This window comes from Zea mays, chromosome 7, assembly GCF_902167145.1.
Source record: "Zea mays cultivar B73 chromosome 7, Zm-B73-REFERENCE-NAM-5.0, whole genome shotgun sequence".
Lineage (NCBI taxonomy): Eukaryota > Viridiplantae > Streptophyta > Magnoliopsida > Poales > Poaceae > Zea > Zea mays.
The window spans coordinates 155,929,380-156,001,468 of NC_050102.1; positions in this window are offsets into that span (position 1 = coordinate 155,929,380).

The following is a 72,089-nucleotide window of genomic DNA, read 5'->3' on the forward strand; positions in this document are numbered from 1 at the left end:
CCGCATCGAGCGGCCCCGTCTTCGACAATCCGCCATTTCCAAGGCACCACAGTCACCGACGCGTCACAACACCGTCGGCCTCGCGCTTCGTCGCGCTGCACCCCCGCCTCTCCTCCGCCACCTCGGTCTGCCCCATCTCCTGGCGTCCCCGCGCATCTGAAGCCTGGGACGGTGGTTGGTGTCCGCACGAGGACTACAACGCTGAAGACGGGGCAGGTTCTCGTGCTGTGGCTCAAAGCCACGATCGTGTCGTCGTCTGCCGACGGATCCGGCTACGGTGTTGTCTACGACGGCAACTGGCCGCAAGGCGATCCCAAGAGCACGGTCTACGTCGCGCCGCACCAAGTCAGGCTATTCAGTCCGTCTCCATCGCCGACGACTCCACCGCCGTCCCTGCCTCCACCCACCGCCACTGCCGCCGCGACTACTAGGAAGAAGGACAGGCCGAGGCCAACCACGGCAGGGAAGAGCCTGCGCCTCATGCGCAGCCTCTTTCCGGAGATGGAGTTCCCCACCCGGGCTTGACGATTTACCACTGCTGCGCCATTCTGTATTGGACCTGGACGTGATGCGTTGCTTTGCTTGTTCGTTCATGGGTAGTCGCTGTTTTTGTTTGATTAGTTCATGAATCGTTCAAGTCGATCCCAAGTCACCATGCATGCATGTGTTATCGGCGAAACTAAACTGTCAGCAATCAGCATATGGTTGGTGTCAAAACATTCCCCTTTTGGTAATTTTATGTATTATTATATATATATTTGTAAACGTATGTTCTTGAATTTTGACGGCTCTGTCGCCTCCTTCAACGTAACGTTCTCTGCAATGACGGCTCCGTCCGTCCGTCGCAGCACACGTCCTTCATGTACAACTCGTTTCTCCATACGGCCCCCACCATCCGGTTGTTGATCTGCTTGAAGAATGGCCAGGACTCCATGGGCACGCGCTCGACGATGCCCTCCACAGCGTCGAGTTCCATTCCACCCAGCGTGCGTCAGGAAGCACCTGGCCGACGGCGTGGTGCCGAAGCACGTCTCTGCGATGTTCGTGTGACGGCTGAGCTTTTCAGGGAGGCGGTTGTGTTCCAGTTTCCGTGGCCGTGCTATGACTTTGTATGCGATCGACGTCGATGACTTGCTTTGATGGCTCAGAATAAAGATGTATGAGTTGGCGAGCCCTGACGACGGCTGCGTGCTTGGCATTGCTATACTCGCCGTTATCTGTTACTATTACGAGCAATTCACCGAGTTCATGCGAGTACTCGTCGCCACCGGTTGCCCCTCTCTCTGGGTGCTCCGATCGGACATGCTGGAGGACGCCGCGTCGCCGCTCCAAGAAGTTTATCGAAGCGGTTGGCAAAACCAGGTAGGCCAGTGCTTCCTGACGCACATCTGATGCAACACGACGTCGGAGGCAGCCTGTAGTCGAGGGCGTGCTGGCCGTTCTTCACCGATCAGCTGATCATCGTCGCCCATGTCTGAGGCGGCAGGCTCTCTTGCGATGTAGGTGAGACTATGATGGCGGTGTACGTGGCCATCAAGAAGCTTAGCATGCAGCCACGGCCCACGGGAACGGGCTGGGCCGGATGAGTATTAGGTAGTGTACAGTGAAACGAAATTGTCGTTGAGCCGACTACCACTAATCTCTATCTCTTCTCTACAACTAAGGCATACCATCTGCCGACTACCACAAATCTCTGGTTGGTAGAGTGCCCTAGAGTTAACCTGGCCCCGCATAGTAGAGAATTCCAATTAAGATCTTGGCTTTGTTTGGTTAGAGCTGGACAAAATACTCGTGCTCGTGAGCTCGCTTGACTCATGATCAGCTCGATTCGACTTGGCTCGACTCGACTCGTTTCAAGTTTGTCACGAGCTGATCTAGCATCTCGCTCGGTTTGTTAACAAGCCACCTCGAGCCGAGCTCGAGCCAGCTCGTTAGCTCGAACGAGCTACCATTTGTCAGCAAAAAAATCTCGTATTTGTGTTGGATGAACTAATAAGTAATAAATTATGTCAATGTGGTGTTAAATTAATGTGGTATGTAAAAATGTGAGTATTATTACTCTTTTCTAATGTTAAATTAGTCTAAAATTAAGTAGTAATTGATTATATTGGTGTATATGTATTCGTATATTATCTTTTGTTCTAGCTCGCGAGCTAAACGAATTAGCTCGAACTCGCAAACGAGTTGAGACGAGCTTATTCTCTGGCTCGGTTTCTTAACAAACCGAGCCGAGCTGGCTCGATATCTACCCCATGTTTGGTTCAGTTTTTTAGCCAGCACGGTTCATAAAGATGTTGTTTGTTTGTTTTGCATGAATAGTTGTTGCACGAGCTCAAAATTATTAAATAAATTAAAAATTCTATTAATAGACACTAATTATATGTTAAAATTGATAAATAGACACCAATTACATTTCAATGATACTAATTATATGTTGATAGTCTTAACCTTAAGTATATTATTTTTATTTAAATGGAGTCGAGCACAAAAGCCTTCTTTGCACTGCTGAAGCCAAACCTAAATATATATGATCGTCAGGTTGTATCATCCCATACATACACCTGTCAAAAAAATCCTACCCGTCGGGTTACCCATATAATGGCGCGGGTATATAATCTTACCCATATCCGTACCCGCTAGAAAATTCTAAAATACTAATGTGTCAATCACTCAAAATGACAAACAAACACATAAAAATAAGTTCAGCTCAAAATACAACAAACCATATGACATTACTTGAAAGATAAACAAACAATAACCAAAGAAGTATTTTCTTTTAGCTAAGACGACTTTAATTACCCGGTAAATAGTGATATGATGCATGTATATTTTACCCACGGGTACATGTGTATGGATAATATCCACCCGTACCCGTCTACCTGACTGGTAGAGGTTCTCGCCCATTAGCATACCCCGCGGGTAAAGAAATCATTTCATACTCATATTTATATCGAGTAAAATCCATCGGGTATTCGGGTTTCGGATACCATTGCCTCTATGCAGGATACCAAACAATACTATTTGCGCTGCCTTAGCCTGGATAAGACCATGGAGACCCTACCAAACACCCTCTTAGATCCTTCCTCTACACAACCAGCCATGAACAACTTTGAATGTTTGTTAAATTTTTATAATGAACAAACTGTTTTTAAAGTATCTAGTTGATCGAAAGCACCTTCATGTACTCTAATGTTCGGTGGCATAACACCCTTTTAGACGCATCCACAATTCTCATAAGTTAAATCTTACTCAATCGACATCGGTTATAGTGTTATATGGTGTCTTCGATATCTCAAGTATTTTCTCAACATCGAGACATGACATACATTATGCACACTTTGAGTCATTACTAGTAAAGATGTATGTAGCCCATAGAGAGCCATCTATAAAAGTTCACTTGTGGTAAGGTAAACCTTTGTATCAATGGTAAGGCCATTCACAGTGGTAGGTTTCATATTTATGTTTCCAAGATTCCACATAATCAAGAAAGTAATACAATTTTGGTTGAAACAGTCTCTCACGGTGAAGAGTTTCATTCAGCATGGTATCATAGGTATAACATGCAAAAGACAATATGTATAGGTAATAGTGTAGACATGGTTTTATTCCCCATGAAACCCATTCCATCTCTTTCTTCGTTCATTGCTTGCCACATCACCTAAGTTGCTAACATGGCACACCATTTGATGAGAATGAAACCCTTGTATAACTGCCAATGAGAATGGCCTAAGGGGCACAAGTGCAGATACTTCGTATTAAAGTTGGCAAGCCCCTTACTAGGGGTGATAATAAGCTCTAAATTTTATACTACAATATTTAAGGATCAGATTGGATTAGGATCGAGTCCTATTTCTATTTATTTTTTGAACTAGATTTTATTTAGAGCCCTAAGAAATTATGAAGAAAACATTTGGATCGCGATCCATTACCACCCCTACTCCTTAGAGAAGATAGTTGTATTCACTAGTACACACAGCCTCTATAGTGGCGGTTCTAGAGACGTTTTCACTGGCGCTTTTCAGTGCCGCCAGTGCTAGGGGCCAGTGGAAATCGTCATTTCCACTGGCGGTTATTCTAGAACCGCCAATGGAAATGATATTTTCACTGGCGGTTTTCTTAAGCAACCGCCAGTGGAAATGCTATTTTCACTGGCGGTTTTATAAAGAAAACCGCCAGTGGAAATAACATTTCCACTGGCGGTTTGTTTTATTTAGCCGCCAGTGGAAAGTTTTCCCGCCTTTTTTTTAAATTTTCAATCAGTACTGAAATTTATATATATTTACACACACAAAACATATATATATATATATATATATATTGATATTGATAAACATGTAGTATTGATATTAAAAGCAACATGAAATTAAATTCTATCATACATTTATATACATCAAAGTCTTGTTTACAACCATGTATGCATCACACATTATATACATCAAAGTTTTCACTTAAGCTCTAATAACTATCTTGGCTAAGAGATAGTCTACTAATTTCTGTTAGTATTCTAAACTCTGGCAAAGCTAATGTTCCGGAAGCATCGTGATATTTCCCTTCTGCGGGAATGACCTCTTTCAATATGAATGTGCACAAGTCCTCAACTATGCCATACAATGCACCTTCAGTCAAGTTCTTCGGGCTTCCTTTTTGAAATTGCTGTAAAGGAAGTTTATAAACATTATCTATTTATACTCAATAATAACACATTTGCATCTTAAATGACATAAATACATACGTGACTATTACTAATAATACCTTATCAGGGTTCGTGATGTATCGTCCGTTCATTCTCATGAACTCGCACACGTAGAACCCACATAGGACCGATCTGGGTGGTTGCTTGTGGCACTACATAACGGGAGATTGGTTATTTAGTTGCAACATTGTCCTATGTACGTACATGTATGATATGTATTCATAAATTCACATACTTACCGACAAGTTATAATGGATGTCTAGTGGCACGCCTTTTTTGGACGTGTCGTACTTTCCACCTCGTAGCTTATAAAACCTAAATGCCCTGTGATCTCAAATAGAATCACCATGTTATTCTACAATTATCATCGATATAAGTATGCATGCATAGAAAAGGCTTACAGCTCTAAGATGCCGAGGAATTTTGAATAGGCCGAAGGCTCGGTGTGCAAGGAGTCGAGCACCAGCACCTTTCCAACCTTAGGATAAATGAAGAAGCATATCCAATGGTCCCTGTACGAATCAAACTTGTGATACATGTGTATTGAAATTATTAATTTTATTTATGCAAAATCACACTTACTTAAAGTTGTACGGGGCCACTATGGATTCCCTGTCTTCAAATTGAAGCATTGTGTGTCCTATGTAGGTGGCGTATCTTGCTTCAAAATCCTTCTTCAGATCCTGAATACGCACCTCAATTTCTTCGTCTGTTAGCCCCTGTAATGCTTTGTTGCCTTTTCCAATTCTAAAAGTGTGGTTATCCTCGCATATCTTTATTGGGTTGAGATACCCAACCCTTTTACTGGCACTAGCATTGGGATTGGTACCATAAAGGATCTCCTGCTGATCATGTTGCATTCTGCAACGCACACGTGCATGTCAGATATTGAAAATTTATACAACTCACTAATAATAACACATATATGTGGAGTATGAGTGACACTTACAATGCAAATATGGTTACAAGTTGCACGTCGAGTCTCTGAAGGTTCATCATTAACCACATGTCCTCGAATGTAACAACGGCCTTTTGATTTGAACCAATAAAAGCATGGGCTGGTATATTAACACTGATGGTGTCGATGCCAACTGAAGATGCCCGCATGTACCAATCATGCAACCTTTTAATATTAGCCGGGACCTTCCTTAGTTTCTCAAAAGTGAGTAATGGTCTGCCCGACACATATTTTTAGGCACGTTTTTATAATCTGCCTTAGTTGGCTTCTTTATCTTTGCGGCCATTGCCTCAGCCTTTTTTGTGGACTCCTCGAGATCGGCCAAATCAACATTGTCTGACGTGAGGCTCTGTCCAATCCCTTTCAAAAAACGAACAGTGCCAGCAGTGGATTTACTCTTCTTTTTCTTATCATACAGAGACACTACTTTTGGTATAGAAACTTTAGATTTCTTTGATGGTCGTGGAGATGGTTGTGGAGAAGGTGGATCCCTGAAGGGTGATGTATGTGGCGGAGACGGTGGGCCACCATGAGGATGAGGAGGAGGGTCAGAAAGAGGATGAGGAGCAGCATGTGAAGTTTGAGGAGGTGATGATGGATGTACAATAGGAACAACAATTTGAGAAGGTGGAGACGGTTGGGCTTGCGACGACGGCTGTCGTGCGATATCAACCAATTCGACATCCCTTCGAGGCCAAAGGATAAAATTCTTGATAGCTTGTCCAAGTGTCTTGATACCTTTGGGCCCAGGGATGTCTAGCATGTCGTCCTCGTATCCTTGGACGACTGTCGTCACTTCTACCCTGCAATATTCTTCTGGAATGTCGTTTCCATGGAACTTGCGTCCTGGGATCGCAATGCCTGTGGCTACTTTCCTTGTACGCTGATTGTTAATACCATATCTTATTGAGAGCACCTAGAGGGGGGGTGAATAGGTGATCCTGTAAAATTCAAGCTTACAGCCACAAAAACTTTGTTAAGCGTTAGCACAGTTGATGCCAAGTGGCTAGAGCGAAGATCTTGCACAAGATGATAATCACAAGAGGTTCAACACAGAGAAGACACAGTGATTTATCCCGTGGTTCGGCCAAGTACAAAACTTGCCTACTCCACGTTGTGGCGTCCCAACGGACGAGAGTTGCACTCAACTCCTCTCAAGTGATCCAATGATCAACTTGAATACCACAGTGTTATGCTTTTCTTCCCAATATCCCGTTTGCGAGGAATCTCCACAACTTGGAGCCTCTCGCCCTTACACTTGAGATTCACAAAGAAATACGGAGTAAGGAGGGAACTAGCAACGCACACAAGACTCAAAATCAGAGCAACAATACGCACACAAGTCGCAACAAGAGCTCGCAACACAACTCAATGAGTTCACAACTCAACAAGAGCTCTAGATGCTATCACAATGAATTGAATGCGCGAGATCAATGTCTTGGTGCTTAGAAAGGTTGTAGGAATGCTTGGTTTTCTCCTCCATGCGCCTAGGGGTCCCTTTTATAGCCCCAAGGCAGCTAGGAGCCGTTGAGAACAAATCTGGAAGGCCATCCTTGCCTTCTGTCGTCGGGCGCACCGGATAGTCCGGTGCACACCGGACACTGTCCGGTGCCCGATTTCTTTCCTTAACAGGCGCAGCCGACCGTTGCCGACCGTTGCAGATCTGGCGCACCGGACAGTCCGGTGCCTTCTTCCGACCGTTGGCCAGACCACGTGTCGCGCGCAGATTCCGCGGCCGACCGTTGGCTCACCGGACAGTCCGGTGAATTTTAGCCGTACGCCGTCGGCAAAATTCCCGAGAGCGGCGTCTTCAGGTCGAGGCAGCCTGGCGCACCGGACACTGTCCGGTGTACCACCGGACAGTCCGGTGCCCCAGACCGAAACAGCCTGTTGGCTGTACACAGCCAACATTCTCCTTTTCTTCTTCTCTCTGTTTCTAACACTTAGACAAATATATTAGTACACAAAACCAATGTGCTAAGGCTTAGAAACATACCTTTAGTCGTGATTTGCACTTTGTTCATCCATGGGCATAGATTCACATTTAAGTACTTGTGTTGGCACTTAATCACCAAAATACTTAGAAATGGCCCAAAGGCACATTTCCCTTTCAATCTCCCCCTTTTTGGTGATTTATGCCAACACAACATAAAGCAACTAGAACAAGTGCAAAATCACTTCAAATAGAATAAATTTGAGTTCTATTCAATTTCGGCATATATGGATCATCCTTTGCCACCACTTGGTTTGTTTTTGCAAATCAAACTCAAATCTCTATCTCTAAGTCAAACACACATGTTGAAGCATAAAGAGAGTCATTCCAAAAGAGATTGATCAAAGATTTCAAAAACTCCCCCTATTTCCCGTAATCATTACTTCTCCCCACAAGAAACCAACTTTTGACAAAAGAGACAATAAGAGAGTTTTGACAAAACAAAAAGCTCTATTTCACTATTTTCAAAATTTCTCAAGTGGTAGCTGATCCATTTATTGCTTTGGCCTTTATTTTCTCCCCCTTTGGCATCAAGCACCAAAACGGGATCAATCTGGGCCCTTTAACCCCATTGCCTCACCAAAAATCTCCAATTAAGAGCAAATGGCAATAAGAGTTCATTAGATGGACTTGGAGTAAGTTACCCTCTCATCAGAGTGCAGTGGAAGTCTTTCATGGTCCAAGTCCACCTTTTCCCTTTCAATCCTCCTTCGAGACTAAATCAAGCAAACTCAAGCATATGGTTAGTCTCAAAGGGTCAAGTTGTAACACATCTCCCCCTAAACATGTGCATCACTTTGCAACGGACTTGTGAGGTCCAGGGAGTGTTTGTACAACTTGAGCACCTCAATAAACAACAAAATGCAGAATGAACATGATCAAAAGCATAAACACATGTATGCTACAATTCAATCCAAGTTCCGCGAATCTAAGACATTTAGCTCACTACGCAGCCTGCAAAAGGTCTTCTCATCTAGAGGCTTGGTAAAGATATCGGCTAGCTGGTTCTCGGTGCTAACATGAAACACTTCGATATCCCCCTTTTGCTGGTGGTCTCTCAAGAAGTGATGCCGGATGTCTATGTGCTTTGTGCGGCTGTGTTCAACAGGATTTTCCGCCATGCGGATAGCACTCTCATTGTCACATAGGAGTGGGACTTTGCTCAGATTGTAGCCAAAGTCCCTGAGGGTTTGCCTCATCCAAAGTAGTTGCGCGCAACACTGTCCTGCGGCAACATACTCGGCCTCAGCGGTGGATAGGGCAACGGAGGTTTGTTTCTTAGAATTCCATGACACCAGGGACCTTCCTAAGAATTGGCACGTCCCCGATGTGCTCTTCCTATCGACCTTACATCCAGCATAGTCGGAATCTGAGTATCCAACCAAGTCAAAGGTAGACCCTTTTGGATACCAGAGCCCGAAGCAAGGCGTAGCAACTAAATATCTAAGGATTCGCTTCACCGCCACTAAGTGACACTCCTTAGGATCGGATTGAAATCTTGCACACATGCATACGCTAAGCATAATATCCGGTCTACTAGCACATAAATAAAGCAGAGAACCTATCATGGACCGGTATGCTTTTTGATCAACGGACTTACCTCCTTTGTTGAGGTCGGTGTGTCCGTCGGTTCCCATCGGAGTCTTTGCGGGCTTGGCGTCCTTCATCCCAAACCGCTTTAGCAGATCTTGCGTGTACTTCGTTTGGGAGATGAAGGTGCCGTCCTTGAGTTGCTTCACTTGGAACCCAAGGAAGTAGTTCAACTCGCCCATCATCGACATCTCGAATTTCTGCGTCATCACCCTGCTAAACTCTTCACAAGACTTTTGGTTAGTAGAACCAAATATTATGTCATCGACATAAATTTGGCACACAAACAAATCACCATCACATGTCTTTGTAAAAAGAGTTGGATCGGCTTTCCCAACCTTGAAAGCATTAACAATTAGAAAGTCTCTAAGACATTCATACCATGCTCTTGGGGCTTGCTTAAGTCCATAGAGCGCCTTAGAGAGCTTACACACATGGTCGGGGTACCGTTCATCCTCGAAGCCAGGAGGTTGCTCCACGTACACCTCCTCCTTGATTGGCCCGTTGAGGAAGGCGCTCTTCACATCCATTTGGTACAACCTGAAAGAATGGTGAGTGGCATATGCTAGCAAGATACGAATAGACTCTAGCCTAGCCACAGGAGCAAAAGTCTCCTCAAAGTCCAAACCTGCGACTTGGGCATAACCTTTTGCCACAAGTCGAGCCTTGTTCCTTGTCACCACCCCATGCTCGTCCTGTTTGTTGCAGAACACCCACTTGGTTCCCACAACATTTTGCTTCGGACGAGGCACGACATCCCTTCGAGGCCAAAGGATAAAATTCTTGATAGCTTGTCCAAGTGTCTTGATACCTTCGGGCCCAGGGATGTCTAGCATGTCGTCCTCGTATCCTTGGACGACTGTCGTCACTTCTACCCTGCAATATTCTTCTGGAATGTCGTTTCCATGGAACTTGCGTCCTGGGATCGCAATGCCTGTGGCTACTTTCCTTGTACGCTGATTGTTAATACCATATCTTATTGAGAGCACCTAGAGGGGGGGGTGAATAGGTGATCCTGTAAAATTCAAGCTTACAGCCACAAAAACTTTGTTAAGTGTTAGCACAGTTGATGCCAAGTGGCTAGAGCGAAGATCTTGCACAAGATGATAATCACAAGAGGTTCAACACAGAGAAGACACAGTGATTTATCCCGTGGTTCGGCCAAGTACAAAACTTGCCTACTCCACGTTGTGGCGTCCCAACGGACGAGAGTTGCACTCAACTCCTCTCAAGTGATCCAATGATCAACTTGAATACCACAGTGTTATGCTTTTCTTCCCAATATCCCGTTTGCGAGGAATCTCCACAACTTGGAGCCTCTCGCCCTTACACTTGAGATTCACAAAGAAATACGGAGTAAGGAGGGAACTAGCAACGCACACAAGACTCAAAATCAGAGCAACAATACGCACACAAGTCGCAACAAGAGCTCGCAACACAACTCAATGAGTTCACAACTCAACAAGAGCTCTAGATGCTATCACAATGAATTGAATGCGCGAGATCAATGTCTTGGTGCTTAGAAAGGTTGTAGGAATGCTTGGTTTTCTCCTCCATGCGCCTAGGGGTCCCTTTTATAGCCCCAAGGCAGCTAGGAGCCGTTGAGAACAAATCTGGAAGGCCATCCTTGCCTTCTGTCGTCGGGCGCACCGGATAGTCCGGTGCACACCGGACACTGTCCGGTGCCCGATTTCTTTCCTTAACAGGCGCAGCCGACCGTTGCCGACCGTTGCAGATCTGGCGCACCGGACAGTCCGGTGCCTTCTTCCGACCGTTGGCCAGACCACGTGTCGCGCGCAGATTCCGCGGCCGACCGTTGGCTCACCGGACAGTCCGGTGAATTTTAGCCGTACGCCGTCGGCAAAATTCCCGAGAGCGGCGTCTTCAGGTCGAGGCAGCCTGGCGCACCGGACACTGTCCGGTGTACCACCGGACAGTCCGGTGCCCCAGACCGAAACAGCCTGTTGGCTGTACACAGCCAACATTCTCCTTTTCTTCTTCTCTCTGTTTCTAACACTTAGACAAATATATTAGTACACAAAACCAATGTGCTAAGGCTTAGAAACATACCTTTAGTCGTGATTTGCACTTTGTTCATCCATGGGCATAGATTCACATTTAAGTACTTGTGTTGGCACTTAATCACCAAAATACTTAGAAATGGCCCAAAGGCACATTTCCCTTTCAATCTCCCCCTTTTTGGTGATTTATGCCAACACAACATAAAGCAACTAGAACAAGTGCAAAATCACTTCAAATAGAATAAATTTGAGTTCTATTCAATTTTGGCATATATGGATCATCCTTTGCCACCACTTGGTTTGTTTTTGCAAATCAAACTCAAATCTCTATCTCTAAGTCAAACACACATGTTGAAGCATAAAGAGAGTCATTCCAAAAGAGATTGATCAAAGATTTCAAAAACTCCCCCTATTTCCCGTAATCATTACTTCTCCCCACAAGAAACCAACTTTTGACAAAAGAGACAATAAGAGAGTTTTGACAAAACAAAAAGCTCTATTTCACTATTTTCAAAATTTCTCAAGTGGTAGCTGATCCATTTATTGCTTTGGCCTTTATTTTCTCCCCCTTTGGCATCAAGCACCAAAACGGGATCAATCTGGGCCCTTTAACCCCATTGCCTCACCAAAAATCTCCAATTAAGAGCAAATGGCAATAAGAGTTCATTAGATGGACTTGGAGTAAGTTACCCTCTCATCGGAGTGCAGTGGAAGTCTTTCATGGTCCAAGTCCACCTTTTCCCTTTCAATCCTCCTTTGAGACTAAATCAAGCAAACTCAAGCATATGGTTAGTCTCAAAGGGTCAAGTTGTAACACATCTCCCCCTAAACATGTGCATCACTTTGCAACGGACTTGTGAGGTCCAGGGAGTGTTTGTACAACTTGAGCACCTCAATAAACAACAAAATGCAGAATGAACATGATCAAAAGCATAAACACATGTATGCTACAATTCAATCCAAGTTCCGCGAATCTAAGACATTTAGCTCACTACGCAGCCTGCAAAAGGTCTTCTCATCTAGAGGCTTGGTAAAGATATCGGCTAGCTGGTTCTCGGTGCTAACATGAAACACTTCGATATCCCCCTTTTGCTGGTGGTCTCTCAAGAAGTGATGCCGGATGTCTATGTGCTTTGTGCGGCTGTGTTCAACAGGATTTTCCGCCATGCGGATAGCACTCTCATTGTCACATAGGAGTGGGACTTTGCTCAGATTGTAGCCAAAGTCCCTGAGGGTTTGCCTCATCCAAAGTAGTTGCGCGCAACACTGTCCTGCGGCAACATACTCGGCCTCAGCGGTGGATAGGGCAACGGAGGTTTGTTTCTTAGAATTCCATGACACCAGGGACCTTCCTAAGAATTGGCACGTCCCCGATGTGCTCTTCCTATCGACCTTACATCCAGCATAGTCGGAATCTGAGTATCCAACCAAGTCAAAGGTAGACCCTTTTGGATACCAGAGCCCGAAGCAAGGCGTAGCAACTAAATATCTAAGGATTCGCTTCACCGCCACTAAGTGACACTCCTTAGGATCGGATTGAAATCTTGCACACATGCATACGCTAAGCATAATATCCGGTCTACTAGCACATAAATAAAGCAGAGAACCTATCATGGACCGGTATGCTTTTTGATCAACGGACTTACCTCCTTTGTTGAGGTCGGTGTGTCCGTCGGTTCCCATCGGAGTCTTTGCGGGCTTGGCGTCCTTCATCCCAAACCGCTTTAGCAGATCTTGCGTGTACTTCGTTTGGGAGATGAAGGTGCCGTCCTTGAGTTGCTTCACTTGGAACCCAAGGAAGTAGTTCAACTCGCCCATCATCGACATCTCGAATTTCTGCGTCATCACCCTGCTAAACTCTTCACAAGACTTTTGGTTAGTAGAACCAAATATTATGTCATCGACATAAATTTGGCACACAAACAAATCACCATCACATGTCTTTGTAAAAAGAGTTGGATCGGCTTTCCCAACCTTGAAAGCATTAACAATTAGAAAGTCTCTAAGACATTCATACCATGCTCTTGGGGCTTGCTTAAGTCCATAGAGCGCCTTAGAGAGCTTACACACATGGTCGGGGTACCGTTCATCCTCGAAGCCAGGAGGTTGCTCCACGTACACCTCCTCCTTGATTGGCCCGTTGAGGAAGGCGCTCTTCACATCCATTTGGTACAACCTGAAAGAATGGTGAGTGGCATATGCTAGCAAGATACGAATAGACTCTAGCCTAGCCACAGGAGCAAAAGTCTCCTCAAAGTCCAAACCTGCGACTTGGGCATAACCTTTTGCCACAAGTCGAGCCTTGTTCCTTGTCACCACCCCATGCTCGTCCTGTTTGTTGCAGAACACCCACTTGGTTCCCACAACATTTTGCTTCGGACGAGGCACCAGCGTCCAAACTTCATTCCTTTTGAAGTTGTTGAGCTCCTCTTGCATGGCCAACACCCAGTCCGGATCTAGCAGGGCTTCTTCTACCCTGAAAGGCTCAATAGAAGAGACAAAGGAGTAATGCTCACAAAAATTAACTAATCTAGATCTAGTAGTTACTCCCTTGCTAATGTCACCCAGAATTTGGTCGACGGGATGATCTCTTTGAATCATCGCTCGAACTTGGGTTGGAGGTGCCGTTTGCGCTTCTTCCTCCATCACATGATCATCTTGTGCTCCCCCTTGATCACACGCCTCTGTTGATGGACCTGTTCATCGTCTTGAGTTGGGGGATGCACCATAGTTGAGGAAGAAGGTTGATCTCGTTCATCTTGTTCCTGTGGCCGAACTTCTCCAATCGCCATGGTTCGTATAGCGGCCGTCGGAACATCTTCTTCATCTACATCATCACAATCAACAACTTGCTCTCTTGGAGAGCCATTAGTCTCATCAAATACAACGTCGCTAGAGACTTCAACCAGACCCGATGATTTGTTGAAGACTCTATACGCCTTTGTATTTGAGTCATAACCTAACAAAAACCCTTCTACTGCTTTGGGAGCAAACTTAGAATTTCTACCTTTCTTCACCAGAATGTAGCACTTGCTCCCAAATACACGAAAGTAAGATACATTGGGTTTGTTACCGGTTAGTAGCTCATACGACGTCTTCTTGAGGAGGCGATGAAGGTAGACCCTGTTGATGGCGTGGCAAGCCGTATTCACGGCTTCCGTCCAAAAGCACTCGGGGGTCTTGAACTCTCCTAGCATTGTCCTCGCCATGTCGATGAGCGTCCTGTTCTTCCTCTCTACCACACCATTTTGCTGTGGTGTGTAGGGAGCGGAGAACTCGTGCTTGATCCCTTCCTCTTCAAGGAACTCCTCCACTTGAAGGTTCTTGAACTCGGACCCGTTGTCGCTCCTTATCTTCTTCACCTTGAGCTCAAACTCATTTTGAGCTCTCCTGAGGAAGCGCTTGAGGGTCCCTTGGGTTTCAGACTTATCCTGCAAAAAGAACACCCAAGTGAAGCGGGAAAAGTCATCAACAATAACTAGACCATACTTACTCCCTCCTATGCTCAGATAGGCGACGGGTCCGAAGAGGTCCATATGCAGCAGCTCCAGGGGTCTTGAAGTAGTCATCACATTCTTGCTGTGATGTGCTCCTCCCACCTGTTTACCTGCTTGACAAGCTGCACAAGGTCTATCTTTTTCGAATTGAACGTTAGTCAATCCTATCACGTGTTCACCCTTTAGAAGTTTGTGAAGGTTCTTCATCCCCACATGTGCTAAGCGGCGATGCCACAGCCAGCCCATGCTAGTCTTAGCTATTAAGCATGCATCTAGACCGGCTTCTTCTTTTGCAAAATCAACTAAATACAGTTTGTCGTCTAATACACCCTTAAACGCTAGTGAACCATCACTTCTTCTAAAGACAGACATATCTACATTTGTAAATAGACAGTTATATCCCATATTGCATAATTGACTAACAGATAGTAAATTATATCCAAGAGACTCTACTAAAAACACATTAGAGATAGAGTGCTCATTAGAAATTGCAATTTTACCTAACCCTTTTACCTTGCCTTGATTCCCATCACCGAATACAATTGAATCTTGGGAATCCTTATTCTTGACGTAGGAGGTGAACATCTTCTTCTCCCCCGTCATATGGTTTGTGCATCCGCTGTCGATAATCCAGCTTGAACCCCCGGATGCATAAACCTGCAAGGCAAATTTAGGCTTGGGACTTAGGTACCCAACTCATGTTGGGTCCTACAAGGTTAGTGCAAATATCCTTAGGGACCCAAATGCAAGTTTTGTCTCCCTTGCATTTTGCCCCTAACTTCCTAGCAACAATTTTCTTATCCTTTCTACAAATAGCAAAGGAAGCATTTAAAGCACAATAAATTGTAGAAGGTTCATTCACTACTTTCCTAGGAGCATGAAAATCATTCTTTCTAGGCATAGCATTTTTCCTAGACATATTTCTACCATGCATAAAGGAAGAACTAGAAGCAAACATGGCATGAGAGTTAAAATCATCATATGCATTATAACTCATATACGCATTTCTAGTTTGTCTCCTATCATGATATAAAAAGGCATGGTTCTTTTTAACACTAGTAGCCATAGAGGCCTTCCCTTTCTCCTTAGCGGGAATGGGAACCTTATGGCTTGTTAAGTTCTTGGCTTCCCTCTTGAAGCCAAGCCCATCCTTAATTGAGGGGTGTCTACCAACCGTGTAGGCATCCCTAGCAAACTTTAGTTTCTCAAAATCACTTTTGCTAGTCTTAAGTTGGGCATTAAGACTAGCTACCTCTTCATTTAATTTAGAAATGCAAGCTAGGTGTTCACTATAAGCATCAATGTTAATATCTCTACACCTAGTGCAAATTTCAACATGTTGAACACAAGAGTTGGATTTATTTGCTTCTACTAGTTTAGCATTTAAATCATTGTTAACACCTTTTAAAATAGAAATGGTTTCATGACAATTGGATAGTTCAAAAGAAAGCATTTCATTTCTTTTAACTTCTAAAGCATAGGATTTTTGAGCTTCTACAAATTTATCATGCTCTTCATACAATAAATCCTCTTGTTTCTCTAAGAGTTTATCTTTCTCATTCAATGCATCAATGAGTTCATTTATCTTATCTATTTTAGATCTATCTAAGCCCTTGAATAAGCATGAATAGTCTATGTCATCATCATCACTAGACTCATTATCACTAGAGGAAGTGTAAGTGGTGTCTCGAGTACTCACCTTCTTCTCCCTTGCCATAAGGCATGTGTGACGCTCGTTGGGGAAGAGAGATGACTTGTTGAAGGCGGTGGCGGCGAGTCCTTCATTATCGGAGTCGGAGGAGGAGCAGTCCGAGTCCCACTCTTTTCCTAGATGCGCCTCGCCCTTGGCCTTCTTGTAATGCTTCTTCTTTTCCCTCTTGTTCCCTTTTTCCTGGTCACTTTCATTATCGGGACAGTTAGCAATGAAATGACCGATCTTACCACATTTGAAGCATGAGCGCTTCTCCTTTGTCTTGGTCTTGCTTGGCTGTCCCTTGCGACCTTTAAGCGCCGTCTTGAAGCGCTTAATGATGAGGGCCATCTCCTCATTATTTAGCCCAGCCGCCTCAACTTGCGCCACCTTGCTTGGTAGCGCCTCCTTGCTCCTTGTTGCCTTGAGAGCAATGGGTTGAGGCTCATGGATAGGACCGTTCAACGCGTCGTCCACGTATCTTGCCTCCTTGATCATCATTCGCCCGCTTACGAACTTTCCAAGAACTTCTTCGGGCGACATTTTGGTGTACCTGGGATTCTCACGAATATTATTCACCAAATGAGGATCAAGAATGGTAAAGGACCTTAGCATTAGGCGGACGACGTCGTGGTCCGTCCATCGCGTGCTTCCATAGCTTCTTATCTTGTTGACAAGGGTTTTGAGCCGGTTGTATGTTTGGGTTGGCTCCTCCCCCCTTATCATAGCGAATCTCCCAAGTTCGCCTTCCACCAACTCCATCTTGGTGAGCATGGTGACGTCGTTGCCCTCGTGAGAGATCTTGAGGGTGTCCCATATCTGCTTGGCATTGTCCAAGCCGCTCACCTTATTGTACTCTTCCCTGCACAAAGATGCTAAGAGAACAGTGGTAGCTTGTGCATTTCTATGGATTTGTTCGTTTATGAGCATAGGGCTATCCGAGCTATCAAATTTCATTCCATTCTCTACAATCTCCCATATGCTTGGATGGAGAGAGAATAAGTGACTACGCATTTTGTGACTCCAAAATCCGTAGTCCTCCCCATCGAAGTGTGGAGGTTTGCCAAGAGGAATGGAAAGCAAATGCGAATTCGAACTATGTGGAATACGAGAATAATCAAATGAAAAGTTCGAATTGACCGTCTTCCTGTAGTCGTTGTCGTCGTCCTTTTGGGAAGAGGAAGATTCGTCGCTGTCGTCGTAGTAGACGATCTCCTTGATGCGCCTTGTCTTCTTCTTCTTCTCTTCCTTCCGTCTATGGCCCGAGCCGGAGTCGGTAGGCTTGTCATCTTTGGGCTCGTTGACGAAGGACTCCTTCTCCTTATCGTTGATCACGATTCCCTTCCCCTTAGGATCCATCTCTTCGGGCGGTTAGTCCCTTTCTTGAAGAGAACGGCTCTGATACCAATTGAGAGCACCTAGAGGGGGGGGTGAATAGGTGATCCTGTAAAATTCAAGCTTACAGCCACAAAAACTTTGTTAAGCGTTAGCACAGTTGATGCCAAGTGGCTAGAGCGAAGATCTTTCACAAGATGATAATCACAAGAGGTTCAACACAGAGAAGACACAGTGATTTATCCCGTGGTTCGGCCAAGTACAAAACTTGCCTACTCCACGTTGTGGCGTCCCAACGGACGAGAGTTGCACTCAACTCCTCTCAAGTGATCCAATGATCAACTTGAATACCACAGTGTTATGCTTTTCTTCCCAATATCCCGTTTGCGAGGAATCTCCACAACTTGGAGCCTCTCGCCCTTACACTTGAGATTCACAAAGAAATACGGAGTAAGGAGGGAACTAGCAACGCACACAAGACTCAAAATCAGAGCAACAATACGCACACAAGTCGCAACAAGAGCTCGCAACACAACTCAATGAGTTCACAACTCAACAAGAGCTCTAGATGCTATCACAATGAATTGAATGCGCGAGATCAATGTCTTGGTGCTTAGAAAGGTTGTAGGAATGCTTGGTTTTCTCCTCCATGCGCCTAGGGGTCCCTTTTATAGCCCCAAGGCAGCTAGGAGCCGTTGAGAACAAATCTGGAAGGCCATCCTTGCCTTCTGTCGTCGGGCGCACCGGACAGTCCGGTGCACACCGGACACTGTCCGGTGCCCGATTTCTTTCCTTAACAGGCGCAGCCGACCGTTACCGACCGTTGCAGATCTGGCGCACCGGACAGTCCGGTGCACACCGGACAGTCCGGTGCCTTCTTCCGACCGTTGGCCAGACCACGTGTCGCGCGCAGATTCCGCGGCCGACCGTTGGCTCGGCCGACCGTTGGCTCACCGGACAGTCCGGTGCTCACCGGACAGTCCGGTGAATTTTAGCCGTACGCCGTCGGCAAAATTCCCGAGAGCGGCGTCTTCAGGTCGAGGCAGCCTGGCGCACCGGACACTGTCCGGTGTACCACTGGACAGTCCGGTGCCCCAGACCGAAATAGCCTGTTGGTTGTACACAGCCAACATTCTCCTTTTCTTCTTCTCTCTGTTTCTAACACTTAGACAAATATATTAGTACACAAAACCAATGTGCTAAGGCTTAGAAACATACCTTTAGTCGTGATTTGCACTTTGTTCATCCATGGGCATAGATTCACATTTAAGTACTTGTGTTGGCACTTAATCACCAAAATACTTAGAAATGGCCCAAAGGCACATTTCCCTTTCACTTATAACTAGTGTGCATGCCACAGGCCTTGTGATGTCATCAACTGGATAGCGGACCTTATTTCCCGTTGACGCGATAGAGCTTGGGATGGTCGTACCCTCGGTGGCAGCCGGCGTTTGAGATGCTGGAATTATTTGCATCTGTGGAGTGGTCATCTGTTGAACAGACATCGCACTCGCCATCGCCAATTGCTGCATCAATTCTGGAGGAGGATCCGATAGCATTTCAGACATCAGGCCTTTGAACTCTTTCTTGGCCTCCTCCTTAAAATAATTTGCCATCTCTTCCTTGTATCGATCACGTTTCTTGTACAGACCTTCCCATTGTGGTCCGAATCCTTCCTTCCATCCTTCCTTAGATGATATTCCTCGTACACGACCAGGATGCTCAGGGTTACCGAGACCAGCCGTTAGAATGTCTTTCTCCCTTTGCGGCTTAAATGTTCCTTCGCTCTGCTTAGCTGCAATTGCATATATGTTTTTTGCCGCTTCTTCGACAATGGGATCATCAAAAGATACACCAGACTCAGTTTCCCTTGGTTTTCTAGCACGGATCCAATTAGTTGTCCTTTCACCGAGTTGCTCGGACAGCGTCGGCAACCCTGCAGCCTTCTTCTCGGTGTCTTCTTGTCTCCATTTAGGAACCTGACGCTTGTAACCACCTGTGCCAAGGTGGTGGCGGTATTTGTTCTTCTTAGACAGTTCTGAATTTGCCTCACTTAGCGATATGAAATCAGGGTTGCTCCTCTACTCTAGAAATACTGCCCACTGGCCTGCTGAGATTTTATATTTTTTCGTCGGGTCTAGACCTTTGCAAACTTTGTATTCATCTCAGACCTCCAGTTTCGGAAATTTATTGCAAACTGCTTCATCGTGTATTTTCTCACGAGTTCTTCTGAACCCCCAGGCAAAACGAACCTCGTTACTAGCTTATTCCACATTTGATTCTTGACATCATCTGATACATCTCTCCACTGTCGGATTGTGATGTCAAGATTATCTCTAACTAAGAACCCAAGTGCATTCCGAAACTTAGGCAGTGCCTCTTCTGGAGCTAGGGGCTGACCATTCGGGCTCACGTCTGTGATTTTATATGTCTTGTCAGGAAACTTGTTTAGCCCCCTGTCACCTCTGTTCCGATCGCTCTGCTTCCTTTTCCTTGACCTCTCGGTGGTTGTCTCGGTCGATTCCGGTGCGCCTTGGGTCGGTTCTGGTGCGCCTTGGATCGGTTCCGGTGCGTCTTGGTATTGTGCCGCAGCTTTTTCGAGCATCGCACGAAATTCAGACAAGACCTCCTATTCATGTAATAAAATGCACAAGAGAATCATGCATGTGTAATAGACATTGTGAAATCAGCTAATTAATTAGGTACACACACGAAATTAAGGATGTGTAATTTACCTCATGTTCTTGTGGATCATAAGTAGGGTCACGTTGCAACTCACGCGCAGCGGCCCTATCTATCCTAGTGGTAGGAAAAGGGTCGCTAGGCGTTTCATATCCTTCACTGCTGGATTCTTCTTGAGCAACACTCTTGTCCATGTGGTCGGGCCCTAATCCTTGGTCCTTGGTTGGAGAACTCATTGAGCTACATATTAACATAAGCAATAATTAAATTCGTATTAACAAATACCCTAACCTTTATCGAGGAGGAGTCGTATAGGATGTATAGAGAGGGAGAGAGGGAGATGAAGAGTCGTATAGAACGAATAGAGAGAGAGAGGGAGAGAGGAGGAGTCGTATAGGACATATAGAGAGGGAGAGAGGGAGAGAGGGAGATGGAGAGTCGTATAGAACGTATAGAGAGAGAGAGGGAGAGAGGAGTCGTATAGGACGTATAGAGAGGGAGAGAGGGAGATGGAGAGTCGTATAGAACGTATAGAGAGAGAGAGGGAGAGAGGAGGAGTCGTATAGGACGTATAGAGTCGTATAGAACGTATAGAGAGAGAGAGGGAGAGAGGAGGAGTCGTATAGAACGTATAGAGAGAGAGAGGGAGAGAGGAGTCGTATAGGACGTATAGAGAGGGAGAGAGGGAGATGGAGAGTCGTATAGAACGTATAGAGAGAGAGAGGGAGAGAGGAGTCGTATAGGACGTATAGAGAGGGAAATGGAGAGTCGTATAGAACGTATAGAGAGAGAGAGAGGGAGAGAGGAGGAGTCGTATAGGACGTATAGAGAGGGAGAGAGGTGATGAGAACTCGCTCTGGTCAAGTGGGGTTCTGATGAGTTGCTCTTAATCGAAACCATGAAGGAATACGTTGTTTACTAGTGAATCTAGTCTACATTTTACAATATGTTGTTTACAATAGAATACAATAGAATATGTTGTTAACAATGGAATACGATGGAAAAAAACATGCTTTCCGTTGCTCTATCCTCTCTCTCTAATCTCCCTCCCTTTCCTCTCTCTTCCCTCCCTCCCTCTCCCTCTCTTTCCTCTCTCTTCCCTTTCCCCCTCTCTCCTCTCTCTCTCTCTCACCTCCACTCTCTTTCCTATATATACACTCCCTCTCCCTCCTCTCTTTCCTCTCTCTCTCCCCCTCCACTCTCTTTCCTATATATACACTCCCTCTCCCTCCTCTCTTTCCTCTCTCTCCCTCGATCTATATCACTCCTCGAACTAAGACTTCTCTCTCTCTCCCTCCCTCCACTCTCTTTCCTCTCTCTTCCCTTTCCCTCTCTCTCCTCTCTCTCTCTCCCTCCACTCTCTTTCCTATATATACACTCCCTCTCCCTCCTCTCTCTTCTCTCTCTCTCCCTCCCTCCACTCTCTTTCCTCTCTCTTTTCTTTCCCTCTCTCTCCGGAGAGAGAGGGAAAGGGAAGAGAGAGGAAAGAGAGTGGAGGGAGGGAGAGAGAGAGAAGAGAGAGGAGGGAGAGGTCCTCTCCTCTCTCTTCCCTCTCCCTCCTCTATCTTCTCTCCCTCTCTCTCTCTCTGCAGAGACGCGCGCAGGGGTCTCCCTCTCTTCCCTCTTCCTCCTCTCTCTTCCCTCTCACTCTTCCTAGGCTTAGGGTTTAGCCGCGGCACGTGCACGGCGGCGCTTGCACGGCGGTGGCGGCGGCGCGCATGCCCGAGCTAGCCCGAGCGATCATAGTCGAAGAAAGGGAGAGAGAGAGAGAAGAACTTACCTACGGCGCGGGGACGACGGCGTGGACGACGGCGTGAACGACGGCGGCGCACGGCAGAGAAAATCGGCGAGCGAAATTTTGGCAGCCTGACGGCGGGAAGATGGAAAGACAGGGCGCCAGAGACTTAGCGAAATTTTCGGCCCCGCGCGCACTTCTTTATATAGGAGATATTTCTATTGGCGGTTGACAATGACAACCGCCAGTAGAAATCATTTCTACTGGCGGTTGTCATAGAGAACCGCCAGTAGAAATGCCGTCCACAAACTGTGGAGGCCATTTCTACAGGCGGTTTTCATCGACAACCGCCAGTAGAAATCATTTATACTAGTGGTTTTCGTTGTGAACCGCCGGTAGTAATGTTTTTAGTATATTATTTTTTATTGTATATTCATACATTAATTATATATATTTTTATACATATTAAATATATAAATATATATATTTAGTATACATAATATATATATTTATATATTACTTCTCTCTCTCCCCTCTCTCTCTCTCTCCTCTCTCTCTCCTCTCTCTCTCCTCTATCTCTCTTCTCTCTCTCTCCTCTCTCTCTCTCCTCTCTCTCCTCTCCCTAGCTCCTCTCTCTCCCCTCTCCCTCTCTCTCTCTCCTCTCTATATCCTCTCTCTCTCCTCTCTATCTCTCTCCTCTCCCTAGCTCCTCTCTCTCCCCTCTCCCTCTCTCTCTCTCTCTCTCCTCTCTCTCTCTATCCTCTCTCTCTCCTCTCTCTCTCCTCTATCTCTCTCTCCTCTCTCTCTCCTCTCTCCCTCCTCTCTCTTCCCTCTCTCTATCTCCTCTATCTCTCCTCTCTCTCCTCTCCCTAGCTCCTCTCTCTCCCCTCTCCCTCTCTCTCTCTCCTCTCTCTCTCTCTCTCTCTATCCTCTCTCTCTCCTCTCTCTCTCTCCTCTATCTCTCTCTCTCTCCTCTCTCTCTCTCCTCTCTCCCTCCTCTCTCTTCCCTCTCTCTATCTCCTCTATCTCTCCTCTCTCTCTCTCCTCTCTCTCCTCTCCCTAGCTCCTCTCTCTCCCCTCTCCCTCTCTCTCTCTCTCCTCTCTCTCTATATCCTCTCTCTCTCCTCTCTATCTCCTCTATCTCTCTCTCTCCTCTCTCCCTCCTCTCTCTTCCCTCTCTCTCTCCCTCCTCTGTCACTAGAATGCACGTTCTTGCAGTGTTTAAATACTACGTCGTCTCCTGGCTTCGCGTCTCTCATCACCATTGGCCGGGAAAAAGACCACGGCTTCCTCTGACGGCGGCACTCCAAAGAAAGCCAAGGTGGTGGTGGAGGATGAGGAAGAGGCGGGGTTGGAGGATGAGGAAGGACACGCTGGAGTGCGACATCCATTCCGAAGTTTTCATGGCAAGTCAGATTACCATGCATATATATATATAATACATATTGATCGGTAGGCTCCAGCATGATGCTCTGCTCTGTGTAAAATCAGTGAAAGAACGGGCATTCTGGATGTGCAAAGTGCTGCATCCGCACGGACGGTAAGTGCTGGACCTGCTCCGAGCGCATTGGCAACAATAGCTCTCTCTCCCTCTCCCTCTCCCTCTCCCTCTCCTCTCTAGAAAGTCGTGTAAAATTACATACTTCGGTTTGTCGCTAACAATAATCAATTACATGACATGTCCTAACAATAATCAATTACATGACAACTATATAATCTAGGGAGCTATTGTTCTGCCTTGTCCATCGTGGCGTACCCAGGGCATTGAATTGCGTGGGATGCTTCGCTCAACGTTCCTTATCTTGGTTGGATGGTCTATGAAAAGAGACATATCGTTGAACTGGTTAAAATCCTCTAAATCAGATACACCATCAACTCCTATAGCTTGTTGTTTTCCAAGAAAAACTACATGCTTCGGTTTGTCGGTGCTTTTCTTCTCATTGTTAGAAATGATCTGTTCAGCATAGAAGACCTGTGCAGCACGATTAGCAAGGATCCATGGGTCATCTTTGTAACCTACCTTACTTAGATCAAGAACTCTGACCCCATAGTTGTCTACCGTGACATGTTTGTCTTCAACCCATTGACATCGGAAAACCGAGATCTGAAATGTACCATAGTCTAGTTCCCATATGTCCTCAATAAAGCCAAAATATGTAATAATCTCACCAGTTTCATCATCTATGGCCTCGCATCAAACACCACTGTTTTGTGACATGCTCTTTTTGTCCTTGGACTTTGTACAAAATGTGAATCCACTAATGTCATAGGTTTGCCATGTTGTGACCTGGCGTGAAGGTCCAGATGCCAACCCCTTGATGGTTTTTTCTTCTATTGTTTCTCCACGTGGAATGTCCTTCACCATTAGCCATGTGTTGAACCGCTGCTTATGTTGCTTCATTACCCAATCAGCCGTATGCCCAGGATTTTGCTCGTGAAGCTCATTGATGTGTTGTTGGATAAATGGCTCTATTATCGCTAGCTGATGTAGGATGCTGTGATGTGCCTCAAGTACTGTATTGTAATCTGGTGGAATGAAAGATTTCCGTCCCATCCTCCCGCTTCCATACAATCTACCCTCGTGTCGTGACGGAGGCAGACCTATTGCAACCTGATCTTTTAGGATATTATTGCAGAATGGACCTCCGGACTCAATGGCCTCTTCAGTACAGTACCCCTCTATCATGGATGCCTCGGGACGAGCACGGGTTGATACATAGCCATTCAGTATTGACATGAAACGCTCGTACGTCCACATTTCATGTAAGTACATAGGACCCAATGCCTCTATTTGTGGCACCAAGTGCACCACAAGGTGCACCATAATATCAAAGAACGATGGAGCGAAACACATCTCAAACTGTGCTATTGTCTCCACTGCGAATTCCTGAAGAGATGCCAACTCATCACGGTCAATTACCTTTTGTGAAATTCTGTTGAAAAAGTAGCACAACCGTGTGATTGCCATCTTTAAAAACAAAGGATTTATAGCCCTGATGGCAATAGGTAGGAATGTAGTCAGCATGACATGACAATCATGTGAGTTGTAGTTGGTGACTATCAGGTCTTTCATTGACACAATACTTCGTATGCTAGAGCAGAATCCGGATGGGACTTTCAAATTCTTAAGCCAAACACACATCGCATGTTTCTCATCTACATTGAGATTGTAGCTTGCTGCTGGGAGATGATACTTCCCATTTTCTTGAAGAACAGGATGTAGTTCCTTTTTTATGCCTAAATTTACCAAGTCCATGCGTGAATTGAGCCCTTCTTTTGTTTTGCCCTTTATGTCTAGCAAGGTGCCAATTATGCTTTCAAACACGTTCTTCTGAACGTGCATACCATCGATCGCATGACGCACATCTAACTCTTTCCAGTAAGGCAAGTACTTGAAGAAAATAGACTTTTTCTTGAATATAGCCCCCGGAGCTCGTTTGACATCTTTCCTTGTTTTTCCGTCTTTTGTCTTCTTCCCGAAAACAAACTTGATATTCTTGACTATTTCAAAAACTATATGACCTTTATTGTTACCCGATGGAGCAGTAGAATGTAGTTCACCATTATTGTCAAAGTACTTATCCATCTTTCGCATGTGGTACATGTGTCCTTCCAATAAAAAGCGTCTGTGCCTCATGTACACTATCTTCTTAGATGCAGTAAGGGACACGTAAGCAGTTTCATCAATGCATACTGTGCAGCCAACCTTTCCCTTAAACTGGCCTGATAATGTGAAGAGTGCAGGGTAATCGTTGATCGTAACAAAAATAATTGCTCTCAGCGTGAATGAATCTTTACGATACTCATCCAACATTTGAACACCCGTTACCCACAATATTTTCATATCCTCCATTAAGGGCTCTAAAAATACATCCATATCAACTCCAGGTTGTGTAGGTCCAGAAATAAGCATGGTTAGCAAAATGTACTTCCGTTTCTGCATCAACCATGAAGGAAGGTTGTATATGGTGAGGATCACTGGCCATGTGCTATGCTTGCTGCTCCTTTCAGCAAATGGATTCATTCCATCAGTACTCAGTGCGAACCTAACATTTCTTGGTTCATCGGCAAAGTCTCGGTGGTTCTCATTGAAATCTTGCCACTGCTTCCCATCGGCTGGATGTCGAAGCTTCCCATCGTTTTTGTGCTCATCAGAAGCATGCCAGCTCATAAGTTTGGCATCCTCAGGGTTAGCGAACAAACACCTCAATCGATCGACGACGGGGAGGTACCACATCACCGAAGCAGGAATCTTTTTGAGCGCATAATAGTCTACTTCTTCTTTTTCTTTGCTCGTGGATTTTGAAGTCTTCTTTTTGGCTTTCTTTCGCTTCTTCCCTTTAGACACAGATACAACACACTCTTCCTCTCGATAGTCTTTATTCGTCTTGTACCTACTTGCACCACACTTTGGGCAGCTCTCCAAGTCTTTATAATCATCACCTCGATAAAGGATACAGTGATTTCTACACGCGTGGATCTTCTCCACACCCATAGTGAGTGGACTGATTAGTTTCTTTGCATAGTACGTGTTAGCAGGCACTTTGTTCTCCTTTGGAAGCATGTCTGCGACAATACTCAAGAACGCATCAAAGCCAGCATCAGACAGACCATATCTAGCTTTTAACATCAACAACTTTAACACAGACCGGAGCGTCGTGAACTCTTTGGTACAGCCCTTAGACTCGTCGTACAAAGGCTCTTCTGCTGCCTTCTTCAGGGACTCCATACTTTTCATGAAGAACATCGATGGATCTGTATGACGACGCAACATTGCCTCTAACAACTCTGCATCTTCCTCGTCCATAACATTTGGCAGAACATGGGTTCTTTCACGTTCATTTCCTCCGGCGTAACCATGATCAGTAACATCTGGCACTACATGTTCGCTCTGTGGAAGAGGTTGTTGTGTCTCGTGAACGAACTGAAAGCTGTCGTCGATGTTCGCAGGGTTTCCAGCTGTATAAGGCGAAGAGCTACCCTCTCCATGCTTTGTCCAAATTATGTAATCCTTCACAAATCCTCGGCATACCAGATGAGATATGATTTGTTCTGTGTCATCAAATACAACAGCATTTTTGCAGTCCATGCATGGACAATATATGTGCTTTGTCTTTGTTCTCCAAGCATGGTTCTTAGCGACAACAATAAACTTATGGACCTCAGATATGTATGATGGATCTAGCCTTGATAAGTTATACATCCAGGATATCCTCTCCATCATCACCTGTAAAAAAAGTAACATAAAACACATGGTGAAACCCTATATCCAAAAATGTGGCTAAAATGTGAAACCCTCTCTCTCTCCTCTCTCTCTCCTCTCTCTCCTCTCTCTCCTCTATCTCTCTCTCTCCTCTCTCTCTCCTCTCTCCCTCCTCTCTCTTCCCTCTCTCTCCCTCCTCTGTCACTAGAATGCCCGTTCTTGCAGTGTTTAAATACTACGTCGTCTCCTGGCTTCGCGTCTCTCATCACCATTGGTGTGAAGTTCTTTCACAAGTATCAGATCTTGTGATAAACCATGACCGGGAAAAAGACCATGACCGGGAAAAAGACCACGGCTTCTCTATGGAGGATGAGGAAGAGGCGGGCTTCTCTACGGCGGCACTCCAAAGAAAGCCAAGGTGGTGGTGGAGGATGAGGAAGAGGCGGGGTTGGAGGATGAGGAAGAGGCGACTGTGACACTATCCATGGAGAAGGACGCGCTGGAGTGCGACATCTGCTGCCTACCCTTCCAGTCCAAAGTTTTCATGGCAAGTCAGATTACCATGCATGTATATGTACAATACATATTGATCGGTAGGCTCCAGCATGATGCTCTGCTCTGTGTAAAATCAGTGCAAGAACGGGCATTCTGGATGTGCAAAGTGCTGCATCCGCACGGACGGTAAGTGCTGGACCTGCTCCGAGCGCATTGGCAACAATAGCTCCCTCTCCTCTCTAGAAAGTCGTGTAAAATTACATGCTTCGGTTTGTAGTTAGACTACTTTATCTCTTCCAATAAAAGTAGTTAGACTACTTTATCTCTAACACATGGTGAAACCCTATATCCAAATGTGGTTAAAATGGAGGAAAAATGAACAAAATTTGGCAAAAGAAACATAAGCCAAACTTTCCTAGCAACTAATAAACAAAAAAATTTAATACCCAAACCTATCTCTAACACATGGTGAAAGCCTAGTTTCAAAATGTAGTTAAAATTGAGCAAAAATAAACAATAACTGACAATTGAAACATAATTAAACCAACCTTCCATACAACACATTCACCATTCATAAAGCAACTAAATATGTGTTATGGATAAACTTATTTGAGAACTAAACATGAAAAAGGAGAGGGAATAGACAAAAACTAACCATCTTAAGCAACCTCATTTGAGGAAATAGAGAAAATTACCTAGCTATACTCTTCTCTCTCACATGTAAAACCCTAGATCCAAAATGTGGCTAAAATTGAGCAAGAATGAACAAAAATTGACAAAGAAACATAAACCAACCTTTCTTATCCACCTTCTTCCAAGAAATGAAGACCAAAACCTCCCCCCTTATATTTTTGTGAAATCTGGACCTCCAAAATCGCCTCCAATGGAAGCTGGCTGCGAGCATACAGTTCACTGTCGGGGGGAAGAAGAGGGATATTTATAACAGACAGTTCACTGGCGGTTGGCTTGAAAAACCGCCAGTGGAAACCAATTTCCACTGGCGGTTATCTTAACACAACCGCCAGTGGAAATAGGGTATTTCCACTGGCGGTTCTGTTACACCAACCGCCAGTGGAAATTGGTTTCCACTGGCGGTTATGTTACACCAACCGCCAGTGGAAACATCCTATTTCCACTGGCGGTTGTGTTAAGATAACCGCCAGTGGAAATGGGTTTCCACTGGCGGTTCCCAAGCCGGGCCCACCTCGTTATTAGTGATGAGAGCGATGAGTCTACTGAGTCCGGTTTATGAGTCAACCTTTGTTTGTTTCATACTATCATAAAAAAATGTCAATTCACACATTGTGTAATGAATTAAGTTGTGGATGATATTTTATAATGGCACTAATATTTTTAATATAGACTGATTCCAGATTATTTGCCATGTGTGAGCCAATAAAAGTTTGGAAATTGATAATGTGCAATGCACATGCTTTGCATATTTGTTTTGATCCAAATAAAAAATAATTATAAATATTTTTTATTCGGTGATTACTTGCAACGTTTGTAAAAGTGTTGTCGTAATAAAATAAATAAAACAATAAAATTGAATAAAATAAAAAAATCCTTAAAATGTATATAAGTGTTGCCATCATACATTCTAAATGTTGCAATACATCTACAGGATAACTAGCCTAGTTGTGGTAGAAACACATATAACCGTTTCAGTAGGCATAAGTATCCATTGCTATCTAGCAACGATTATTAATGGGCGTTACCAATGCATATGTATGTGTTGTAATAGATCCTAGCAACGACAGCATAGACAACACATAATTATGCATTGGTATAGGCCTTACCAACGTTTACAATGACATTTAGCAACACATATATGCGTTGCTATAGGGGAGGTTATTTTGTAGTGAACGTGCCAAGGACAGACAACACATCGAGGGCACAACACGCCGAGGACAGATACAACACACCAAGGGCACAGCGTGCCGAGCATAAAGAAAAAAGGGAGATGTGGCTTAGACAATGGGGATTCTTCTCTTGGCCGAGGGTGCGGCGTGGGCTGGCTCAGACGACTGACACACTCTCTGCCTTGTCTGAGGGTGTGACGCAGATTTGCTCGGGTGCGGGGCTGGCTCGGGTGCGTGCACAGACTGTTGGGTCTCAGGCGGACGGTTAGGTTTAGGCTCAAGTTAGTTAGAATCCAACCTTTGGATCATCAGAAATAAGGGGTGCAGACGCTCTGGAGGTCTTTAGAGCTGTTGGATGGTCTAGGAAGATGGGGAAGGGAGCGGGGAACCCAATGGTGGGGGCTGAACCGGGGTAGGGGCACCAGAGGGTGAGCTCCACGATGGGGTGGCTCAGCGGCGGTGCTGGGAACTCCGATGAGCAATCACGCGCAACAGAGAACAAGGGAGGGAAATGGAGGGGGCAGGGGAGGTTCCTTACCTCATGGCAAGACCTGGGATCCCCTCGAAGGCGGCAATGACATGGTGGTGGCTTGGGTCGACGATGGCGGCTCTGGGACTGCACGGGGAATGACGGTTGAGCGTGGGTAGAGCAAACCAGAGGGAGAAATGGAATTGGGGGCGAGTCCTGAGCGGCTGGCACCGAGGCGAAGCTCACCGTGACAAGGGCGATGACAGGAGATCAACCGCAACGACGAAACATCCTTCGGGACGGCGGCGGCACTGCTGCGTGCTGGGTGGGGGTGCGCTAGAGGTCTGGGTCCTCACTTTGAATCCCATGTAAGGTGCGTGGACGGGGGTTGTGGGGTGCGGGTGATGATAATATGGATCTACTACCCAGTCTTCTTTCCTATAGACCCAATTCGATCTGAACCCGACCCGGCGTTTAAATAGGTCTAGCTACCTAGGGATGATAATGAGTAAGATACCAAGTGGGCACACATCACCGTACCCATACCCATCAGAGAAAAATACCCCACTACTCATACCCACTACCCATCATAGGTACAAAATTGCCCCATACTCATACCTACCACGGGTAGCAGTACACATCGGGTACCCATACCCACAAGCATTCCAGTATACATGATCATTTCAATCACAAAAGTAAGTACCAAATGCAAAATATTGAAGCCCTATATCTCATTAATAATGAAAGGTAATAAAATAGTATATTATCTTTGTGTCCAACATGATAAATTCATTGAACCTAACATACAAGGACAACATCATAACATCACATCATACAGAATATAACACTCGGAAAGTTCACAACGACAACATACAACATTATGATAGTTATCTAATTATTCAATGCACAATACATAATATTTAGATATTAATGTGTGTAAGCTACTAGAGCTAAAGAGATTAAGGGCATCCTTCATTCCTTCTCTTCCAATTTTATACGGAACATTTTAATAATTCTGACACACATATCATAAATTAGCGAGACACGGGGCAAGAAAGAACATACTCATACACAGCATATCTAATGTGTTCAATAAATTACACGTATGCATCAAAATTAGCTATACATATACCCTAATGTCCTTTTTACCCATCGGATACTGCCACTACCAGGAATCGGTACAAATATCACAAGAAATTGACAAAAGATCTAAAAAATAGTTACTTGAATTCTGATTAAAGGAGGAAAGAAGGGATCGTTAATGCCCTGCAACCGCAACTTCCAATTTTGGGTCGGACTCAAAAGCTAAGGAAACTGGCTGATGCATTATCGTTATCCATCCAATTTCGGGTCGGTCTCCAAAGGCCTGATCTAGATGCAGTCCAGCTGCTTAAATCCAACGCCCTCCTTTCCATTCCCTTCTCCTGGCGCTTCCTCTAGTGCCTACTCCGTGCTCGCTCGCTGTCGGCTTCCGCGATCAACCCAGTCTCTCTTCTCCTCGCCGATCGAATCCATCCCATCGACAGCTCTCCTCCGCCCGCGATGGTGATGCATCTGTATTCTCGCTCCTCTTCCGCCGGCATGCGAAGCATTCGCCGGGAGCTCCAGCGCAGGAGGTCCAAGCCCTTGGCGCCGACAGGGTCGGTCGCTAAGATGCCGTCCGCGTCGCGTCACGCTTCGAGCGGCGGCGGCGTCCGGGATCCATGTCCTCGTCCACCGCATCGAGCGGCCCCGTCTTCGACAATCCGCCATTTCCAAGGCACCACAGTCACCGACGCGTCACAACACCGTCGGCCTCGCGCTTCGTCGCGCTGCACCCCCGCCTCTCCTCCGCCACCTCGGTCTGCCCCATCTCCTGGCGTCCCCGCGCATCTGAAGCCTGGGACGGTGGTTGGTGTCCGCACGAGGACTACAACGCTGAAGACGGGGCAGGTTCTCGTGCTGTGGCTCAAAGCCACGATCGTGTCGTCGTCTGCCGACGGATCCGGCTACGGTGTTGTCTACGACGGCAACTGGCCGCAAGGCGATCCCAAGAGCACGGTCTACGTCGCGCCGCACCAAGTCAGGCTATTCAGTCCGTCTCCATCGCCGACGACTCCACCGCCGTCCCTGCCTCCACCCACCGCCACTGCCGCCGCGACTACTAGGAAGAAGGACAGGCCGAGGCCAACCACGGCAGGGAAGAGCCTGCGCCTCATGCGCAGCCTCTTTCCGGAGATGGAGTTCCCCACCCGGGCTTGACGATTTACCACTGCTGCGCCATTCTGTATTGGACCTGGACGTGATGCGTTGCTTTGCTTGTTCGTTCATGGGTAGTCGCTGTTTTTGTTTGATTAGTTCATGAATCGTTCAAGTCGATCCCAAGTCACCATGCATGCATGTGTTATCGGCGAAACTAAACTGTCAGCAATCAGCATATGGTTGGTGTCAAAACATTCCCCTTTTGGTAATTTTATGTATTATTATATATAGGGACATTTACATTTCACCCACTAGTCTGGACGCTCTGCTCAAATCTACCCTCGTTCAAATTCTCTACTCAGTTTTCCCCTCCCACCTCCACACTATGCTCAGAAATCACCTCACGGCGGCATTTTCTCCCGTCAAAGACTCTTCCATGTGGACCTAAGTCCTTACAAGTGGGACCGGTCCTCACTTCAGGTTCTCCCCCAAATCGATCCCAAATCGCACGCTCCAGGCTCCACCGCGCGGCTCCCCTCCACCGCGGCTCCCTTGAGCGGCGAGCGCTCCTCTCCGGCGAGCCTTCCCCTCGGCCGCCGCGGGTCTCCCCTCCACCGTGCGGCTCCCCTCCACCGCGCAGGCTCCCCTGCGCCGAGACGAGCAGCAGCAGCAGCGGGGGCTCCTCCACCGCGCGGCTCCCCTGCACCGCGCGGCTCCCCTGCGCCGAGACGAGCAGCAGCAGCAGCGGGGCTCCTCCACCTTCATCCCGCCGTGGCTGTCCTCGTCGTCGCTGTCCTCCAAGCGCTCGGTCTCCATCGACAGCGGGGCTCCTCCACCTTCATCCCGCCGTTCGACGGCGCCCCCGCAGCCGCAGGACCCGTCCGCCTAGACCGCACGGCAGGCGGATCTCGGCCTCCGCGGGCCGCACGACAGACGGATCTCGGTCGCCGCGGTTTCTACGCGGGCGAGCTCGACGCGGGGTTGGGCTCGACGCGCGCGGGCGAGCTCGACTAGGGGGTGGGCGCGACCGGGAGCAGCCAGCCGCAAGCGAGCTCGACGCGGATCGAGCGCTTCTCCGGCGAACTCCACGAGAGGTAGCTTAACCATAACTTCGGGTCCTCAAATTCAAATTTAAATCTCCAAAACAGCAATTAGTACAAAGACCGCATTTTGCCTACACGAAAATCTGACCGACCAATTTTTAAGGAAAATTGCTGCATCCCCATTTAACTTGCAAGCAAGAACAAAAATCAAAGGGACATTTACATTGCTCCGTGGATTATAGCAGAGTAGGCGCAAGCAGCTAGCAGTTTTACCATTGAAGCTTTTAATCATGAAAAAATGAATTTATATCTCGGATTTACTCCTGGTGGATCTGAAATATATCGTGTTTTGATTGAAAAAAAATCTCGCACAGGCAGGCATCATCCTCCAGTAAGCTCAAACGTCGGCCGGCTCCTAGTGTGCGCATCCATAGAGAATGTCTCGTGCGAGCTCATCAAACAGATTGCAAGGTTTTCCCAGCTTCGACCATGTCCCTCTCGTCCAGTGTCCTGATTGCACCCGGTCAGAGCCATTGGTTAGGCTCAGGACGAAAAAATCAGAAAACGGCAACTACGGCAGAGAATTCGTAAAGTGCGAAAGCAAATCACAACCCGGCAAGGTTCATGATCATTTCTCTTGTTTGTTTACGTAGTCTATTATTCATCCTTTATGTCATGTGATTTTAGATTAATTATGTGGTTTTTGTGTTGTTATATTAGATCCTTAAGAAGTGCAACTTTTTTATGTGGATGGATGAGTACATCGAATGGTTGCGCTTGAGTGGTATGACTAAACAGACACGGTCCAGTTTTGAGCAAGAACAAGGTGCTACGCAATTGATGGTGAATAATTGTGGAGCAGAGTTATGTGGTGCAGATAAAGGAGATGTGTCTGTGAAGTTGGACATTCTAGCAATTGAATTGATGAAGATAAATGGCAACCTCAACAAAATTATTTACATTTTAGTCATTTGTGCTTTTATGATATTTGTTGGTTTACTTTTTATTATGAACCAAGGTGGTAAGCACTAGAAATTTGTAAGCTCTATGCACTATGGATGAACTATGGATGAAATAAGTTGTAAGCACTATGGATGAACTATGACATCAAATAGCTAACTAATGAAGAATTTAATAATATTTATTTAGGTATCATAAATATTATTGTTTTACTATATAAATTTGGTTAAACTTATGATGGCAATTGGGCCAGGAGAACATGTCAGATTCAGCGTAGCAAGCAAAAATGGCAAACCTCTTCACAAGCCAAGAGAACAGAACTGGGGTCCTCGGCCTAGAGCAGAACGAGCTGGGGGCGCATACTGCGCGTTCCCCTGCTGCTCCTCGCTTCCTGGCAGAACGAGCTGGGCAAAAAGTTGAGAAATGCGCGTTCCCCTGGTGCTCCTCGCGTCCTGGCAGAACGAGCTGGGCAAAAAGTTTAGAAATGCGCGTTCCCCTGGTGCTCCTCGCGTCCTGGCAGAACGAGCTGGGCAAAAAATTGAGAAACAAAAAAAGGTGCAGACGCAGGATTCGAACCTGCACCGCTGCACTGCGAACCAGAACCATATCAAAGTGACCAAGTAAACAAGTTAGATGTTCGGGTATCATATGCAAACTGTATTACATAATCTTACACATATAAATTTCTTTTAGGCCTAAAATTAAATAAATAAATACCAAATATTGTCAAAAGGTGAACCATTAGTTCATCTAATCATTGATGACTTACTTCATGTAAAGAATCCACTTTTTTTATTATGTATTGGTTTATATGGTTTAAATGACTTTTAGGACCGAAAATAAATAAATAAATACCAAATATTGTCAAAAAATAGTGAAACTTGGCGGGGAGTCATAATTTGGACCTAGTTGCTTGAGATAAAAAGACCATGAGGTTTTGCAAAAGTTTAATAATAGGTGCTTCACAAATGGACACGTCTCTCCCTAAGTTTCATAACATTCAACTACAACGTCACTCTTTGAGCTATATTCCTGACTTTTTCCTTTGTTTTTGCTTCAAAGGTGAACCATTAGTTCATCTAATCATTGATGACTTACTTCATGTAAAGAATCCACTTTTTTTATTATTTATTGGTTTATATGGTTTAAATGACTTTTAGGACCGAAAATAAATAAATAAATACCAAATATTGTCAAAAAATAGTGAAACTTGGCGGGGAGTCATAATTTGGACCTAGTTGCTTGAGATAAAAAGACCATGAGGTTTTGCAAAAGTTTAATAATTTCAAGACTAGTACATAAGCGACATTATACCACCATTACCTAGTTACAATGACATTGAATGGCGGCGCTTGTGGCACTTCTTCAATTTGCATGGTAGGGGGACTATTTTCCCTGGTTACAATGACATTGGATGGTGGCACTTCTGAATTTTCTGCACCCCAATGTTGATCTTCTCCGAAAGCCGCATCCACGGCATTTTTGCATTTGCTAGCAAAATGACCGAACTCTCCACATCTTTTACATTTCCGCCTCCTAGGGCCAAGTCCAGTGCCCTCTGCACTTGATCTTATTCTAGTCTTCCTTGGCCTCCCTGGTGCTCTACTCTGTACTGGAGCGTGGAGCACAAATCCTGGATCGACTATGTCCCACTGGTGTTGTGACTCAATACAAGGCACATTATCTGCGTATGTTGCATTAAACTTGGTGACAGAAGTAATCATCCACATATTGGTCGATTTCAGCAGCTGGACCACGAAGAGAGGTAATGAAGAAGAGGGCATGGATACATGGCAAGCCAGTAATCTCCCATTGCCTACAACTACATGTCCTCTTCTCTAAGTTCACTGGGTACCTCCATTCCCTCTTTTCTCTGTCGTATGCTGTCACCTCTGCCTCAAATGGCGTACGCTTTATCATTTTCATCTTCAAACCCCTTGTTTTCGTAAGCAATTTCTTCATCACAGAAGGGATTATTTTGTGGCCAACAAACTTTGCAGCTGAAATTCTCTGACGTAACTCAAACTTTTCCATAAGCATCTGCCTAATCTTGTCCAACATTTCCACCAAATGAAGCCCTTTGATTTTTCTAACTTTTGCATTGAAAGACTCTGCAAGGTTGTTATTCACATATTCTACCTTACATACTTCATTGAATTTGCTTCGCATCCATAACTTCGGATGACTCTTTTTGAACCAATCCTTCACCTTTGGGTTCGCTGCGTGCAATTGGCTCAAGTGATAATTATGCTTCTTGAGGCTGTAGGTTAGTGATGCAGGCCACAGGTTGTCATCGTACATCTTTCCTTTAAAGATCTTGCCAAAATTAGCTGCAAGGTGACGCATGCATTCCCTATGCTCCACTCCAGGGAACACCTCCTCAACTGCAGTTTCTAGACCCTTACATGCATCTGTGTGTATCACCAATCCATGTGGAATACCTATAACCACTCGCAAATTCTGTAGAAACCATTTCCAGCTCTCTTCTGATTCAGCCTCTAGCACCCCATATGCAACTGGAAAGAGCCAATTGTGTGCATCAATGGCACAAGCAGCTACTAATTGTCCTCTAAATCTTCCATTCAAAGCAGTTGCATCCACTGCTAAATATGGTCTACAACCATCTAAAAAGCCCTTCCAACAAGCCTTAAATGAAACAAAAACCCTTCTAAAGCATTCCTTCTCCATAATCATCTTCCTCACTTTGTACTGCACAGTGTGCTTGTCAATCTCTACAACACTTCCTGGACATGCTTTCTCCACTTCGGCTTTGAAAGTGTACATCAACTTAAAACTATCCTTCCATGGACCATAAATCTTGTCTAGAGCCATTTCCTTACCATAAAACACTCTCATGTAAGGCACCTTCATTCCATACTTCTCATGTATCTTCTTTATCAATGCAGTTGGACCAATACATGGGTTGTCTCTCACCCAATCCAACATTACATCAGCGCACCACCTGCTCTTAGCTATCTTCAAAGTCTCTTTTCTTTCAACACTTGGACATGTGTGAGGAAAAGGGTTCACTTTGACCTGAATGAGTGTGCTATCTCGCATCTTAGAGGCATGCATCCTCCATCTACACCTCTCATATGTGCAGTGCACTCTCAACCTACTTGGCTCACTTTTGTCAATTTCAAAGTCATATTCACCCTTAATGCAATAAGTAGCTAGTGCATTTCGACAATCAACCATCGATGGAAATATGGTGCCTTCTGCTAGGGAAGGATTATCCTTGTCATAATCGATCACTGGTCTGTCCTCATCATCTTCATGCCCAGACATCCCCATGTCAATGTTCTCCTCTTCCTCTTCTTGGTCAGTGTCCACAAATTGTGCAGGTCTGTTATCTAGTAATAATGTTGGATGGCTTTTAACCAAATCTGGATACAACCTCTCATCCTCATTATCATAAACAACCTCATCAGGTACATCATAGTCCAGTGTCAACACTGGATGGCTTTGGCTACAAGAAGGTTGAGAGCGTATTGACTGATTAGCCCTTCCTCCAATAACCACATCATTTTGGACAACAACAGACCTTTCTCCAAGATGCATAGCAAACATCAGAGATAAATCCAAATCACTCTTAATTTTCATAGATTTATTCTCCAACTTGTCAAAGTAACTGAATTGTACCTCATCATCAACATTCCAAGCATGCCGATCACATATAGCCTTGCTAAACTGTTCCAAAGTCCAGGTAACATCCGCACCCACGTGAAATTCATAACAACCAACATATGCTTTTTTACCACTGTCATCCAACCTTCTGCTTGTTTTTCTTCTCACATTCAACACAAAAGATGTATTATCCATCCTAGTTGACAACAAAATTATTGTAGTCGTTAAACTAGCACCAACATCAAGTAACAGGGGGTCTGAAAATTGCTACATACCTCTAGATTGGGATGGTGGTCGAGTGAAAATTGCTACTAGTGGAAGGAGATCTAGTCGTGTGCGCCCAGGGAAGATGCAGCAGCCGCGTGCGCCATCGCAGATACAACTTGCTGCGTGCGCCAAGGGAGATGCAACGAGCAGGGCGCCGCCGAGGATTTAAATGTCCCAATCAAATACGGCGTGGTGAGCGGCGTGAGATGAGAGTCATAGAGACAGAACATGGGACAGGAACGGCGCCTGCCGTGCCACTGCCGGTGACGGATGAATTGAAGTACCGTGCTGTACGCACCTTGGTTGCGAGCTTGTCGACGTCGAGGGAGGCGCGGGCGATGGCCTTGGCGGCGCGCTCGGCCTTGCCGGTCCGGCGCTCCTTCCTGGGCAGTGGGAGTGTTGATTTGTTGTCGATTTGGGATGGAGTTTTGGTGTCGAGCTACAGGCCGCACACACTCCGCGTCGAGCTCGCTTGCGGCTGGCCGTTCCCGGCCGCGCCCACCCACGCGTCGAGCTCGCCCGAGTAGAAGCCGCCCGCCGGAGCGCACCGCGGCGGCCAAGATCGGCCTGCCTGTGCGGCCCGCGGCGTCCGCCTGCCTGTGCGGCCGGGATGAAGGTGGAGGAGGAGCCCCCGCTGTCGATGGAGAGCGAGCGCTTGGAGGACAGCGACTGGGCGTCTCGTCTGGGCCCCCGCTGCTGCTGCTCGTCTGGGCGCAGGATCAGGCCGTGGTGGTCGTTGTCGGCGGCCGAGATCCGCCTGCCTGTGCGGCCCGCGGCGTCCGAGACCTGCGGCGGCCGAGGGGAACGCTCACCGGAGAGGAGCGCTCGCCGCTCGAGGGAGGCGCGGAGGAGGTTCGGTGGACGGCAGCCGCTCCACTGCTCGCCGGGGCCGCGCGGTGGAGCCTGCAGCGTGCGATTTCGATTGAGATCGATTTGGGGGAGAAGCAGGCAAGTGAAGTGAGGACCGGTCCCACTTGTAAGGACTTAGGTCCACATGGAAGAGTCTTTGACGGGAGAAAATGCCGCCGTGAGGTGATTTCTGAGCATAGTGTGGAGGTGGGAGGGGAAAACTGAGTAGAGAATTTGGACGAGGGTAGATTTGAGCAGAGCGTCCAGAATAGGGACATTTACATTTCACCCACTAGTCTGGACGCTCTGCTCAAATCTACCCTCGTCCAAATTCTCTACTCAGTTTTCCCCTCCCACCTCCACACTATGCTCAGAAATCACCTCACGGCGGCATTTTCTCCCGTCAAAGACTCTTCCATGTGGACCTAAGTCCTTACAAGTGGGACCGGTCCTCACTTCAGGTTCTCCCCCAAATCGATCCCAAATCGCATGCTCCAGGCTCCACCGCGCGGCTCCCCTCCACCGCGGCTCCCTTGAGCGGCGAGCGCTCCTCTCCGGCGAGCCTTCCCCTCGGCCGCCGCGGGTCTCCCCTCCACCGTGCGGCTCCCCTCCACCGCGCAGGCTCCCCTGCGCCGAGACGAGCAGCAGCAGCAGCGGGGGCTCCTCCACCGCGCGGCTCCCCTGCACCGCGCGGCTCCCCTGCGCCGAGACGAGCAGCAGCAGCAGCGGGGCTCCTCCACCTTCATCCCGCCGTGGCTGTCCTCGTCGTCGCTGTCCTCCAAGCGCTCGGTCTCCATCGACAGCGGGGCTCCTCCACCTTCATCCCGCCGTTCGACGGCGCCCCCGCAGCCGCAGGACCCGTCCGCCTAGACCGCACGGCAGGCGGATCTCGGCCTCCGCGGGCCGCACGACAGACGGATCTCGGTCGCCGCGGTTTCTACGCGGGCGAGCTCGACGCGGGGTTGGGCTCGACGCGCGCGGGCGAGCTCGACTAGGGGGTGGGCGCGACCGGGAGCAGCCAGCCGCAAGCGAGCTCGACGCGGATCGAGCGCTTCTCCGGCGAACTCCACGAGAGGTAGCTTAACCATAACTTCGGGTCCTCAAATTCAAATTTAAATCTCCAAAACATCAATTAGTACAAAGACCGCATTTTGCCTACACGAAAATCTGACCGACCAATTTTTAAGGAAAATTGCTGCATCCCCATTTAACTTGCAAGCAAGAACAAAAATCAAAGGGACATTTACATTGCTCCGTGGATTATAGCAGAGTAGGCGCAAGCAGCTAGCAGTTTTACCATTGAAGCTTTTAATCATGAAAAAATGAATTTATATCTCGGATTTACTCCTGGTGGATCTGAAATATATCGTGTTTTGATTGAAAAAAAATCTCGCACAGGCAGGCATCATCCTCCAGTAAGCTCAAACGTCGGCCGGCTCCTAGTGTGCGCATCCATAGAGAATGTCTCGTGCGAGCTCATCAAACAGATTGCAAGGTTTTCCCAGCTTCGACCATGTCCCTCTCGTCCAGTGTCCTGATTGCACCCGGTCAGAGCCATTGGTTAGGCTCAGGACGAAAAAATCAGAAAACGGCAACTACGGCAGAGAATTCGTAAAGTGCGAAAGCAAATCACAACCCGGCAAGGTTCATGATCATTTCTCTTGTTTGTTTACGTAGTCTATCATTCATCCTTTATGTCATGTGATTTTAGATTAATTATGTGGTTTTTGTGTTGTTATATTAGATCCTTAAGAAGTGCAACTTTTTTATGTGGATGGATGAGTACATCGAATGGTTGCGCTTGAGTGGTATGACTAAACAGACACGGTCCAGTTTTGAGCAAGAACAAGGTGCTACGCAATTGATGGTGAATAATTGTGGAGCAGAGTTATGTGGTGCAGATAAAGGAGATGTGTCTGTGAAGTTGGACATTCTAGCAATTGAATTGATGAAGATAAATGGCAACCTCAACAAAATTATTTACATTTTAGTCATTTGTGCTTTTATGATATTTGTTGGTTTACTTTTTATTATGAACCAAGGTGGTAAGCACTAGAAATTTGTAAGCTCTATGCACTATGGATGAACTATGGATGAAATAAGTTGTAAGCACTATGGATGAACTATGACATCAAATAGCTAACTAATGAAGAATTTAATAATATTTATTTAGGTATCATAAATATTATTGTTTTACTATATAAATTTGGTTAAACTTATGATGGCAATTGGGCCAGGAGAACATGTCAGATTCAGCGTAGCAAGCAAAAATGGCAAACCTCTTCACAAGCCAAGAGAACAGAACTGGGGTCCTCGGCCTAGAGCAGAACGAGCTGGGGGCGCATACTGCGCGTTCCCCTGCTGCTCCTCGCTTCCTGGCAGAACGAGCTGGGCAAAAAGTTGAGAAATGCGCGTTCCCCTGGTGCTCCTCGCGTCCTGGCAGAACGAGCTGGGCAAAAAGTTTAGAAATGCGCGTTCCCCTGGTGCTCCTCGCGTCCTGGCAGAACGAGCTGGGCAAAAAATTGAGAAACAAAAAAAGGTGCAGACGCAGGATTCGAACCTGCACCGCTGCACTGCGAACCAGAACCATATCAAAGTGACCAAGTAAACAAGTTAGATGTTCGGGTATCTTATGCAAACTGTATTACATAATCTTACACATATAAATTCCTTTTAGGCCTAAAATTAAATAAATAAATACCAAATATTGTCAAAAGGTGAACCATTAGTTCATCTAATCATTGATGACTTACTTCATGTAAAGAATCCACTTTTTTTATTATGTATTGGTTTATATGGTTTAAATGACTTTTAGGACCGAAAATAAATAAATAAATACCAAATATTGTCAAAAAATAGTGAAACTTGGCGGGGAGTCATAATTTGGACCTAGTTGCTTGAGATAAAAAGACCATGAGGTTTTGCAAAAGTTTAATAATAGGTGCTTCACAAATGGACACGTCTCTCCCTAAGTTTCATAACATTCAACTACAACGTCACTCTTTGAGCTATATTCCTGACTTTTTCCTTTGTTTTTGCTTCAAAGGTGAACCATTAGTTCATCTAATCATTGATGACTTACTTCATGTAAAGAATCCACTTTTTTTTATTATTTATTGGTTTATATGGTTTAAATGACTTTTAGGACCGAAAATAAATAAATAAATACCAAATATTGTCAAAAAATAGTGAAACTTGGCGGGGAGTCATAATTTGGACCTAGTTGCTTGAGATAAAAAGACCATGAGGTTTTGCAAAAGTTTAATAATAGGTGCTTCACAAATGGACATGTCTCTCCCTAAGTTTCATAACATTCAACTACAACGTCACTCTTTGAGCTATATTCCTGACTTTTTCCTTTGTTTTTGCTTCAAAGGTGAACCATTAGTTCATCTAATCATTGATGACTTACTTCATGTAAAGAATCCACTTTTTTTATTATGTATTGGTTTATATGGTTTAAATGACTTTTAGGACCGAAAATAAATAAATAAATACCAAATATTGTCAAAAAATAGTGAAACTTGGCGGGGAGTCATAATTTGGACCTAGTTGCTTGAGATAAAAAGACCATGAGGTTTTGCAAAAGTTTAATAATAGGTGCTTCACAAATGGACACGTCTCTCCCTAAGTTTCATAACATTCAACTACAACGTCACTCTTTGAGCTATATTCCTGACTTTTTCCTTTGTTTTTGCTTCAAAGGTGAACCATTAGTTCATCTAATCATTGATGACTTACTTCATGTAAAGAATCCACTTTTTTTTATTATTTATTGGTTTATATGGTTTAAATGACTTTTAGGACCGAAAATAAATAAATAAATACCAAATATTGTCAAAAAATAGTGAAACTTGGCGGGGAGTCATAATTTGGACCTAGTTGCTTGAGATAAAAAGACCATGAGGTTTTGCAAAAGTTTAATAATAGGTGCTTCACAAATGGACATGTCTCTCCCTAAGTTTCATAACATTCAACTACAACGTCACTCTTTGAGCTATATTCCTGACTTTTTCCTTTGTTTTTGCTTCAAAGGTGAACCATTAGTTCATCTAATCATTGATGACTTACTTCATGTAAAGAATCCACTTTTTTTATTATTTATTGGTTTATATGGTTTAAATGACTTTTAGGACCGAAAATAAATAAATAAATACCAAATATTGTCAAAAAATAGTGAAACTTGGCGGGGAGTCATAATTTGGACCTAGTTGCTTGAGATAAAAAGACCATGAGGTTTTGCAAAAGTTTAATAATAGGTGCTTCACAAATGGACATGTCTCTCCCTAAGTTTCATAACATTCAACTACAACGTCACTCTTTGAGCTATATTCCTGACTTTTTCCTTTGTTTTTGCTTCAAAGGTGAACCATTAGTTCATCTAATCATTGATGACTTACTTCATGTAAAGAATCCACTTTTTTTATTATTTATTGGTTTATATGGTTTAAATGACTTTTAGGACCGAAAATAAATAAATAAATACCAAATATTGTCAAAAAATAGTGAAACTTGGCGGGGAGTCATAATTTGGACCTAGTTGCTTGAGATAAAAAGACCATGAGGTTTTGCAAAAGTTTAATAATAGGTGCTTCACAAATGGACACGTCTCTCCCTAAGTTTCATAACATTCAACTACAACGTCACTCTTTGAGCTATATTCCTGACTTTTTCCTTTGTTTTTGCTTCAAAGGTGAACCATTAGTTCATCTAATCATTGATGACTTACTTCATGTAAAGAATCCACTTTTTTTATTATGTATTGGTTTATATGGTTTAAATGACTTTTAGGACCGAAAATAAATAAATAAATACCAAATATTGTCAAAAAATAGTGAAACTTGGCGGGGAGTCATAATTTGGACCTAGTTGCTTGAGATAAAAAGACCATGAGGTTTTGCAAAAGTTTAATAATAGGTGCTTCACAAATGGACACGTCTCTCCCTAAGTTTCATAACATTCAACTACAACGTCACTCTTTGAGCTATATTCCTGACTTTTTCCTTTGTTTTTGCTTCAAAGGTGAACCATTAGTTCATCTAATCATTGATGACTTACTTCATGTAAAGAATCCACTTTTTTTTATTATTTATTGGTTTATATGGTTTAAATGACTTTTAGGACCGAAAATAAATAAATAAATACCAAATGTTGTCAAAAAATAGTGAAACTTGGCGGGGAGTCATAATTTGGACCTAGTTGCTTGAGATAAAAAGACCATGAGGTTTTGCAAAAGTTTAATAATAGGTGCTTCACAAATGGACATGTCTCTCCCTAAGTTTCATAACATTCAACTACAACGTCACTCTTTGAGCTATATTCCTGACTTTTTCCTTTGTTTTTGCTTCAAAGGTGAACCATTAGTTCATCTAATCATTGATGACTTACTTCATGTAAAGAATCCACTTTTTTTATTATTTATTGGTTTATATGGTTTAAATGACTTTTAGGACCGAAAATAAATAAATAAATACCAAATATTGTCAAAAAATAGTGAAACTTGGCGGGGAGTCATAATTTGGACCTAGTTGCTTGAGATAAAAAGACCATGAGGTTTTGCAAAAGTTTAATAATAGGTGCTTCACAAATGGACATGTCTCTCCCTAAGTTTCATAACATTCAACTACAACGTCACTCTTTGAGCTATATTCCTGACTTTTTCCTTTGTTTTTGCTTCAAAGGTGAACCATTAGTTCATCTAATCATTGATGACTTACTTCATGTAAAGAATCCACTTTTTTTATTATTTATTGGTTTATATGGTTTAAATGACTTTTAGGACCGAAAATAAATAAATAAATACCAAATATTGTCAAAAAATAGTGAAACTTGGCGGGGAGTCATAATTTGGACCTAGTTGCTTGAGATAAAAAGACCATGAGGTTTTGCAAAAGTTTAATAATAGGTGCTTCACAAATGGACACGTCTCTCCCTAAGTTTCATAACATTCAACTACAACGTCACTCTTTGAGCTATATTCCTGACTTTTTCCTTTGTTTTTGCTTCAAAGGTGAACCATTAGTTCATCTAATCATTGATGACTTACTTCATGTAAAGAATCCACTTTTTTTATTATTTATTGGTTTATATGGTTTAAATGACTTTTAGGACCGAAAATAAATAAATAAATACCAAATATTGTCAAAAAATAGTGAAACTTGGCGGGGAGTCATAATTTGGACCTAGTTGCTTGAGATAAAAAAATGAGACACATAGACAAAAGTGTGCAACAAAATGGCCACGTCTCATATATGCAACAAAATGCAAAAAAAAAGAGAGAAGGGAATCGAACCCAGCACCTAATGTATACTGCACGTCTGGACTGACCACTGCGCCACACGCCTGTTTCTGTTGTAGAGACAGAACATTGCATGTGACCACAAAGCAGTGCGATCCAGTTCAGAAACACACGCCAGACCACTACGCCTGTTTCAGAAACACAGCCTGTTTCAGTTCAGAACAGTTCAGAAATTCATAAACAGCAAGATACCAGTTCAGAAACATATACCAGTTCATAAATTCATAAACAGCAAGAAATTCATAAACACAGCCTGTTTCAGTTCAGAATATTTCATTATTCATTATTCATAACTAGAAGAAGTGACAGCAGCAAGTATTCATTATTTAAACACAGCCTGTTTCAAAAGGTGAATATTGTACAGCACCATTACAGCAGCAAGATACATGCTACATAAGAAGTTGTTTCATGCTCTTAGTCTTCCTTGCTATGTTAAGTCGCTTGCTCCTTGTGTTATTTGCTGGACTATCTTCAATTTTACTCTTTTTCCTCCTCTTCCTTCTCTTCTCCTTAGGTGGACTGATTTCCTCCTCTTCCTTCTCTTCTCCTTGTGGCACTTCTTCAATTTGCATGCGAGCAGGACTATTTTCCCTGTTCAACAAACCAAAGGTTAACGATGAGAACAATTTCAAGACTAGTACATAAGCGACATTATACAACCATTACCTAGTTACAATGACATTGAATGGCGGCGCTTGTGGCACTTCTTCAATTTGCATGCTAGGAGGACTATTTTCCCTGTTCAACAAACCAAAGGTTAACGATGAGAACAATTTCAAGACTAGTACATAAGCGACATTATACCACCATTACCTAGTTACAATGACATTGAATGGCGGCGCTTGTGGCACTTCTTCAATTTGCATGGTAGGGGGACTATTTTCCCTGGTTACAATGACATTGGATGGCGGCACTTCTGAATTTTCTGCACCCCAATGTTGATCTTCTCCGAAAGCCGCATCCACGGCATTTTTGCATTTGCTAGCAAAATGACCGAACTCTCCACATCTTTTACATTTCCGCCTCCTAGGGCCAAGTCCAGTGCCCTCTGCACTTGATCTTATTCTAGTCTTCCTTGGCCTCCCTGGTGCTCTACTCTGTACTGGAGCGTGGAGCACAAATCCTGGATCGACTATGTCCCACTGGTGTTGTGACTCAATACAAGGCACATTATCTGCGTATGTTGCATTAAACTTGGTGACAGAAGTAATCATCCACATATTGGTCGATTTCAGCAGCTGGACCACGAAGAGAGGTAATGAAGAAGAGGGCATGGATACATGGCAAGCCAGTAATCTCCCATTGCCTACAACTACATGTCCTCTTCTCTAAGTTCACTGGGTACCTCCATTCCCTCTTTTCTCTGTCGTATGCTGTCACCTCTGCCTCAAATGGCGTACGCTTTATCATTTTCATCTTCAAACCCCTTGTTTTCGTAAGCAATTTCTTCATCACAGAAGGGATTATTTTGTGGCCAACAAACTTTGCAGCTGAAATTCTCTGACGTAACTCAAACTTTTCCATAAGCATCTGCCTAATCTTGTCCAACATTTCCACCAAATGAAGCCCTTTGATTTTTCTAACTTTTGCATTGAAAGACTCTGCAAGGTTGTTATTCACATATTCTACCTTACATACTTCATTGAATTTGCTTCGCATCCATAACTTCGGATGACTCTTTTTGAACCAATCCTTCACCTTTGGGTTCGCTGCGTGCAATTGGCTCAAGTGATAATTATGCTTCTTGAGGCTGTAGGTTAGTGATGCAGGCCACAGGTTGTCATCGTACATCTTTCCTTTAAAGATCTTGCCAAAATTAGCTGCAAGGTGACGCATGCATTCCCTATGCTCCACTCCAGGGAACACCTCCTCAACTGCAGTTTCTAGACCCTTACATGCATCTGTGTGTATCACCAATCCATGTGGAATACCTATAACCACTCGCAAATTCTGTAGAAACCATTTCCAGCTCTCTTCTGATTCAGCCTCTAGCACCCCATATGCAACTGGAAAGAGCCAATTGTGTGCATCAATGGCACAAGCAGCTACTAATTGTCCTCTAAATCTTCCATTCAAAGCAGTTGCATCCACTGCTAAATATGGTCTACAACCATCTAAAAAGCCCTTCCAACAAGCCTTAAATGAAACAAAAACCCTTCTAAAGCATTCCTTCTCCATAATCATCTTCCTCACTTTGTACTGCACAGTGTGCTTGTCAATCTCTACAACACTTCCTGGACATGCTTTCTCCACTTCGGCTTTGAAAGTGTACATCAACTTAAAACTATCCTTCCATGGACCATAAATCTTGTCTAGAGCCATTTCCTTACCATAAAACACTCTCATGTAAGGCACCTTCATTCCATACTTCTCATGTATCTTCTTTATCAATGCAGTTGGACCAATACATGGGTTGTCTCTCACCCAATCCAACATTACATCAGCGCACCACCTGCTCTTAGCTATCTTCAAAGTCTCTTTTCTTTCAACACTTGGACATGTGTGAGGAAAAGGGTTCACTTTGACCTGAATGAGTGTGCTATCTCGCATCTTAGAGGCATGCATCCTCCATCTACACCTCTCATATGTGCAGTGCACTCTCAACCTACTTGGCTCACTTTTGTCAATTTCAAAGTCATATTCACCCTTAATGCAATAAGTAGCTAGTGCATTTCGACAATCAACCATCGATGGAAATATGGTGCCTTCTGCTAGGGAAGGATTATCCTTGTCATAATCGATCACTGGTCTGTCCTCATCATCTTCATGCCCAGACATCCCCATGTCAATGTTCTCCTCTTCCTCTTCTTGGTCAGTGTCCACAAATTGTGCAGGTCTGTTATCTAGTAATAATGTTGGATGGCTTTTAACCAAATCTGGATACAACCTCTCATCCTCATTATCATAAACAACCTCATCAGGTACATCATAGTCCAGTGTCAACACTGGATGGCTTTGGCTACAAGAAGGTTGAGAGCGTATTGACTGATTAGCCCTTCCTCCAATAACCACATCATTTTGGACAACAACAGACCTTTCTCCAAGATGCATAGCAAACATCAGAGATAAATCCAAATCACTCTTAATTTTCATAGATTTATTCTCCAACTTGTCAAAGTAACTGAATTGTACCTCATCATCAACATTCCAAGCATGCCGATCACATATAGCCTTGCTAAACTGTTCCAAAGTCCAGGTAACATCCGCACCCACGTGAAATTCATAACAACCAACATATGCTTTTTTACCACTGTCATCCAACCTTCTGCTTGTTTTTCTTCTCACATTCAACACAAAAGATGTATTATCCATCCTAGTTGACAACAAAATTATTGTAGTCGTTAAACTAGCACCAACATCAAGTAACAGGGGGTCTGAAAATTGCTACATACCTCTAGATTGGGATGGTGGTCGAGTGAAAATTGCTACTAGTGGAAGGAGATCTAGTCGTGTGCGCCCAGGGAAGATGCAGCAGCCGCGTGCGCCATCGCAGATACAACTTGCTGCGTGCGCCAAGGGAGATGCAACGAGCAGGGCGCCGCCGAGGATTTAAATGTCCCAATCAAATACGGCGTGGTGAGCGGCGTGAGATGAGAGTCATAGAGACAGAACATGGGACAGGAACGGCGCCTGCCGTGCCACTGCCGGTGACAGATGAATTGAAGTACCGTGCTGTACGCACCTTGGTTGCGAGCTTGTCGACGTCGAGGGAGGCGCGGGCGATGGCCTTGGCGGCGCGCTCGGCCTTGCCGGTCCGGCGCTCCTTCCTGGGCAGTGGGAGTGTTGATTTGTTGTCGATTTGGGATGGAGTTTTGGTGTCGAGCTACAGGCCGCACACACTCCGCGTCGAGCTCGCTTGCGGCTGGCCGTTCCCGGCCGCGCCCACCCACGCGTCGAGCTCGCCCGAGTAGAAGCCGCCCGCCGGAGCGCACCGCGGCGGCCAAGATCGGCCTGCCTGTGCGGCCCGCGGCGTCCGCCTGCCTGTGCGGCCGGGATGAAGGTGGAGGAGGAGCCCCCGCTGTCGATGGAGAGCGAGCGCTTGGAGGACAGCGACTGGGCGTCTCGTCTGGGCCCCCGCTGCTGCTGCTCGTCTGGGCGCAGGATCAGGCCGTGGTGGTCGTTGTCGGCGGCCGAGATCCGCCTGCCTGTGCGGCCCGCGGCGTCCGAGACCTGCGGCGGCCGAGGGGAACGCTCACCGGAGAGGAGCGCTCGCCGCTCGAGGGAGGCGCGGAGGAGGTTCGGTGGACGGCAGCCGCTCCACTGCTCGCCGGGGCCGCGCGGTGGAGCCTGCAGCGTGCGATTTCGATTGAGATCGATTTGGGGGAGAAGCAGGCAAGTGAAGTGAGGACCGGTCCCACTTGTAAGGACTTAGGTCCACATGGAAGAGTCTTTGACGGGAGAAAATGCCGCCGTGAGGTGATTTCTGAGCATAGTGTGGAGGTGGGAGGGGAAAACTGAGTAGAGAATTTGGACGAGGGTAGATTTGAGCAGAGCGTCCAGACTAGTGGGTGAAATGTAAATGTCCCTTATATATATTTGTAAACGTATGTTCTTGAATTTTGACGGCTCTGTCGCCTCCTTCAACGTAACGTTCTCTGCAATGACGGCTCCGTCCGTCCGTCGCAGCACACGTCCTTCATGTACAACTCGTTTCTCCATACGGCCCCCACCATCCGGTTGTTGATCTGCTTGAAGAATGGCCAGGACTCCATGGGCACGCGCTCGACGATGCCCTCCACAGCGTCGAGTTCCATTCCACCCAGCGTGCGTCAGGAAGCACCTGGCCGACGGCGTGGTGCCGAAGCACGTCTCTGCGATGTTCGTGTGACGGCTGAGCTTTTCAGGGAGGCGGTTGTGTTCCAGTTTCCGTGGCCGTGCTATGACTTTGTATGCGATCGACGTCGATGACTTGCTTTGATGGCTCAGAATAAAGATGTATGAGTTGGCGAGCCCTGACGACGGCTGCGTGCTTGGCATTGCTATACTCGCCGTTATCTGTTACTATTACGAGCAATTCACCGAGTTCATGCGAGTACTCGTCGCCACCGGTTGCCCCTCTCTCTGGGTGCTCCGATCGGACATGCTGGAGGACGCCGCGTCGCCGCTCCAAGAAGTTTATCGAAGCGGTTGGCAAAACCAGGTAGGCCAGTGCTTCCTGACGCACATCTGATGCAACACGACGTCGGAGGCAGCCTGTAGTCGAGGGCGTGCTGGCCGTTCTTCACCGATCAGCTGATCATCGTCGCCCATGTCTGAGGCGGCAGGCTCTCTTGCGATGTAGGTGAGACTATGATGGCGGTGTACGTGGCCATCAAGAAGCTTAGCATGCAGCCACGGCCCACGGGAACGGGCTGGGCCGGATGAGTATTAGGTAGTGTACAGTGAAACGAAATTGTCGTTGAGCCGACTACCACTAATCTCTATCTCTTCTCTACAACTAAGGCATACCATCTGCCGACTACCACAAATCTCTGGTTGGTAGAGTGCCCTAGAGTTAACCTGGCCCCGCATAGTAGAGAATTCCAATTAAGATCTTGGCTTTGTTTGGTTAGAGCTGGACAAAATACTCGTGCTCGTGAGCTCGCTTGACTCATGATCAGCTCGATTCGACTTGGCTCGACTCGACTCGTTTCAAGTTTGTCACGAGCTGATCTAGCATCTCGCTCGGTTTGTTAACAAGCCACCTCGAGCCGAGCTCGAGCCAGCTCGTTAGCTCGAACGAGCTACCATTTGTCAGCAAAAAAATCTCGTATTTGTGTTGGATGAACTAATAAGTAATAAATTATGTCAATGTGGTGTTAAATTAATGTGGTATGTAAAAATGTGAGTATTATTACTCTTTTCTAATGTTAAATTAGTCTAAAATTAAGTAGTAATTGATTATATTGGTGTATATGTATTCGTATATTATCTTTTGTTCTAGCTCGCGAGCTAAACGAATTAGCTCGAACTCGCAAACGAGTTGAGACGAGCTTATTCTCTGGCTCGGTTTCTTAACAAACCGAGCCGAGCTGGCTCGATATCTACCCCATGTTTGGTTCAGTTTTTTAGCCAGCACGGTTCATAAAGATGTTGTTTGTTTGTTTTGCATGAATAGTTGTTGCACGAGCTCAAAATTATTAAATAAATTAAAAATTCTATTAATAGACACTAATTATATGTTAAAATTGATAAATAGACACCAATTACATTTCAATGATACTAATTATATGTTGATAGTCTTAACCTTAAGTATATTATTTTTATTTAAATGGAGTCGAGCACAAAAGCCTTCTTTGCACTGCTGAAGCCAAACCTAAATATATATGATCGTCAGGTTGTATCATCCCATACATACACCTGTCAAAAAAATCCTACCCGTCGGGTTACCCATATAATGGCGCGGATATATAATCTTACCCATATCCGTACCCGCTAGAAAATTCTAAAATACTAATGTGTCAATCACTCAAAATGACAAACAAACACATAAAAATAAGTTCAGCTCAAAATACAACAAACCATATGACATTACTTGAAAGATAAACAAACAATAACCAAAGAAGTATTTTCTTTTAGCTAAGACGACTTTAATTACCCGGTAAATAGTGATATGATGCATGTATATTTTACCCACGGGTACATGTGTATGGATAATATCCACCCGTACCCGTCTACCTGACTGGTAGAGGTTCTCGCCCATTAGCATACCCCGCGGGTAAAGAAATCATTTCATACTCATATTTATATCGAGTAAAATCCATCGGGTATTCGGGTTTCGGATACCATTGCCTCTATGCAGGATACCAAACAATACTATTTGCGCTGCCTTAGCCTGGATAAGACCATGGAGACCCTACCAAACACCCTCTTAGATCCTTCCTCTACACAACCAGCCATGAACAACTTTGAATGTTTGTTAAATTTTTATAATGAACAAACTGTTTTTAAAGTATCTGGTTGATCGAAAGCACCTTCATGTACTCTAATGTTCGGTGGCATAACACCCTTTTAGACGCATCCACAATTCTCATAAGTTAAATCTTACTCAATCGACATCGGTTATAGTGTTATATGGTGTCTTCGATATCTCAAGTATTTTCTCAACATCGAGACATGACATACATTATGCACACTTTGAGTCATTACTAGTAAAGATGTATGTAGCCCATAGAGAGCCATCTATAAAAGTTCACTTGTGGTAAGGTAAACCTTTGTATCAATGGTAAGGCCATTCACAGTGGTAGGTTTCATATTTATGTTTCCAAGATTCCACATAATCAAGAAAGTAATACAATTTTGGTTGAAACAGTCTCTCACGGTGAAGAGTTTCATTCAGCATGGTATCATAGGTATAACATGCAAAAGACAATATGTATAGGTAATAGTGTAGACATGGTTTTATTCCCCATGAAACCCATTCCATCTCTTTCTTCTTCATTGCTTGCCACATCACCTAAGTTGCTAACATGGCACACCATTTGATGAGAATGAAACCCTTGTATAACTGCCAATGAGAATGGCCTAAGGGGCACAAGTGCAGATACTTCGTATTAAAGTTGGCAAGCCCCTTACTAGGGGTGATAATAAGCTCTAAATTTTATACTACAATATTTAAGGATCAGATTGGATTAGGATCGAGTCCTATTTCTATTTATTTTTTGAACTAGATTTTATTTAGAGCCCTAAGAAATTATGAAGAAAACATTTGGATCGCGATCCATTACCACCCCTACTCCTTAGAGAAGATAGTTGTATTCACTAGTACACACAGCCTCTATAGTGGCGGTTCTAGAGACGTTTTCACTGGCGCTTTTCAGTGCCGCCAGTGCTAGGGGCCAGTGGAAATCGTCATTTCCACTGGCGGTTATTCTAGAACCGCCAATGGAAATGATATTTTCACTGGCGGTTTTCTTAAGCAACCGCCAGTGGAAATGCTATTTTCACTGGCGGTTTTATAAAGAAAACCGCCAGTGGAAATAACATTTCCACTGGCGGTTTGTTTTATTTAGCCGCCAGTGGAAAGTTTTCCCGCCTTTTTTTAAATTTTCAATCAGTACTGAAATTTATATATATTTACACACACAAAACATATATATATATATTGATATTGATAAACATGTAGTATTGATATTAAAAGCAACATGAAATTAAATTCTATCATACATTTATATACATCAAAGTCTTGTTTACAACCATGTATGCATCACACATTATATACATCAAAGTTTTCACTTAAGCTCTAATAACTATCTTGGCTAAGAGATAGTCTACTAATTTCTGTTAGTATTCTAAACTCTGGCAAAGCTAATGTTCCGGAAGCATCGTGATATTTCCCTTCTGCGGGAATGACCTCTTTCAATATGAATGTGCACAAGTCCTCAACTATGCCATACAATGCACCTTCAGTCAAGTTCTTCGGGCTTCCTTTTTGAAATTGCTGTAAAGGAAGTTTATAAACATTATCTATTTATACTCAATAATAACACATTTGCATCTTAAATGACATAAATACATACGTGACTATTACTAATAATACCTTATCAGGGTTCGTGATGTATCGTCCGTTCATTCTCATGAACTCGCACACGTAGAACCCACATAGGACCGATCTGGGTGGTTGCTTGTGGCACTACATAACGGGAGATTGGTTATTTAGTTGCAACATTGTCCTATGTACGTACATGTATGATATGTATTCATAAATTCACATACTTACCGGCCAGTTATAATGGATGTCTAGTGGCACGCCTTTTTTGGACGTGTCGTACTTTCCACCTCGTAGCTTATAAAACCTAAATGCCCTGTGATCTCAAATAGAATCACCATGTTATTCTACAATTATCATCGATATAAGTATGCATGCATAGAAAAGGCTTACAGCTCTAAGATGCCGAGGAATTTTGAATAGGCCGAAGGCTCGGTGTGCAAGGAGTCGAGCACCAGCACCTTTCCAACCTTAGGATAAATGAAGAAGCATATCCAATGGTCCCTGTACGAATCAAACTTGTGATACATGTGTATTGAAATTATTAATTTTATTTATGCAAAATCACACTTACTTAAAGTTGTACGGGGCCACTATGGATTCCCTGTCTTCAAATTGAAGCATTGCGTGTCCTATGTAGGTGGCGTATCTTGCTTCAAAATCCTTCTTCAGATCCTGAATACGCACCTCAATTTCTTCGTCTGTTAGCCCCTGTAATGCTTTGTTGCCTTTTCCAATTCTAAAAGTGTGGTTATCCTCGCATATCTTTATTGGGTTGAGATACCCAACCCTTTTACTGGCACTAGCATTGGGATTGGTACCATAAAGGATCTCCTGCTGATCATGTTGCATTCTGCAACGCACACGTGCATGTCAGATATTGAAAATTTATACAACTCACTAATAATAACACATATATGTGGAGTATGAGTGACACTTACAATGCAAATATGGTTACAAGTTGCACGTCGAGTCTCTGAAGGTTCATCATTAACCACATGTCCTCGAATGTAACAACGGCCTTTTGATTTGAACCAATAAAAGCATGGGCTGGTATATTAACACTGATGGTGTTGATGCCAACTGAAGATGCCCGCATGTACCAATCATGCAACCTTTTAATATTAGCCGGGACCTTCCTTAGTTTCTCAAAAGTGAGTAATGGTCTGCCCGACACATATTTTTAGGCACGTTTTTATAATCTGCCTTAGTTGGCTTCTTTATCTTTGCGGCCATTGCCTCAGCCTTTTTTGTGGACTCCTCGAGATCGGCCAAATCAACATTGTCTGACGTGAGGCTCTGTCCAATCCCTTTCAAAAAACGAACAGTGCCAGCAGTGGATTTACTCTTCTTTTTCTTATCATACAGAGACACTACTTTTGGTATAGAAACTTTAGATTTCTTTGATGGTCGTGGAGATGGTTGTGGAGAAGGTGGATCCCTGAAGGGTGATGTATGTGGCGGAGACGGTGGGCCACCATGAGGATGAGGAGGAGGGTCAGAAAGAGGATGAGGAGCAGCATGTGAAGTTTGAGGAGGTGATGATGGATGTACAATAGGAACAACAATTTGAGAAGGCGGAGACGGTTGGGCTTGCGACGACGGCTGTCGTGCGATATCAACCAATTCGACATCCCTTCGAGGCCAAAGGATAAAATTCTTGATAGCTTGTCCAAGTGTCTTGATACCTTCGGGCCCAGGGATGTCTAGCATGTCGTCCTCGTATCCTTGGACGACTGTCGTCACTTCTACCCTGCAATATTCTTCTGGAATGTCGTTTCCATGGAACTTGCGTCCTGGGATCGCAATGCCTGTGGCTACTTTCCTTGTACGCTGATTGTTAATACCATATCTTATTGAGAGCACCTAGAGGGGGGGGGGTGAATAGGTGATCCTGTAAAATTCAAGCTTACAGCCACAAAAACTTTGTTAAGCGTTAGCACAGTTGATGCCAAGTGGCTAGAGCGAAGATCTTGCACAAGATGATAATCACAAGAGGTTCAACACAGAGAAGACACAGTGATTTATCCCGTGGTTCGGCCAAGTACAAAACTTGCCTACTCCACGTTGTGGCGTCCCAACGGACGAGAGTTGCACTCAACTCCTCTCAAGTGATCCAATGATCAACTTGAATACCACAGTGTTATGCTTTTCTTCCCAATATCCCGTTTGCGAGGAATCTCCACAACTTGGAGACTCTCGCCCTTACACTTGAGATTCACAAAGAAATACGGAGTAAGGAGGGAACTAGCAACGCACACAAGACTCAAAATCAGAGCAACAATACGCACACAAGTCGCAACAAGAGCTTGCAACACAACTCAATGAGTTCACAACTCAACAAGAGCTCTAGATGCTATCACAATGAATTGAATGCGCGAGATCAATGTCTTGGTGCTTAGAAAGGTTGTAGGAATGCTTGGTTTTCTCCTCCATGCGCCTAGGGGTCCCTTTTATAGCCCCAAGGCAGCTAGGAGCCGTTGAGAACAAATCTGGAAGGCCATCCTTGCCTTCTGTCGTCGGGCGCACCGGATAGTCCGGTGCACACCGGACACTGTCCGGTGCCCGATTTCTTTCCTTAACAGGCGCAGCCGACCGTTGCCGACCATTGCAGATCTGGCGCACCGGACAATCCGGTGCCTTCTTCCGACCGTTGGCCAGACCACGTGTCGCGCGCAGATTCCGCGGCCGACCGTTGGCTCACCGGACAGTCCGGTGAATTTTAGCCGTACGCCGTCGGCAAAATTCCCGAGAGCGGCGTCTTCAGGTCGAGGCAGCCTGGCGCACCGGACACTGTCCGGTGTACCACCGGACAGTCCGGTGCCCCAGACCGAAACAGCCTGTTGGCTGTACACAGCCAACATTCTCCTTTTCTTCTTCTCTCTGTTTCTAACACTTAGACAAATATATTAGTACACAAAACCAATGTGCTAAGGCTTAGAAACATACCTTTAGTCGTGATTTGCACTTTGTTCATCCATGGGCATAGATTCACATTTAAGTACTTGTGTTGGCACTTAATCACCAAAATACTTAGAAATGGCCCAAAGGCACATTTCCCTTTCAATCTCCCCCTTTTTGGTGATTTATGCCAACACAACATAAAGCAACTAGAACAAGTGCAAAATCACTTCAAATAGAATAAATTTGAGTTCTATTCAATTTTGGCATATATGGATCATCCTTTGCCACCACTTGGTTTGTTTTTGCCAATCAAACTCAAATCTCTATCTCTAAGTCAAACACACATGTTGAAGCATAAAGAGAGTCATTCCAAAAGAGATTGATCAAAGATTTCAAAAACTCCCCCTATTTCCCGTAATCATTACTTCTCCCCACAAGAAACCAACTTTTGACAAAAGAGACAATAAGAGAGTTTTGACAAAACAAAAAGCTCTATTTCACTATTTTCAAAATTTCTCAAGTGGTAGCTGATCCATTTATTGCTTTGGCCTTTATTTTCTCCCCCTTTGGCATCAGGCACCAAAACGGGATCAATCTAGGCCCTTTAACCCCATTGCCTCACCAAAAATCTCCAATTAAGAGCAAATGGCAATAAGAGTTCATTAGATGGACTTGGAGTAAGTTACCCTCTCATCGGAGTGCAGTGGAAGTCTTTCATGGTCCAAGTCCACCTTTTCCCTTTCAATCCTCCTTCGAGACTAAATCAAGCAAACTCAAGCATATGGTTAGTCTCAAAGGGTCAAGTTGTAACACATCTCCCCCTAAACATGTGCATCACTTTGCAACGGACTTGTGAGGTCCAGGGAGTGTTTGTACAACTTGAGCACCTCAATAAACAACAAAATGCAGAATGAACATGATCAAAAGCATAAACACATGTATGCTACAATTCAATCCAAGTTCCGCGAATCTAAGACATTTAGCTCACTACGCAGCCTGCAAAAGGTCTTCTCATCTAGAGGCTTGGTAAAGATATCGGCTAGCTGGTTCTCGGTGCTAACATGAAACACTTCGATATCCCCCTTTTGCTGGTGGTCTCTCAAGAAGTGATGTCGGATGTCTATGTGCTTTGTGCGGCTGTGTTCAACAGGATTTTCCGCCATGCGGATAGCACTCTCATTGTCACATAGGAGCGGGACTTTGCTCAGATTGTAGCCAAAGTCCCTGAGGGTTTGCCTCATCCAAAGTAGTTGCGCGCAACACTGTCCTGCGGCAACATACTCGGCCTCAGCGGTGGATAGGGCAACGGAGGTTTGTTTCTTAGAATTCCATGACACCAGGGACCTTCCTAAGAATTGGCACGTCCCCGATGTGCTCTTCCTATCGACCTTACATCCAGCATAGTCGGAATCTGAGTATCCAACCAAGTCAAAGGTAGACCCTTTTGGATACCAGAGCCCGAAGCAAGGCGTAGCAACTAAATATCTAAGGATTCGCTTCACCGCCACTAAGTGACACTCCTTAGGATCGGATTGAAATCTTGCACACATGCATACGCTAAGCATAATATCCGGTCTACTAGCACATAAATAAAGCAGAGAACCTATCATGGACCGGTATGCTTTTTGATCAACGGACTTACCTCCTTTGTTGAGGTCGGTGTGTCCGTCGGTTCCCATCGGAGTCTTTGCGGGCTTGGCGTCCTTCATCCCAAACCGCTTTAGCAGATCTTGCGTGTACTTCGTTTGGGAGATGAAGGTGCCGTCCTTGAGTTGCTTCACTTGGAACCCAAGGAAGTAGTTCAACTCGCCCATCATCGACATCTCGAATTTCTGCGTCATCACCCTGCTAAACTCTTCACAAGACTTTTGGTTAGTAGAACCAAATATTATGTCATCGACATAAATTTGGCACACAAACAAATCACCATCACATGTCTTTGTAAAAAGAGTTGGATCTGCTTTCCCAACCTTGAAAGCATTAACAATTAGAAAGTCTCTAAGGCATTCATACCATGCTCTTGGGGCTTGCTTAAGTCCATAGAGTGCCTTAGAGAGCTTACACACATGGTCGGGGTACCGTTCATCCTCGAAGCCAGGAGGTTGCTCCACGTACACCTCCTCCTTGATTGGCCCGTTGAGGAAGGCGCTCTTCACATCCATTTGGTACAACCTGAAAGAATGGTGAGTGGCATATGCTAGCAAGATACGAATAGACTCTAGCCTAGCCACAGGAGCAAAAGTCTCCTCAAAGTCCAAACCTGCGACTTGGGCATAACCTTTTGCCACAAGTCGAGCCTTGTTCCTTGTCACCACCCCATGCTCGTCCTGTTTGTTGCAGAACACCCACTTGGTTCCCACAACATTTTGCTTCGGACGAGGCACCAGCGTCCAAACTTCATTCCTTTTGAAGTTGTTGAGCTCCTCTTGCATGGCCAACACCCAGTCCGGATCTAGCAGGGCTTCTTCTACCCTGAAAGGCTCAATAGAAGAGACAAAGGAGTAATGCTCACAAAAATTAACTAATCTAGATCTAGTAGTTACTCCCTTGCTAATGTCACCCAGAATTTGGTCGACGGGATGATCTCTTTGAATCATCGCTCGAACTTGGGTTGGAGGTGCCGTTTGCGCTTCTTCCTCCATCACATGATCATCTTGTGCTCCCCCTTGATCACACGCCTCCTGTTGATGGACCTGTTCATCGTCTTGAGTTGGGGGATGCACCATAGTTGAGGAAGAAGGTTGATCTCGTTCATCTTGTTCCTGTGGCCGAACTTCTCCAATCGCCATGGTTCGTATAGCGGCCGTCGGAACATCTTCTTCATCTACATCATCACAATCAACAACTTGCTCTCTTGGAGAGCCATTAGTCTCATCAAATACAACGTCGCTAGAGACTTCAACCAGACCCGATGATTTGTTGAAGACTCTATACGCCTTTGTATTTGAGTCATAACCTAACAAAAACCCTTCTACTGCTTTGGGAGCAAACTTAGAATTTCTACCTTTCTTCACCAGAATGTAGCACTTGCTCCCAAATACACGAAAGTAAGATACATTGGGTTTGTTACCGGTTAGTAGCTCATACGACGTCTTCTTGAGGAGGCGATGAAGGTAGACCCTGTTGATGGCGTGGCAAGCCGTATTCACGGCTTCCGTCCAAAAGCACTCGGGGGTCTTGAACTCTCCTAGCATTGTCCTCGCCATGTCGATGAGCGTCCTGTTCTTCCTCTCTACCACACCATTTTGCTGTGGTGTGTAGGGAGCGGAGAACTCGTGCTTGATCCCTTCCTCTTCAAGGAACTCCTCCACTTGAAGGTTCTTGAACTCGGACCCGTTGTCGCTCCTTATCTTCTTCACCTTGAGCTCAAACTCATTTTGAGCTCTCCTGAGGAAGCGCTTGAGGGTCCCTTGGGTTTCAGACTTATCCTGCAAAAAGAACACCCAAGTGAAGCGGGAAAAGTCATCAACAATAACTAGACCATACTTACTCCCTCCTATGCTCAGATAGGCGACGGGTCCGAAGAGGTCCATATGCAGCAGCTCCAGGGGTCTTGAAGTAGTCATCACATTCTTGCTGTGATGTGCTCCTCCCACCTGTTTACCTGCTTGACAAGCTGCACAAGGTCTATCTTTTTCGAATTGAACGTTAGTCAATCCTATCACGTGTTCACCCTTTAGAAGTTTGTGAAGGTTCTTCATCCCCACATGTGCTAAGCGGCGATGCCACAGCCATCCCATGCTAGTCTTAGCTATTAAGCATGCATCTAGACCGGCTTCTTTTGCAAAATCAACTAAATACAGTTTGTCGTCTAATACACCCTTAAACGCTAGTGAACCATCACTTCTTCTAAAGACAGACATATCTACATTTGTAAATAGACAGTTATATCCCATATTGCATAATTGACTAACAGATAGTAAATTATATCCAAGAGACTCTACTAAAAACACATTAGAGATAGAGTGCTCATTAGAAATTGCAATTTTACCTAACCCTTTTACCTTGCCTTGATTCCCATCACCGAATACAATTGAATCTTGGGAATCCTTATTCTTGACGTAGGAGGTGAACATCTTCTTCTCCCCCGTCATATGGTTTGTGCATCCGCTGTCGATAATCCAGCTTGAACCCCCGGATGCATAAACCTGCAAGGCAAATTTAGGCTTGGGACTTAGGTACCCAACTCATGTTGGGTCCTACAAGGTTAGTGCAAATATCCTTAGGGACCCAAATGCAAGTTTTGTCTCCCTTGCATTTTGCCCCTAACTTCCTAGCAACAATTTTCTTATCCTTTCTACAAATAGCAAAGGAAGCATTTAAAGCACAATAAATTGTAGAAGGTTCATTCACTACTTTCCTAGGAGCATGAAAATCATTCTTTCTAGGCATAGCATTTTTCCTAGACATATTTCTACCATGCATAAAGGAAGAACTAGAAGCAAACATGGCATGAGAGTTAAAATCATCATATGCATTATAACTCATATACGCATTTCTAGTTTGTCTCCTATCATGATATAAAAAGGCATGGTTCTTTTTAACACTAGTAGCCATAGAGGCCTTCCCTTTCTCCTTAGCGGGAATGGGAACCTTATGGCTTGTTAAGTTCTTGGCTTCCCTCTTGAAGCCAAGCCCATCCTTAATTGAGGGGTGTCTACCAACCGTGTAGGCATCCCTAGCAAACTTTAGTTTCTCAAAATCACTTTTGCTAGTCTTAAGTTGGGCATTAAGACTAGCTACCTCTTCATTTAATTTAGAAATGCAAGCTAGGTGTTCACTATAAGCATCAATGTTAATATCTCTACACCTAGTGCAAATTTCAACATGTTGAACACAAGAGTTGGATTTATTTGCTTCTACTAGTTTAGCATTTAAATCATTGTTAACACCTTTTAAAATAGAAATGGTTTCATGACAATTGGATAGTTCAAAAGAAAGCATTTCATTTCTTTTAACTTCTAAAGCATAGGATTTTTGAGCTTCTACAAATTTATCATGCTCTTCATACAATAAATCCTCTTGTTTCTCTAAGAGTTTATCTTTCTCATTCAATGCATCAATGAGTTCATTTATCTTATCTATTTTAGATCTATCTAAGCCCTTGAATAAGCATGAATAGTCTATGTCATCATCATCACTAGACTCATTATCACTAGAGGAAGTGTAAGTGGTGTCTCGAGTACTCACCTTCTTCTCCCTTGCCATAAGGCATGTGTGACGCTCGTTGGGGAAGAGAGATGACTTGTTGAAGGCGGTGGCGGCGAGTCCTTCATTATCGGAGTCGGAGGAGGAGCAGTCCGAGTCCCACTCTTTTCCTAGATGCGCCTCGCCCTTGGCCTTCTTGTAATGCTTCTTCTTTTCCCTCTTGTCCCCTTTTTCCTGGTCACTTTCATTATCGGGACAGTTAGCAATGAAATGACCGATCTTACCACATTTGAAGCATGAGCGCTTCTCCTTTGTCTTGGTCTTGCTTGGCTGTCCCTTGCGACCTTTAAGCGCCGTCTTGAAGCGCTTAATGATGAGGGCCATCTCCTCATTATTTAGCCCGGCCGCCTCAACTTGCGCCACCTTGCTTGGTAGCGCCTCCTTGCTCCTTGTTGCCTTGAGAGCAATGGGTTGAGGCTCATGGATAGGACCGTTCAACGCGTCGTCCACGTATCTTGCCTCCTTGATCATCATTCGCCCGCTTACGAACTTTCCAAGAACTTCTTCGGGCGACATTTTGGCGTACCTGGGATTCTCACGAATATTATTCACCAAATGAGGATCAAGAATGGTAAAGGACCTTAGCATTAGGCGGACGACGTCGTGGTCCGTCCATCGCGTGCTTCCATAGCTTCTTATCTTGTTGACAAGGGTTTTGAGCCGGTTGTATGTTTGGGTTGGCTCCTCCCCCCTTATCATAGCGAATCTCCCAAGTTCGCCTTCCACCAACTCCATCTTGGTGAGCATGGTGACGTCGTTGCCCTCGTGAGAGATCTTGAGGGTGTCCCATATCTGCTTGGCATTGTCCAAGCCGCTCACCTTATTGTACTCTTCCCTGCACAAAGATGCTAAGAGAACAGTGGTAGCTTGTGCATTTCTATGGATTTGTTCGTTTATGAGCATAGGGCTATCCGAGCTATCAAATTTCATTCCATTCTCTACAATCTCCCATATGCTTGGATGGAGAGAGAATAAGTGACTACGCATTTTGTGACTCCAAAATCCGTAGTCCTCCCCATCGAAGTGTGGAGGTTTGCCAAGAGGAATGGAAAGCAAATGCGAATTCGAACTATGTGGAATACAAGAATAATCAAATGAAAAGTTCGAATTGACCGTCTTCCTGTAGTCGTTGTCGTCGTCCTTTTGGGAAGAGGAAGATTCGTCGCTGTCGTCGTAGTAGACGATCTCCTTGATGCGCCTTGTCTTCTTCTTCTTCCCTTCCTTCCGTCTATGGCCCGAGCCGGAGTCGGTAGGCTTGTCATCTTTGGGCTCGTTGACGAAGGACTCCTTCTCCTTATCGTTGATCACGATTCCCTTCCCCTTAGGATCCATCTCTTCGGGCGGTTAGTCCCTTTCTTGAAGAGAACGGCTCTGATACCAATTGAGAGCACCTAGAGGGGGGGTGAATAGGTGATCCTGTAAAATTCAAGCTTACAGCCACAAAAACTTTGTTAAGCGTTAGCACAGTTGATGCCAAGTGGCTAGAGCGAAGATCTTTCACAAGATGATAATCACAAGAGGTTCAACACAGAGAAGACACAGTGATTTATCCCGTGGTTCGGCCAAGTACAAAACTTGCCTACTCCACGTTGTGGCGTCCCAACGGACGAGAGTTGCACTCAACTCCTCTCAAGTGATCCAATGATCAACTTGAATACCACAGTGTTATGCTTTTCTTCCCAATATCCCGTTTGCGAGGAATCTCCACAACTTGGAGCCTCTCGCCCTTACACTTGAGATTCACAAAGAAATACGGAGTAAGGAGGGAACTAGCAACACACACAAGACTCAAAATCAGAGCAACAATACGCACACAAGTCGCAACAAGAGCTCGCAACACAACTCAATGAGTTCACAACTCAACAAGAGCTCTAGATGCTATCACAATGAATTGAATGCGCGAGATCAATGTCTTGGTGCTTAGAAAGGTTGTAGGAATGCTTGGTTTTCTCCTCCATGCGCCTAGGGGTCCCTTTTATAGCCCCAAGGCAGCTAGGAGCCGTTGAGAACAAATCTGGAAGGCCATCCTTGCCTTCTGTCGTCGGGCGCACCGGACAGTCCGGTGCCCGATTTCTTTCCTTAACAGGCGCAGCCGACCGTTGCCGACCGTTGCAGATCTGGCGCACCGGACAGTCCGGTGCACACCGGACAGTCCGGTGCCTTCTTCCGACCGTTGGCCAGACCACGTGTCGCGCGCAGATTCCGCGGCCGACCGTTGGCTCGGCCGACCGTTGGCTCACCGGACAGTCCGGTGCTCACCGGACAGTCCGGTGAATTTTAGCCGTACGCCGTCGGCAAAATTCCCGAGAGCGGCGTCTTCAGGTCGAGGCAGCCTGGCGCACCGGACACTGTCCGGTGTACCACCGGACAGTCCGGTGCCCCAGACCGAAACAGCCTGTTGGTTGTATACATCCAACATTCTCCTTTTCTTCTTCTCTCTGTTTCTAACACTTAGACAAATATATTAGTACACAAAACCAATGTGCTAAGGCTTAGAAACATACCTTTAGTCGTGATTTGCACTTTGTTCATCCATGGGCATAGATTCACATTTAAGTACTTGTGTTGGCACTTAATCACCAAAATACTTAGAAATGGCCCAAAGGCACATTTCCCTTTCACTTATAACTAGTGTGCATGCCACAGGCCTTGTGATGTCATCAACTGGATAGCGGACCTTATTTCCCGTTGACGCGATAGAGCTTGGGATGGTCGTACCCTCGGTGGCAGCCGGCGTTTGAGATGCTGGAATTATTTGCATCTGTGGAGTGGTCATCTGTTGAACAGACATCGCACTCGCCATCGCCAATTGCTGCATCAATTCTGGAGGAGGATTCGATAGCATTTCAGACATCAGGCCTTTGAACTCTTTCTTGGCCTCCTCCTTAAAATAATTTGCCATCTCTTCCTTGTATCGATCACGTTTCTTGTACAGACCTTCCCATTGTGGTCCGAATCCTTCCTTCCATCCTTCCTTAGATGATATTCCTCGTACACGACCAGGATGCTCAGGGTTACCGAGACCAGCCGTTAGAATGTCTTTCTCCCTTTGCGGCTTAAATGTTCCTTCGCTCTGCTTAGCTGCAATTGCATATATGTTTTTTGCCGCTTCTTCGACAATGGGATCATCAAAAGATACACCAGACTCAGTTTCCCTTGGTTTTCTAGCACGGATCCAATTAGTTGTCCTTTCACCGAGTTGCTCGGACAGCGTCGGCAACCCTGCAGCCTTCTTCTCGGTGTCTTCTTGTCTCCATTTAGGAACCTGACGCTTGTAACCACCTGTGCCAAGGTGGTGGCGGTATTTGTTCTTCTTAGACAGTTCTGAATTTGCCTCACTTAGCGATATGAAATCAGGGTTGCTCCTCTACTCTAGAAATACTGCCCACTGGCCTGCTGAGATTTTATATTTTTTCGTCGGGTCTAGGACTTTCTTTGCAAACTTTGTATTCATCTCAGACCTCCAGTTTCGGAAATTTATTGCAAACTGCTTCATCGTGTATTTTCTCACGAGTTCTTCTGAACCCCCAGGCAAAACGAACCTCGTTACTAGCTTATTCCACATTTGATTCTTGACATCATCTGATACATCTCTCCACTGTCGGATTGTGATGTCAAGATTATCTCTAACTAAGAACCCAAGTGCATTCCGAAACTTAGGCAGTGCCTCTTCTGGAGCTAGGGGCTGACCATTCGGGCTCACGTCTGTGATTTTATATGTCTTGTCAGGAAACTTGTTTAGCCCCCTGTCACCTCTGTTCCGATCGCTCTGCTTCCTTTTCCTTGACCTCTCGGTGGTTGTCTCGGTCGATTCCGGTGCGCCTTGGGTCGGTTCTGGTGCGCCTTGGATCGGTTCCGGTGCGTCTTGGTATTGTGCCGCAGCTTTTTCGAGCATCGCACGAAATTCAGACAAGACCTCCTATTCATGTAATAAAATGCACAAGAGAATCATGCATGTGTAATAGACATTGTGAAATCAGCTAATTAATTAGGTACACACACGAAATTAAGGATGTGTAATTTACCTCATGTTCTTGTGGATCATAAGTAGGGTCACGTTGCAACTCACGCGCAGCGGCCCTATCTATCCTAGTGGTAGGAAAAGGGTCGCTAGGCGTTTCATATCCTTCACTGCTGGATTCTTCTTGAGCAACACTCTTGTCCATGTGGTCGGGCCCTAATCCTTGGTCCTTGGTTGGAGAACTCATTGAGCTACATATTAACATAAGCAATAATTAAATTCGTATTAACAAATACCCTAACCTTTATCGAGGAGGAGTCGTATAGGATGTATAGAGAGGGAGAGAGGGAGATGAAGAGTCGTATAGAACGAATAGAGAGAGAGAGGGAGAGAGGAGGAGTCGTATAGGACATATAGAGAGGGAGAGAGGGAGAGAGGGAGATGGAGAGTCGTATAGAACGTATAGAGAGAGAGAGGGAGAGAGGAGTCGTATAGGACGTATAGAGAGGGAGAGAGGGAGATGGAGAGTCGTATAGAACGTATAGAGAGAGAGAGGGAGAGAGGAGGAGTCGTATAGGACGTATAGAGTCGTATAGAACGTATAGAGAGAGAGAGGGAGAGAGGAGGAGTCGTATAGTCGTATAGGACGTATAGAGAGGGAGAGAGGGAGATGGAGAGTCGTATAGAACGTATAGAGAGAGAGAGGGAGAGAGGAGTCATATAGGACGTATAGAGAGGGAAATGGAGAGTCGTATAGAACGTATAGAGAGAGAGAGAGGGAGAGAGGAGGAGTCGTATAGGACGTATAGAGAGGGAGAGAGGTGATGAGAACTCGCTCTGGTCAAGTGGGGTTCTGATGAGTTGCTCTTAATCGAAACCATGAAGGAATACGTTGTTTACTAGTGAATCTAGTCTACATTTTACAATATGTTGTTTACAATAGAATACAATAGAATATGTTGTTTACAATGGAATACGATGGAAAAATACATGCTTTCCGTTGCTCTATCCTCTCTCTCTAATCTCCCTCCCTTTCCTCTCTCTTCCCTCCCTCCCTCTCCCTCTCTTTCCTCTCTCTTCCCTTTCCCCCTCTCTCCTCTCTCTCTCTCCCCTCCACTCTCTTTCCTATATATACACTCCCTCTCCCTCCTCTCTTTCCTCTCTCTCTCCCCCTCCACTCTCTTTCCTATATATACACTCCCTCTCCCTCCTCTCTTTCCTCTCTCTCCCTCGATCTATATCACTCCTCGAACTAAGACTTCTCTCTCTCCCTCCCTCCACTCTCTTTCCTCTCTCTTCCCTTTCCCTCTCTCTCCTCTCTCTCTCTCTCCCTCCACTCTCTTTCCTATATATACACTCCCTCTCCCTCCTCTCTCTTCTCTCTCTCTCCCTCCCTCCACTCTCTTTCCTCTCTCTTTTCTTTCCCTCTCTCTCCGGAGAGAGAGGGAAAGGGAAGAGAGAGGAAAGAGAGTGGAGGGAGGGAGAGAGAGAGAAGAGAGAGGAGGGAGAGGTCCTCTCCTCTCTCTTCCCTCTCCCTCCTCTATCTTCTCTCCCTCTCTCTCTCTCTGCAGAGACGCGCGCAGGGGTCTCCCTCTCTTCCCTCTTCCTCCTCTCTCTTCCCTCTCACTCTTCCTAGGCTTAGGGTTTAGCCGCGGCGCGTGCACGGCGGCGCTTGCACGGCGGTGGCGGCGGCGCGCATGCCCGAGCTAGCCCGAGCGATCATAGTCGAAGAAAGGGAGAGAGAGAGAGAAGAACTTACCTACGGCGCGGGGACGACGGCGTGGACGACGGCGTGAACGACGGCAGCGCACGGCAGAGAAAATCGGCGAGCGAAATTTTGGCAGCATGACGGCGGGAAGATGGAAAGACAGGGCGCCAGAGACTTAGCGAAATTTTCGGCCCCGCGCGCACTTCTTTATATAGGAGATATTTCTATTGGCGGTTGACAATGACAACCGCCAGTAGAAATCATTTCTACTGGCGGTTGTCATAGAGAACCGCCAGTAGAAATGCCGTCCACAAACTGTGGAGGCCATTTCTACAGGCGGTTTTCATCGACAACCGCCAGTAGAAATCATTTATACTAGTGGTTTTCGTTGTGAACCGCCGGTAGTAATGTTTTTAGTATATTATTTTTTATTGTATATTCATACATTAATTATATATATTTTTATACATATTAAATATATAAATATATATATTTAGTATACATAATATATATATTTATATATTACTTCTCTCTCTCCCCTCTCTCTCTCTCCTCTCTCTCTCCTCTCTCTCTCCTCTATCTCTCTTCTCTCTCTCTCTCCTCTCTCTCTCCTCTCTCTCCTCTCCCTAGCTCCTCTCTCTCCCCTCTCCCTCTCTCTCTCTCTCCTCTCTATATCCTCTCTCTCTCCTCTCTATCTCTCTCCTCTCTCTCCTCTCCCTAGCTCCTCTCTCTCCCCTCTCCCTCTCTCTCTCTCTCTCCTCTCTCTCTCTATCCTCTCTCTCTCCTCTCTCTCTCCTCTATCTCTCTCTCCTCTCTCTCTCCTCTCTCCCTCCTCTCTCTTCCCTCTCTCTATCTCCTCTATCTCTCCTCTCTCTCCTCTCCCTAGCTCCTCTCTCTCCCCTCTCCCTCTCTCTCTCTCCTCTCTCTCTCTCTATCCTCTCTCTCTCCTCTCTCTCTCCTCTATCTCTCTCTCTCTCCTCTCTCTCTCTCCTCTCTCTCCTCTCCCTAGCTCCTCTCTCTCCCCTCTCCCTCTCTCTCTCTCTCCTCTCTCTCTATATCCTCTCTCTCTCCTCTCTATCTCCTCTATCTCTCTCTCTCCTCTCTCCCTCCTCTCTCTTCCCTCTCTCTCTCTCCCTCCTCTGTCACTAGAATGCACGTTCTTGCAGTGTTTAAATACTACGTCGTCTCCTGGCTTCGCGTCTCTCATCACCATTGGCCGGGAAAAAGACCACAGCTTCCTCTGACGGCGGCACTCCAAAGAAAGCCAAGGTGGTGGTGGAGGATGAGGAAGAGGCGGGGTTGGAGGATGAGGAAGGACGCGCTGGAGTGCGACATCCATTCCGAAGTTTTCATGGCAAGTCAGATTACCATGCATATATATATAATACATATTGATCGGTAGGCTCCAGCATGATGCTCTGCTCTGTGTAAAATCAGTGAAAGAACGGGCATTCTGGATGTGCAAAGTGCTGCATCCGCACGGACGGTAAGTGCTGGACCTGCTCCGAGCGCATTGGCAACAATAGCTCTCTCTCCCTCTCCCTCTCCCTCTCCCTCTCCTCTCTAGAAAGTCGTGTAAAATTACATACTTCGGTTTGTCGCTAACAATAATCAATTACATGACATGTCCTAACAATAATCAATTACATGACAACTATATAATCTAGGGAGCTATTGTTCTGCCTTGTCCATCGTGGCGTACCCAGGGCATTGAATTGCGTGGGATGCTTCGCTCAACATTCCTTATCTTGGTTGGATGGTCTATGAAAAGAGACATATCGTTGAACTGGTTAAAATCCTCTAAATCAGATACACCATCAACTCCTATAGCTTGTTGTTTTCCAAGAAAAACTACATGCTTCGGTTTGTCGGTGCTTTTCTTCTCATTGTTAGAAATGATCTGTTCAGCATAGAAGACCTGTGCAGCACGATTAGCAAGGATCCATGGGTCATCTTTGTAACCTACCTTACTTAGATCAAGAACTCTGACCCCATAGTTGTCTACCGTGACATGTTTGTCTTCAACCCATTGACATCGGAAAACCGAGATCTGAAATGTACCATAGTCTAGTTCCCATATGTCCTCAATAAAGCCAAAATATGTAATAATCTCACCAGTTTCATCATCTATGGCCTCGCATCAAACACCACTGTTTTGTGACATGCTCTTTTTGTCCTTGGACTTTGTACAAAATGTGAATCCACTAATGTCATAGGTTTGCCATGTTGTGACCTGGCGTGAAGGTCCAGATGCCAACCCCTTGATGGTTTTTTCTTCTATTGTTTCTCCACGTGGAATGTCCTTCACCATTAGCCATGTGTTGAACCGCTGCTTATGTTGCTTCATTACCCAATCAGCCGTATGCCCAGGATTTTGCTCGTGAAGCTCATTGATGTGTTGTTGGATAAATGGCTCTATTATCGCTAGCTGATGTAGGATGCTGTGATGTGCCTCAAGTACTGTATTGTAATCTGGTGGAATGAAAGATTTCCGTCCCATCCTCCGGCTTCCATACAATCTACCCTCGTGTCGTGACGGAGGCAGACCTATTGCAACCTGATCTTTTAGGATATTATTGCAGAATGGACCTCCGGACTCAATGGCCTCTTCAGTACAGTACCCCTCTATCATGGATGCCTCGGGACGAGCACGGGTTGATACATAGCCATTCAGTATTGACATGAAACACTCGTACGTCCACATTTCATGTAAGTACATAGGACCCAATGCCTCTATTTGTGGCACCAAGTGCACCACAAGGTGCACCATAATATCAAAGAACGATGGAGCGAAACACATCTCAAACTGTGCTATTGTCTCCACTGCGAATTCCTGAAGAGATGCCAACTCATCACGGTCAATTACCTTTTGTGAAATTCTGTTGAAAAAGTAGCACAACCGTGTGATTGCCATCTTTAAAAACAAAGGATTTATAACCCTGATGGCAATAGGTAGGAATGTAGTCAGCATGACATGACAATCATGTGAGTTGTAGTTGGTGACTATCAGGTCTTTCATTGACACAATACTTCGTATGCTAGAGCAGAATCCGGATGGGACTTTCAAATTCTTAAGCCAAACACACATCGCATGTTTCTCATCTACATTGAGATTGTAGCTTGCTGCTGGGAGATGATACTTCCCATTTTCTTGAAGAACAGGATGTAGTTCCTTTTTTATGCCTAAATTTACCAAGTCCATGCGTGAATTGAGCCCTTCTTTTGTTTTGCCCTTTATGTCTAGCAAGGTGCCAATTATGCTTTCAAACACGTTCTTCTGAACGTGCATACCATCGATCGCATGACGCACATCTAACTCTTTCCAGTAAGGCAAGTACTTGAAGAAAATAGACTTTTTCTTGAATATAGCCCCCGGAGCTCGTTTGACATCTTTCCTTGTTTTTCCGTCTTTTGTCTTCTTCCCGAAAACAAACTTGATATTCTTGACTATTTCAAAAACTATATGACCTTTATTGTTACCCGATGGAGCAGTAGAATGTAGTTCACCATTATTGTCAAAGTACTTATCCATCTTTCGCATGCGGTACATGTGTCCTTCCAATAAAAAGCGTCTGTGCCTCATGTACACTATCTTCTTAGATGCAGTAAGGGACACGTAAGCAGTTTCATCAATGCATACTGTGCAGCCAACCTTTCCCTTAAACTGGCCTGATAATGTGAAGAGTGCAGGGTAATCGTTGATCGTAACAAAAATAATTGCTCTCAGCGTGAATGAATCTTTACGATACTCATCCAACATTTGAACACCCGTTACCCACAATATTTTCATATCCTCCATTAAGGGCTCTAAAAATACATCCATATCAACTCCAGGTTGTGTAGGTCCAGAAATAAGCATGGTTAGCAAAATGTACTTCCGTTTCTGCATCAACCATGAAGGAAGGTTGTATATGGTGAGGATCACTGGCCATGTGCTATGCTTGCTGCTCCTTTCAGCAAATGGATTCATTCCATCAGTACTCAGTGCGAACCTAACATTTCTTGGTTCATCGGCAAAGTCTCGGTGGTTCTCATTGAAATCTTGCCACTGCTTCCCATCGGCTGGATGTCGAAGCTTCCCATCGTTTTTGTGCTCATCAGAAGCATGCCAGCTCATAAGTTTGGCATCCTCAGGGTTAGCGAACAAACACCTCAATCGATCGACGACGGGGAGGTACCACATCACCGAAGCAGGAATCTTTTTGAGCGCATAATAGTCTACTTCTTCTTTTTCTTTGCTCGTGGATTTTGAAGTCTTCTTTTTGGCTTTCTTTCGCTTCTTCCCTTTAGACACAGATACAACACACTCTTCCTCTCGATAGTCTTTATTCGTCTTGTACCTACTTGCACCACACTTTGGGCAGCTCTCCAAGTCTTTATAATCATCACCTCG